This window comes from Megascapheus bottae, chromosome 7 (assembly GCF_031878675.1).
Source record: "Megascapheus bottae isolate mThoBot1 chromosome 7, mThoBot2.hap1, whole genome shotgun sequence".
Classification (NCBI taxonomy): Eukaryota; Metazoa; Chordata; class Mammalia; order Rodentia; family Geomyidae; genus Megascapheus; species Megascapheus bottae.
In genome coordinates this window covers 9,392,525-9,462,111 of record NC_143515.1, presented here as the reverse complement: position 1 = coordinate 9,462,111, position 69,587 = coordinate 9,392,525, and the positions used below count along the sequence as shown (strand labels likewise).

General features: G+C 50.1%; 2 protein-coding genes across 2 annotated transcripts; one reads left to right on the top strand and one right to left on the bottom strand.

The window, feature by feature from the left end:
• Positions 1-41,186: 41,186 nt before the first annotated feature.
• On the top strand, positions 41,187-52,677 carry Gpat2 (glycerol-3-phosphate acyltransferase 2, mitochondrial). Its single transcript, XM_090336404.1, has 22 exons — positions 41,187-41,251; positions 43,444-43,562; positions 43,695-43,808; positions 44,429-44,502; positions 44,865-44,969; positions 45,183-45,311; positions 47,184-47,283; positions 47,655-47,785; positions 48,082-48,181; positions 48,275-48,487; positions 48,868-48,990; positions 49,155-49,237; positions 49,508-49,626; positions 50,140-50,210; positions 50,294-50,552; positions 50,642-50,790; positions 50,907-50,984; positions 51,353-51,484; positions 51,567-51,687; positions 51,767-51,832; positions 52,058-52,113; positions 52,460-52,677. The coding sequence occupies exons 2-22, from the start codon at positions 43,500-43,502 to the stop codon at positions 52,574-52,576; spliced, it is 2,403 nt and encodes an 800-aa protein (XP_090192530.1). The 5' UTR covers positions 41,187-41,251; positions 43,444-43,499; the 3' UTR covers positions 52,577-52,677.
• A 122-nt stretch (positions 52,678-52,799) lies between these two features.
• On the bottom strand, positions 52,800-61,281 carry LOC150060271 (oxaloacetate tautomerase FAHD2A, mitochondrial). Its single transcript, XM_090336403.1, has 8 exons — positions 61,153-61,281; positions 58,656-58,906; positions 56,788-57,004; positions 55,082-55,141; positions 54,658-54,820; positions 53,308-53,416; positions 53,136-53,223; positions 52,800-53,009 (listed from the first exon to the last, which is right to left on the bottom strand). Exons 2-8 carry the CDS (start codon positions 58,898-58,900, stop codon positions 52,947-52,949), a joined length of 945 nt encoding a protein of 314 aa, XP_090192529.1. The 5' UTR covers positions 58,901-58,906; positions 61,153-61,281; the 3' UTR covers positions 52,800-52,946.
• Between the last annotated feature and the right edge of the window lie 8,306 nt (positions 61,282-69,587).

Genomic DNA, 69,587 nt, shown 5'->3' with positions numbered 1-69,587 from the left:
ATTACGTGGGGGAGAACCTGTGCAGAGTCACAGAACTGCCTCCAGATCTTGGCTGACTTACTGTGTAGCCACAGGGAAGTCACTCAACTTCTCTGAATCAAGCATTGTCCTCCATAAAACAATCTATAACTTGCTCAGAGGGTTATGGAAGGGGATCCGTGGAGGTGTGGGCCACAGAGACAGAATCTAGCTGTCAGCTGCAGGCAGAATGAGGAGGGCAGGCAGGACCTTGGGGTACGGCTGTGGCCTAGAAGGGTAAACCTGGTATAGAGTTTTGGGCTGGGGAACGTGTTGAGTTTGGATCAGGACAGGCAATGATAGGGCCTGGGGCTGCCTTTAAGACCCTTTCCTTGGAGGTACTACTTACGGCTGCCGTAGTTACTCCAAACAGGACACCTGTTGTCATGACAACACAACCCCTTCCTTAGCTAAAAGTCCTGCTTGAAGAGAGACAGGCTATCGCAGCTCCATCCATGGGCGTTCATTCTCCAGTGGGTCCCTCCTCTCCTCTCTTCTTCCCGGTGGGTCTTTTAAAGAGATCCCTCTTGTCTTCCTCGTTTGTTACAAACATCCTGTTTCTCCATCTTGCTTTGTGTCTTGGCTTTCTCCCTCCCTCCCTTCATTTTCCCTGTCTCTCTTTCCTTCTCCAAACCTGGAGCCTCCTCTTGCGTTGTTTCCTCATCTCTCTCATCCTTGCCCCGCTAGGCATAGCAGGATAGCAGGAAGGTGGGGTGTAGGGATGACAGGGTTTCCTGCAGGGGTCTCTAGAGGCCTATAAGGGAGGGGGGGAGTGGGGAGGGGCGGCCCAGAGCCTCTAGTGACTGTAGTGACTTCCTAAGAAGGAAGAAGGGCTTGAAGCAGCATGGCCCAGAGAAGCTGCCCATACCCCCTCACCCTGCCCAGTCTTTAGGCTGCTGTGGGGCTCACTTCCTGCTCAGCACCAACCCAGGGGCGTTCACCCGAGGAACCCTGCCCTGGCTCCAGGGGGTAAATGGCATCATTCCATTTGCAGTTCAGGAAATTAAGTATCAGAAAGGTCAAACAACTTGCTCAGGGCCACATAGTTGGCCAATAGCAAAGGCAGACTTGAAATTCCATTCCATAGCCAACATTCATAACCATGGTGCTATAATAATGATGATGCTCATTATCATAATATCACCTATTGAGGGATCACTCTTCGTCAAGCACGGAATTTAGGCACATTTGGAACTCATTTAACACATACACACAGTAACTCTACAAGCCTGAGACCAAAGCATCTACCTCTTTTACAAACGACAGAATCGGCACAGAGCGGTTCAGTAACTTTCTCCAAGTAATGCATTAGTCTGTGTTGTGTGAGGATTCGAATCCAGACCTTTCTGCCTCTTAACCCCGAGTGCCATTCCCACCCTCTTCCTCTCCTATGGAAGGGATAAACAGCAGAAGGGACATTGCATCTGAGGGACACGGATAAGGCTTTGACAAGAATCCTAGTCCTTCCTTCTCCCTGACTGTCTAGGAAACCTGTGAGGTCCCCATCTGGGATGGGTTGGGGAGTCAGAGGAGGGAGCCGTTTGGCACCAGGAGAAAGAAGTTGTTTTCCTTGCTGAGACCCAGGGTCCCACAGGCTCCAGTAGGAGGGAGGACTGAGGTGCACCGGGGAAGCCTGCCTCACCGTAGGCCACTTTCCTGCCTCTCAGGCCAGGAGCATCCGTAGCCTCCTTGCTTTGTCACGGAGTCCCTAGAGAGCAGCCTGGGCCTTGGAACATGCTGTCCCGGAGTGAGGCTGTCGGGATGATGAAGAGGCGGGTTATTTTTAACAGCCAACACTCATGGATAGAAGCTTCTTCCAGGCCAGGGATGGAGACATCAGGGAGGGGGGAGGACAGGCTCCAGGTCCTCCCGGCCTCCACGCACCCTCCCTTCCCCTCAGCTCTACTCCGAGGTTTGTTGATGAGCCCCGAGATGGCATGGTCTTTGTGTAGAGAGGCGGCTGCCTCAGGGTCTCAACCCCTTGAGGTGGCCTGGAAGTGTGGGGGCCTCAGAAATGAGCCCCATTTCCTCCTCTAGAAGCCAAGCCTGTCTGCTGTGTCCAGCTCCCGCTTCTCTGGCCCCTTCTCCTTCTAGGTCTTGCTGTTGTCTCTGAGGGAAGGAGCTGCCTGCCCCCCACACCCCAGCCCTGCCCCTCAGTGTCCTCAGCTTGAGTGAGAACCCCTGTGTCTCCAGTGACAAAGTATGGCCCCTGGCTCCCAGCTGCGCCCCCCCCCCCACCCTCTGCCATGTCTCTGAGCTTGTCACTGCTGGTCCCAACGCTGTTCTGCTCCACGGCAAGCCAGAACTCACTCCATCTGTTCTCAAAACCACCATCTTGGCCCTTCAGGCCCCTACACGGAATGTTCTAGCAGGATGTTGTCATGGGGAGAATCATGCTGAGAGCAGATGGAGGTTCCAGCTAGCTTTGCTACCTTGTGCTTCAGGATGGTTCCTTCCTGGGCCAGGGAAGAGTAGGGGCAAACATTCCCTTTGCACCAAGGCTCATACCAATTCCACTGTTGGGGTTCAGGCTTCTCAGCCAGTGCTAATGAGCCTCTTACTTTTTTTTTTTGGTGGTATTAGATTTTGAATTCAGGGCCTCTACTTGCTAGGCAGGTACTCTACCACTTGAGTCATGCCTCCAGCCCTGAAATATTGCTCATCTTCCTCTTCCTCCTCCTCCTCCCCCCCTTATTTTTAAGATTTTTTTTTTGCCAGTCTGGGGCTTGAACTCAGAGCCTGAGCACTGTCCTTGGACTTTCTCAAGGCTAGAGCTCTACCACTTGAACCACAGCACCACTTCTGGCTTTTTTCTATGTATGTGGTACCGAGGAATTGATCCCGGGTCTTCATGCATGCTAGGCAAGCACTCTATCACTAGGCCAAACTCTGGGCCCCCAAAGAGCCTATTGTTCATTTGTAGTGGTTTTTTTTTTTTTTCCAGTCCTGGGCTTGAGCTCAGCGTCTGAGCACTGTCCTTGGACTTTATTTTGCTCAAGGCTAGCATTCTACCACTTGAGCCTCAGCACCACTTCAGCTTTTTTCTATGTATGTGGTACTGAGGAATCGAACCCGGGTCTTTGTGCATGCTAGGCAAGCGCTCTACCACTAGGCCAAACTCCTAGCCCCTTGTAGTAGTGTATGTGTTACCAAGAGGTTTCCACCATGGTACCTCACATGTGCACATACTATATTTTAATCAGAGCAATCCTTTCTATTTCTTTTTTTCTCCTCACCTTCATATTGGTTAATAACTTTCAGGGCCATCTTTTTGCACAGACACAATGAATTTCAGTATTATTCACTCTCTATCTTTTTCCTTTCTCTTCCTTTTCCCCTTTTCTCCTCAAACCACCAGTCCTACCTATACTTATAAGCAAGTTCTATTTATTTGTATGTGCGTGTGTGTGTGTGTGTGTGTGTGTGTGTGTGCATGTGTGTGTGTGTGCACATGTATATGTATGCTGGTACTAGTATATGAACTCAGGGTCTCATGTTTTTGCTTGGTTTACTTGCCCACAACTGGTGCTCTACCATTTGAAACATATCTCCAGCTCAACATTTTTTTTGTCATTCATGGGGCTTGAACTCTGGGCCTGGGCGCTGTCCCTGAGCTTTTCAGCTCAAGGCTACTGCCCTACCCCTTGAGCCACAGAGCCACTTCTGGTTTTCATAGTGATTAATGGGAGATAAGAGTCTCACAGTCTTTAGTGCCAAGGCTGGCTCTGAACCATGATCCTCAGATCTCAGACTACAGGCGTGAGTCACCACACCTGGCTTCAGCTCAACATTTTACTGGTAATTGGACATGAAGTCTCACAGACTTTTCTGACAAGACCAAACTTCTTGAGTAGCTAGGATTACAGGCATGAGTCACTAGTGCCTGTCTATATATGTATGTCTCTAGAGTCTAGATTCTACAAATGAACAAAAATGTGTAGTATTGGCTTATCTCATTCAACATGATAATCTCCAGTCCGTCCACTTTCCTGCAAATGACATGATTTCACCTTTCCTATGGATGTTTACTATTACATGTTACATATGAACCATGCCTCCTTATTCATTTATTGGTTGTTGGACACCTCGGCTGATTCTACCCTTTGGCGAATGTGAGCAGAATTGCAATAAACACAGCTACGCAGGTGTCTCTTTCTATTTCTTTAGATCCTCTCCTATATATGCACAAGGATGGTGTGCTGGGGTCATAAGGTAGATCTATTTTTAATGTTTTTGCAGAACCTCCTTACTGACTTCTATAGTGGTTGCACTAGTTTACATTCCCACCAATATTGTATGAGGGAACCTTTCCCCGGCATTTGTTGTTTTCTTGACTTCATGCCATTGTGTCTGTATGAGGGAATCTTAGTGTAGATTTGATTTACATTTCCTTTATGACTAAAGATGTTGAGAGTTTCTCAATGGAAGTTCTCAAAGGAAAGGAACCATACCTGTGTCTTGTAGCTCACACAGAATGGACATTTGTCAAGGACAGGGAGAGGCCCTGACCCTGGCCTAGGTCTGGTGAAAGCAAATCGGACAGGTGACCTCCCATAGCTTGGTAGCCATCTAAGCTAAGACCAGAGTCCAAGATGATTTCCTAGCATCTGAGATGATGGTTACTCATCAGGGCAGAAATGCAGACGTGAAATGAGGACTTGGTATAAAAACTAGGACAACAGTCTCATTTCCAGAGACATCTTAGTGCCCAGGGCTATGTGGGAAGGTAGAAATGTTTGCAAGGCAGCCAGCACCCGGGCATGCTCAGTAGGAGCTCCCAACCTTCAGTGCCCAGGTGTGCTGTTTGGGTCATGCGTGGAACTCTTACCACCCTGCAAGTCAGGCTGCAGGAAACAAAAGCTCAGGGAGGCAAAGCAACTTGCTCAGGGACACAGAGCTTTTAAAGGAGAGGACGAGACCACACACTTGGTTCTCTGACTGCTGAGGCTCCCTGCTTTTGTCCGTGCTGGCCACTGGTAGGGTTAATGCCATGGGGCCAGAGGACTGCTGTGACTTCTGCCACAGGTGACACCTGATGGAGAAATGGAGAGAGACCTGAACGTTATATGACTATATGATAAGCCATATGATAGAAGAGACAGGGTAGTCACAAATTGGGGTGGAAGCCATTAGTAAAGGAATCTGAATGTCTTGACAAAGGCTTGAAGACCAGGCCTCCAGAATCTAACTGGCTGAAGTGAATAAAGACCCTAAACTAGCCAGGCTCATGCCTGTGACACTAGCTACTCAAGAGGCTGAGATCTGAAGATCACAGTTTCAAGTCAGCCTGAGAAGGAAAGTCTGAGACTCTTACCCAATTAAGCAGAAGTGGCATTATGGCTCAAAGTGGTGGAGCATTAGTCTTGAATGAAAAAACCCAGGGACAGTGCCTAGGGTCCGAGTTTTAAGCCCCACAACTGAAAATAAAAACAAAGGAACCTGCCCCCCCCCCCCCGTGTCACCTGCCCTCGCCTCCCTGCCTCCCCCCCCAAATGAAATAACCTACTATGGGCTGGGAGTGTGGCCTAGTGGAAGAGTGCTTACCTTGCATGCATGAAGTCCTGGCTCCAATCCTTGATATCACATACACAGAAAAGGCTGGAAGTGGTGTTGTGGCTCAAGTGGTAGGGTGATAGCTTTGAGAAAGCTCAAGAACAGTACCCCAGGCCCTGAGTTCAAGCCCCAGGACTAGCAATAAATAATAAATTAAGCTGGGTGCTGGTGGCTCACGCCTATAATCCTAGCTACTCAGGAGGCTGAGATCTGAGGATTGCAATTCAAAGCCAGCCTGGACATGAAAGTCCATGAGACTCTTATCTCCAATTAACCATCAGAAAACCAGAAGTGGCGCTGTGGCTCAAGGGGTAGAGCCTAGAGCTAAAGAGCTCAGGGACAGCACACAGGCCCCGGAGTTCAAAACCCATGACCATAAAACAAACAACAAAAACAACAAAAAGTACCCCCCACACCAACAAAAAAGACCCTAAACTAAGCTGCCACCTCTCCACTTCCTGTTCAAAGCTCTCCCTGCCCATCTTCCCGAGGCTAGGATACCATGCACGGGAGCTGCTTAGCTGCCAGCTTTCAACTCCCTCCCAGAATCTCGCTGGTGGCTTTGGCCTGGGAGAGGTGGACAAAGACAGGGTGCATGTGTTGGGGCCATGGTAACTCCCCAAGTCTATCTGAATGCTCCCTCCCTGGCTGAGGCATAGTCTCCTGAAAATTACTCCTGCATTATTGTTCCTCTTGGCCTTTGGAAGGGACCCCAGAATGTCCACCTGGCCAGGCCCAAGGGACAGTCTCTGTCCATAGACACTGCTCTGCACCCAAAAGAGGGAGCCTGAAGTTTGCGACAGTTTACAGGAACTAAGCTCACCTCCAGAGAAAGAGGAGGTGAGGAATGAGGGAAGGGAAGCCAGAAGTCTGAGAACAGAGAAAAGGAGTTGGGGTGGGGAGGGGAAAGAAGCAGTCGTTCTTCTGTGACACACCTGGGAATTTGTGACATGACTCAGCCCCATGTGGCTGTGTGGCCTCAGGTAAGATTCCTCCCCTTTCTGGGTAACAGTTCACCCTGTGAGGATGGAGAAGAATCTGGTGTTCACAAGGTTCATGGAGATGAGGTAAGGTGAGAGAAGTGTGCATGAAGCCTGAGCCAGGCCTGTTGGGAACCAGTCCTGGGCGTGGGGGCCCTTGGATTACCGGGGAGCACTGAGGGGTGAGGATGACAGTAGGAAATGGCCAACTCTGTTTGGGTCAGGATCTCTGGAGACCCTCTCCTCTCCCCTTGTATTGTCTGGAAGCATTGGGGGAGGCTGGGGTGAAAGATGTCACCAGGAACCACCAGCAGAGAAGGCCATAAGGAGACATTTAGAAGCCAATAGTCCTTAAACCCCCGCTGGCCAGGTTCCACCAAGCTCCTTGTGGCGGCGAGGGGTGCCCCCCCACCGCCAAGGTGTTTTCCTGTCACATTGTGCACCGCCCTCAGGCCAGGTGAGGTTGGGGAGTCAGGCACCAGCTCCTATACCCGGACTCACCAAGTTCCCAGGTATGGATTACATCTCAGAAGATGCCAGGCTTCTGGCCTCTCAAGTGGCTTCAGTGATGTCCTCAAAGCCCTGATCTGAGGGGGCTGCTGGGGACAATTTCCTGCAAGTCACACTTCATCTGGGCTAATGGCTCCTGCTGGGCCTCTGTGATGTCTCTGGTGCCCCTGCAATGAACAAAATGTGGTTATTGTCCCTTGGCCCCTGCAGCCTCCAGACGCCAGCAATAGAATTACAGCTTTCTGTCTGCCCTCCCCCAACCAGAGTGGCCTGCTTCAGCAGGGAGGTCTTGCCTGGCACCTTGGCATGGAGTGGCCTGGCTTTCAGGATGGGCTGACCCGGAGAAGAACAGCTCTGAAGCGGGGCTTAGGAGTCTGGGCTCTGAGTCTTAGGGACCATCACACGGCCTGGCACCCTTACTCCCCTTTCCTCAGCAGCCTTATCTTTCTGCAGGCCAGCCTGGCCCCTGGCACTTCCCTGATTAGGGCCTGTCAGTGTCTCCCTGCTTATCATAGGATGGAGCCCAGATACCACAGACATCACAGTTGCTTGCCTGGTACTCAGGCTGCTAGGTTCTCCTGGTATGGGCAGGTAGCTAAAAATTCAGGCCTGGAGATGAGCCAGCCAGTGCCTCTAATATTTCTGGAGTTCTTTCATGAGTGTTTTATAATTTTCAGCCCCTTGATTCAGGGCTGAGTTCAGCTGGTAAAAAGAGAACAGAGAGCCCCACACTCTTGTCATCTTCCCTGTTCTAGTCTTCCTGTTCCCACACCTTGACAGATGTGGGCTAAAAATGGCAGCCCCGGTGGATGGCTGGAGCTTGAGTCCTGGCCTGTGCTATAAGCAAGAAACCAGTTTGTGCTCAGCCAAAGAGGGTTGGGGTCTCTTACAGAGTAACTTGTCTATTCTGACTTAGGGGTGGTGTTGGGAGATAATCATAAAAGTAACCATAGCAATTTCCTTATCTGTGAAAGGAGATGACAATTCCTACCTTTTCTTTTTGTTGATCGTGGGGCTTGAACTCTGGGCCTGGGTGCTGTCCCTGAACTCTTCAGCTCCAGGCTCTACTCCTTGAACCACAGGGCCACTTTTAGTTTTTTGGTGGTTATTTGGAGATAAGAGTCTCACAGACTTTAGTGCCCAGGCTGGCTTTGAACCGTGATTCTCAGATCTCAGCCTCCTGAGTAGCTAGGATTACAGGCATGAGCCACTGAGCCTGGCAAGTCCTACGTTTTCAAATGAAGGGGAAGATGGAGCAGTAGGAGCATATCAGGCCTGGGGCACATGGCAGGCTCCAGACACTTACAGCTGTGTTACCTGGACTCTAATCTTTGCTTGTTCTCTGCCAGCTTCTCCCCTTTGTTTCCACTGTGGACCTCCCTCGAGGCTTATTGCTCTGAAAAGCCTTTGCAGAATCTCCAGTCTATGACATTCCATTCCTGGGCTCTCTAGCCCAAGAACACACTGTCTAGAACCTCCTTTGCGACACCATTCCCAACAGTCTGTCTGTCTGTCTCCCATTCTAGGTGCCACCAGCAGCCAGCCTGGGACTAAGCCTCATCCAATCCATAATGGCTCCCCAGGAGTACAGTGAGACTTGTCATATTTACCTCCTGCTGGGGCTTCTGGCCTGAGGCTGGGGAGGTCCTGAAAGTAGGGCTGCTTTGGAAAGGGAGAAAATACTCCCAGCTGCTTGATTCTTGATCACCCCCCCCCACACACACACACACACTCTCCAGGACCCCATTTTGCTGATAATCCGCTGCCTACCTTGGTTCTCTCTGTTTCTGAGGCCCCGAGACAGCAGTTGCCAAGGCAAATGGCACCATTCCGGAATCAGATGAGGCCTAGGGTGAGAGCCACTTGCCTTGACTGTGATGCGAAGGCCTTCCTTTCCCCTAGCCTCTTTGCTCTAGTCACGATCAGCTGCTAGCAGATGTGGCTAAGGCCGGTGGAATCTGATGACCAGAAGTCCTGAGACAGCAAGGATGGCTCACAGCTGAAGCCTGAATACAGTCCAAGCCAGCCTGGAAGCTTCTACTAACAGCTTCTAGCACTCTTTCTTTCTGCCTTCCCTCACTCTGTTGCTTGCCTTCTCTCTCTATTCTTCCCTGTGGGATTGGGAGGATAAGGCGTCCCCTCTCCTGTCCCTGTAAAGGAGGGGGTAGAGAAGGGACCTGAAGGCCTGTAGGGAGCCACTTCCAGAAAGCACAAGCGCTCAGGGCTGAGGGGACGCTGGCCTCCCTAGATGAGGAAGGTAGATAACTCCTAAGGCCCAGGATTCCTGTCCCGTGGGAGGCGGGCCTGCCAAGGCAGTGGAGGAGAGCTGTATGCAAGAGGGGGCACCGGACTGGCATGGTGAAGAAGACGACCAGCCAGACCCCATGGACCACTGTGCCAGCTCCTAGCTAAGCCTGGGAAGAGGAGCTCTGGCTGGAGCACGAGTTGTTATTGTTATTGTTTCTCTCCTAAATTGACTCCTTCATCCCTTACCTTGGATCCTAGGGAGCACCAGAATGCAGGAACAAGGAGCCCCAAAGCTGTCTGAGGGTGCTACAGTACCCTTCCCGCGGAGGACGAGAGAGTGTACCCAGCAGGCCCGCCGCTGGAGTTCACTGTGACTCATAGCACTTGCCCCAGGAGAACTCTGCCCATCTGGAACCCCCTCTTCAGAACACCTGAGAGGTGGTGAGCAACTTCCGTGTCCCTTGCCTCATCTTGACTTGCCCCAGAGGCAGATGTGACCAGTAGTCACGGAACTCCAGATCACACAGCAGGATGGTGTGTGACCTGGAAGTTCACACAAACACCAGTGTGATGTGGATCAGCTCCTGAGTGGCAGAGGGGCCGTGTGCACCGTTTTCTTTTTGTTGTTGTTCGTTTGGTTTGTTTATTTAGTTTTTGCTGATACCAGGGCCCCATGGTTAATCAGTTTACAGATTCAGCTGGTGCCCTGCCCAATTGAGCCATACCTCCAGACTAGCTTTTTGCTTTTGTTTGTTTGCTTGTTTCTTTTGAGATGGACTCTCTTGGATTTTTCTGCCTAGGCTGGGCTTCAAATGGTGATCCTCTGGATCTCAGCCCCTCCTGAGTAGCTGGGCTTACAGACGTGAGGCACCGGCCTCTGGCTCAGTCTTGACACTCTACTGTCTCACCAGCTCCAAGCCCTTCCTGCTCAGTTCTAGGCGCTGCCTTCTCGCCACTGGGACAGCAGCAGCACACCCATACTGCAGTGTTTCCAGGTCCTGTGCGAATAGCCCAGCCGAGGCTCATAATTTATATAGTTCTCCTCTTGTTGGAAACTCAGATGGCTCCTATCTGTTTAGTGCAATCGAAATGCTGCAACAAATGTTTTTGAAGTGTAGAGTTTTTATCTCCAGGATGACTCTACTCTGGATTCCCAGGATGAGGGTAGGGATAAATGATGGGGACTTTGGCCTCGGGGCTGGACCCTGAGAGTCACTGCACATCAGCGCTGCAGAGGCATCTGGTAAGGTAGCCCAACAGGCTGACCAATTTTGCAGCAGGGGCAAAATTGGACCCTGATGCTGAGTCTTCTCCTCGACGTTTCATGGCCTGGACAACCAGCCTACCACAAGCACTATTTCCTTATAAATCTTCTTTAAGATATAACTCATAAGCCATCTAATTTATCCATTTAAAGTATATATACATCATGGTTGAGTGTGGTGGCTCATATCCCTTATCACAACCATTCAAGAAGCAGGGATAGGAGGATTTCAGTCTGAGGCCAATCAGAGCAAAAGATAATGGGCACAAAACCCGATCTGAAAGACAAACTAGCTGGGCACTGGTGGCTCATGTCTGCAATTCTAGTTACTCAGGAGGCTGAGGTCTGAGGATCACTGTTTAAAGCCAACCCAGGCAGGAAAGTCCTTGAGACTCTCATCTCCAATTAACCAACAACAAAAGTCTCTAAGTAGAGTTATGGCTCAAATGGTAGAGCAGTAGTAGCCTTGAGCACAAAAAAAAGCTCAGGGGTAGTGCCCGGGCCCCGAGTTCCAGAGCCAGCATGTGTGTGTATGTGTGTGTGTGTGTGTGTGTGTGTGTGTGTATGCGTGCACGTGCGTGTGTGCGCATATGCAGCACGCACGCGCGCACACACACACACGCGCGCGCACATGTTCCTCCCACCACAGAAAAACACAAACTAAAAGCAAAAGGAGCATGGCTCATATGGTAGAGCATTTGCCTTGCAAGTAGAAGGCCCTGAGATAATCCTTAATAACACACACACACACACACACACACACACACACCTGCAGAGATGTACATACCTCCATGACTTTTAGCATAACATACACTTTCCTGGTGGGCTTCTTCTATTTGGTATTTTTTGACTTGGGTACCAGGGGCATGTCCCGCTCTGTGATCTAGATCCACTCACCATGATGCTCAAATCCTGTGGCTTGTGGATGCCTGAGACTCTCCTGGAAGTCTTGGTGCCACTGAGATAAGGCTCATAGACCCTCATCCTCCTCAATTTGGTTTCTGAATGAATGTGTGGGCCACATCATTCTCTGGGGAATCCTTGGGAGTCTTTCTACAAAGCATCGTGGAAGCAGCAAAGGCTGCTGGGTGGATGAAGTGTTGAGACAGAAACTCACCAGGCACCATGGAACAAGGAGCTGAAAAATAACTCCTAAGTTGCCACCTCCACAGTGACCTGGTCTTTGCCGTGTATCTATTTGTCTCTGTCTCTGTCTCTGCATCTCTTTCTTTTTTGTGTGTATGTCAGTTCTGGGGCTTGAGCTTAGGGCCTAGGCTCTGTCCCTGAGCTTTTTGCTCTACCATTTGAGCTACAGCCCCATTTTTAACTTTTGGGTAAGATAAAGGTCTTAGGAAGATTCCTGTCCGGGCTGGCTTTGAACTTCCACCTTTAGATCTCAGTTTCCTGAGTAGCTAGAATTCCAGACATGAGGGCCCGGCACCTGCCCTGTCTCTCTTTTTGTAAGGAAACTGAGTCATGGGTGAGGACAGACCCCGTGGCTTCATCTAACTTGATCAGTTTTATCAGCAAAGACCCAGGTGCTCATACATTTTGAGGGAATGCCATGGAACCTGGCGTGAGCAGGAAATTCTTCAAGAAATTTTGGCTCCATGGCATATGACAGGGCTAGGTTAACACAGTGGGTTTTTTTAATGCCGTATTCAAACTTTTCCCCAAATGTTGGTGCAATTTTCTCTTTCTACTGTTATAGTTTGAATGACCCCCATCAAAACTCATGTTGAAACTCAATCCACTTCGTAAGGTATTAAGAAGGCAGAAACTTAACTGAACACACTATCTGAGGTGCCCCCCCCCCACCTTTTTTTGCCAGTCCTGGGGCTTGAACTCAGGGTCTGTTCCTGAGCTTCTGTTGCTCAAGTGTAGCACGCTATCACTTAAGCCACAGTGCCTCTTCTGGCCTTTTCTGTTTATGTGGCACTGGGGAATCACATCCAGGGCTTCATACATGCTCGTCAAGCACTCTACCACTAAACCACATTCCCAGCCAAAGGTGGGGCCTTTGGGAGAAAAAAAACCAAAACATTAAATGGAGCCATCTGGATGGGTCCCTCCATTAAGAGGAGTGGGCCTGATGAGAATAGAAGAAGAATGTCTCTGACACAGTTGGGGCTACAGGGTAGGTGTACTTTTGGGTGGGAATGGGCAGGGGATGCGTACAGTTTGGGAATGTGCAACTGTGTTTGGGCCTGGCCTGTGGATGTCCCAAGATGAGGGCTGTCAACCCAAAATGGGGCAAATATGCCTACAATTTCTTTTATACCTAGGATTACAGGCATGAGCCACCAGTGCCTGGCTTCCAAGCCTGTTGTTAAGGCAGGCTCTGCTCATTTTTGGCTGTTTTGAGGATGCTTGCATATAGAAGGTCAACCGTGGGGGTTGAGAGGAGGAGGTGAGGGGGTAAAGGGAAAGCTGTAATACATCACATGATGTATTGGTGCCTCTTGGGTCTGTCTGATAAGGTGAAGGCACCGAGAAAGGCAAAGGCAGAAGCAGATCACAGTCATTTGGCTCAGGCCTGCAGGGAATGGGAGGGGCCAGGAGCCCAGGCATGGCAGTCTGCTCCAAGGAGATCAAGATTCAAGCATGCATGTCCCCTGACTAATTTGCCTGGAGCAGGACAGGGCCTGGAAGGACTTGGAAGATGTAGCCTTTGGCGTGCCTCTCTGCTGAGCTTTGGCACAAGGCTAGGTCAGCTTGGGGTCACCTCTGGCTGAGTGCCAAAGGCTGCTGTCCCCAGTGGAGGGGTGGGGGGCCTTGGCCCCTGGAAATTGGTCAAGGCTTATGGATGCTCAGAAATGTGTGGACGTGAGCAGCTCTGTGGTCTCTGGCCTTTGGCTAGCCAGCACTGACGCCAGGCAGCCTGACATCCTCTCATCCCACTGGAGGCCAATGGCTGACCAGACTCTGTCTAGGTCTGGGAGGAGGGAGGGGGGGGGGAAGAGCACTGCAAATGCCTCCTAATTAAAGTGACTTGGAACAGTGTCTGCCAAGTGGATTGGGTGTTGACCCAAGGGTGTGCTGGCCTAGTGAGGGCCTGGGAAGAAGCCAGTGGACTCTCACTCATCAACAGGCAGCCCAAGAGCAGCGTGAGGTAAACTAGACTGTGAGAGACACGGGTTCTGTTGGGAAAGATGGAGAGAACGGTGGAAGGGATGGTACTGACGCAGACGCACTGTACTCATAAGGAGCTCTGCTGTCTTTCTTGGAGGAGCAGGAGCTTCCATTGTAAACTACATAGTTCTTTTGACTAAGAGATGGAGGAGACAGCTGGCTAGGGCTAAAGGCCAAATGAACAGATAAGCGGGATGGGACGAGCAGAGAGCTCTCAGTGGATAGGAAGGTGTCTATGCCTTGGGCAGGACCCTTTCTCTGGATGATCCCCTTTCAGAATAGCCGCCATTCGAGTCTGAATCTGACATGGGTTGCCACTCTGGCCAGGACATAAGCTGGGAAGCTGCAAAGCTGGTGTTGGGGTGATTATTATCTGATAACTCCTGGAAGCAAAGCAGCAAGGGATGGGCCCTCCAGACTCTCTTCCAGCAACACCCACGGTGTGCATGTCATCTCTGGATACCACCTTACAGTAAGAGCCACCACACACAGCCCTTGCTTGAAGTAACTGGCATAGCACCCTTCACCTGCATGGAGGTGTTCAGTCCTAGAAAACTAGGTTAATGTGTTATTATACATGAAATTTTGTAATACACGTTGTCAACTCTTCCTACATGTCAGGCAAGGGAGTTGATGGCCTTGGGCTGTCAGACTGAGGTAGTCATTTCCATGGCTGATATGGCTCTGAGTTATCAAGTCCTACTGTATGCCATAAGTCATTTCATATCTACAGCCAACCCATTACTGTCAGCCATCGGGTTTCCTAACTTACTTATTCCTATCTCACTTCTAGATAGGATGTTCCAGATAAAAATTACTCTCTCACCTTGATTCCAGAGCAAACACAACAAGGATGGAAGCTTCAGTCAACTTACTATGGATATGAAGCAGAAGGGAGAAGCTGTTGATATTTGGAGACCTTTTATTACTGCTGTAAAACTCAACCTATCCTGACACTGTCTCTTTGACAGTGGGGCTTCTCTTAAAAGAATATGAGCTGTGTGGAATAATAGGCTGTCATACTCACTTTGACTGGGGCCGAATGATCAGAGAATTCAAAATCAGCCTGGAGTACATAGCAAGACTCTGTTTCAATATTCTACTCTCCCCTATCTGGAAAGAAAAAAAAAAAAGATGGTACACAAAATAAAAAAACAAAACACTGAAGGAAATTCTTCAAGCCAAAGGAAGAGTCTTCCTTTATCAATCTGGACACTAAAGGTGGGCACATTTCACTGTGGGTTCATTACACCGAGCACATGGGGATTCGGCTGTGTTCGTAAGCTAGAGAGACCAAAGGACACACAGCATGGCAGCTGTGTATTCCTTCTGTGGTACGGAGCCAGGCAGAGGTTGATAGGAGCTGACGGTAGTGGGTTGAGTAGTTCCAACACTCTCCTGTTTGTCCAATCAGACAGTAGGAGCCTGGCTGGCTCTTGTTGGCTGCCTCTTCTTGCAGTGGGGAAAACCAGAATGTTAGCATAGAAGGGACTTGGTTGTTTTTGTTTTTGCCTATCCTGGGGCTTGAACTCAGGGCACTGTCCCTGAATCAGCCTCCTGAGTAGCAGGATTATAGGCAGGAGCTACCAACACTCAGCTCCCTCTCACTGCAGAGGTCAGATCCACTAAGAATCTCCACCCGGGAAAGAAAGAAAAAGGCAGCTCTGGCTGGGAGTGTGGCCTAGTGGTAGAGTGCTTGCCTAGCATACACAAAGTCCTGGGTTCCATTCCTCAGGATCACATACACAGAAAAAGCCGGAAGTAGTGCTGTGGCTCAAGTGGTAGAGCTCTAGCCTGGAGGAAAAAGCCCAAGGACAGTGCTCAGGCCCTGAGTTTAAGCCCCGGGAGTGAAGAAAAGAAAAAAAAAAAAAAAGGAAAGGAAAGAGAAAGAAAAAGGCAGCCCTGCTCCCAGGCTTTCCCAGAATAGAAGCTCACAGGAAAGCACCCAGGGCCTTCAGTTGTCTGTCCTAGGCCCTTTGTCAGGTCCACAAGCACCGTTTTCTCCACAGGGTGAGAAGGCATCTGAAGATGCTGCGGCTCTTCCACAGGTCACCCCAATCTCTGGATCTCAGGGTGACAACTGTCCTGAAAAGGAGACTGGACTTCCAGGAGGATAAAAGTACAGAATCTCTCACAGAGCACTCTGGAAGGCTGGATCAGTAATTGCATGGTCCCTAGGCACAAATGGGGCATGGCCCAGAGGTGGACGGTGACACCTCGATGTCCCCTCGTGTCCTAGTATGTGTTCCTCACACACGTCACATATTTAGTCAGGCCACCAGAGGTCAGGCAAGGGTCCGGTGACAGCAGAAGGTCACTCCAGAAGAAACTGCAACCCAGGGGAAGGGGGAAGACAGCTGTACCTCCTGTGCTGTCTTCTAGGGTCACCTCCCCACTTCCCACCCCCCATGATTCTGACAGTCAGCTACTTCTCAGAGCTGTAGGCTTCCCTGAGCCACCTCCTAATGAGAACCCATTAAGCCTCCTTTTATAACCAGGTAATTGCTGCTATTCAGGCCTTTGTTCTGTGTATTTTGGAAATCAAACAGTCTGAAATCCCCAGAGAAGAGAGGACCACCTGACTGAGCTGTCACTAGGGAAAGATCCCAGGCAGAATGAAGATACCACTGGATTGGGGTTTCCAAACGCAGTCCAGAACACAATAACCAACATACCCACTCCAGACCTTTTCATAGGGCTGCCTTTCATGGCTTCTCACCAAGCAACCTTTGATTCTCCTGGCCCCTCAAACTCCACCCAACCTCCTGTAATACCAGCAGAGCTCGCACAGCTGGACTGTTGCTCTTCTTTTTGCCTGTGTCTATGCTGGGAACCAAAGCTAGGACCTCAAGCACAGCAGAAAAGCAGGCTATCATTGAGCCCCAACCTAGCACTGGTACTAGGGCTTGAAATCAGGGCTTTGTGCTCTCGCTTAACCTTTTTACTCAAAGCTGATGCTTCACCACTTAAACCACACCTCCACTTCCAGCTTTTTGCTTGTTAACTGGACATAAGAATACCTTGGATTTGTCTGCCCGAGCTGGCTTTGAGCCTCGATTCTCAGATCTCAGCCTCCTGAGTAGCTAGGATGAGAGACACCCAGCTCTCTCATTCCTCTTGACAGTGAGAGAGCAGAGACTGCCCAGTGGCTGAGCCAGGGTCACCTTGGTGCAATCGATATAAGAGTAGAGTTGTCATTAATGAGCCCATCTCCACACCAGGCCTGAACGTTCTAAAGCTACATACACACACACACACACACACCATGTTCCTTACAGCTCATTGCAAAAGAGGTCAAGTCTCTCTTTGCAGTAAGATTCAGTGGTATTGGGTTCACTACCTGTGTGATCACCATGGCTTTAAACCCAAGTTTCGCAGCCTGAAGACTGTGCACTAGATTGCGGTTCACACCTGCAATCGCAGGTCCTCAGGAGGTGGAGGAGGAGGATTATGATTAAAGGCCCAGGCTAACTCAGGCAAAAACAGAGACCATGTCTGAAAAGCAAACTAAAAGTCAAAGGACCGATGGTCTAACTCAGAGCAGGAAGACCTCTGGGCTACTCTAGCAGCTAGCTTTTGTTTTATAGAAAAACAAAAAATAAAACACAGGAAGAGAGAGGCCAAATAATGTACCCAAGATGAGCCCGTGAGTTAGGGCAAAGGCAGGGCCCTGCCTTCTCTCTTGTACCATGATCCTTCCAGACTGGCAACCCTCCTCTCACATTCACCTGCTTCCTCCCCCAAGTGTTTCTTGGGCTGAATAAGAGTGCACCTTTTTAGGCAGAATTTATATATCGGCCACTAATACCTCAGTATGAACTATTTTTATCAGCCACCTTCTCCAGTGCTAACAAGGCCAAGGGCACTGATGGGATGAGGGATTTTTCAGAAATGGGAAAGCAGAAGAACAACTGAATCCTCTAGTTTTGTTCGGGTAGAACAAACTTAAGTGTGAGGGAGGCCCAAGACAACTCTTGTAATACGAAAGACCTGGTTTCAAGTCTAGGTTCTAGAATTTTTTCTAGAATTCCCAGCTCTGACAGAATCAAAAGTCCCTTCCAGCTGGGTGCTGGTGGCTCATGTCTATAATCCTAGCTACTCAGGAGGCTAAGATCTGAGGATGGTGGTTCAAAGCCACCCCCAGCAGAGAGGTCCTCAAGACTCTGCCTTCATTAAGTAGCAAATTGCCAGGCTGTAGATGTGCTCAAGTGATGACAGAGCATCAGTAATGAACCATTTTAAAGCCCCGTGAGTTCAAGACCCAGTATCAGTATTAAAAAACAAGAAACCAAAGTGTGAGGGATTGTCACCTTCTGATCACTCGAGTAGAAGCTGTTCCCTCCCCCTCCGCATGGAGCTGAAAGGGACAGGAGTGTCAGCATCCCTTGATCTACACACAGGTTACATGCAGGTGAAGCAAGCATGGGAAGGAAAGGGGGCGTGGCAAGGGGGCGTGGCCATGCTAGAGATGGGCGGGGCTTACAGTTAGGGCTGTTGTCCCTCTCCTTAGTTCACCCCATAGAGAAGGTGACTTTGGAGCTCCCCCTGGCACAGGAGGGAAGTCCTATGAGCATCCTATCTCCTGAGTGACAGAGTGATTAGAGATTCAAGGTTTTGGGCTCTGGCAGGATCAGCCCCTCTGTCTGGTTGGCCAATTCTCCTCTCCTGGCCTTGTGGACACATTTTCCCTCCCGATTTCATACCATCCTGCCACTCAGAAACCCCCCAACAGTTCCTCCTCTCCCTCCCTCCCCCCTCTTTCTCTCACTTCCCCCCACCCCCTCTCTCTCACACATACAGGGGATAAAGGAAACAGGAGCAAACACCCACTGTAATCACAGCAGAGCCAGGAATGTACTTTTTGTTTGTTTGTTTTTGCAGTGCTGGGGCATGGAAGCCAGAACTTTGCAAGGGCGATGCGAGCACTGTCACTGAGCTCCAGGAATACATTTCAACTGGAGGCACCTGGAGGAAAGAACCAGAAAATACTAATGAGAACAGAGGTCTATCTGCCTCTGCCAAACTCTGCTCCAGCAGCCGTGTACCTTCTCTTTGGGAAGACTGTACCCCCTAGAAGTATTAAAATTGCATTGTCTTTTCTTGTTTTTTAAATTTCTGGTGCAGAGGGTGTGCGTTCTAGTTTTTGAAATAGCAACAGCAGCAGGAGAGGGCGAATGGGAGCTGCCAAGCGGGATGGAGCGACTTCCTCCAGGACACCTTTTTGGGGACCCCATTACAGGGGAACACAGAAGCACTGGAGTGGATGGAAGAGTGAAGTGAGAGGCCATGTTGGGGTGTAAGGTGGGGCCTTGAGGGTTTGGCACCGTGCAGACACTGCACCCTCACATTTGGGGTAAGGCTGCCAGCAAGGGAAAATGTTGGAGGCATTGGTAAGAATGTCAGGGGGCAAGATAGTTGTGGAAGATGACCCCGCCCATGTAGAAGAACAAGTGTATATAAACTGTTATAAGGTGGTTGAATTGAGAAGCTACATTTTAAGAGGTCTAATCTTGGAGTCTTTATTGGAGTGCTAGCAGTTTGCAGGCAGCCGATGGGTATAAAGGCCAGCAAATACACTTAACACAGGATCAGGCCAATACCAACAAACCAATTCAGCTCCAATGGAGAGCTGAACTGGGAAGCCATGGTGATCAGAGAAGAGCCAGGAGATGGAGACAGGACATGATCATGGAGACATGGCGTAATGGCACCTGAGCTGGTCTAGGTTTAAACAGGTTCAAGTCAGGTGGCAGGATCACAGGAAGTTTCCAGGCCCAGGCACTGGACTGACAGGTTTAGTAACCTATCAGCTGAGTGCCCACCCCTGCCTCACGGGATTCAGGCATGCCCATCACCTGGGAGGCGGGGTGGCACCTTCCCCCACCAAGAAGACAAGGTGCCAGACCTTACCATTAACCACGTAGCCAAGATGGCACCACCCAGACCTGACTTCCTTACTTCATTACCACATGTGTCTGCCTGTACTTGTGTTTCTAAAGATTCAGAAGAATGCCTGTGATGAAGTGGGGGAGGGAAACACTGCATCTCAGTACAATACAGAGTCAGTACTGTGTGTGTGTGTGTGTGTGTGTGTGTGTGTGTGAGAATACTAGCTGAATCTTAGGGGACAGGAATTTGCTTTGAGTAGGGGAGAATAGTAAGGAGACACATTAGAATTGTCTGGAATATTGAAGTGTTTTTTTTTTTTCTCCATCCTCTTTTAAAGACACATTCTTAAGCAACCTAAAAAAAAAAAATCCTTTAAAACCTAGTTAAAAAGAAGCACAAGTCTGGCTGCAGCTCTGAGCTGCCCTCCTGCACAGTCCTGAAGGCTCGTCTCTGGAAGTCTTTCACTGGACAGGGCTCAGAGGTATCTCTGCTGGGGTTCTGCAAGGTACGGGAGGTGAGAGCCACGCCAGAGCAGTGGGCACTCACATCCAGCCCCCAAGGGCTTCCTGGGGTTCAGAAGTACGGCACCCACTGAATCCTGAGCCATCCTCGGAAGGTTGACACCTTTGCCCGAGATCAGGCTGGGCGTCTCTTGCTGTCCCCTTCACCCCTAGAATGCCTGTTCTCCAGGCCTAGGGACTTGGGGTAGAGGCACTTGTTCTGGGGGATGGGCTGTCCCAGCCCCGAGCTCCCCTCCCCCTTCTGCCCCTCAGTGGCTGGCAGTTGGCATTACTCTGCACTCAGTGCTGTGGGCTTTGCCTCCTGTGTAGTCGCAGCAGCTGATGACAGCGTGGGGACAGGCCCAGTTTTGTGTTCCCTCCTTGCTGCTAGGACCCGAAGCTCTGCTCAGCCTGAGAAGACTGGGAGCCTTGATATCCTTTTCTTGTTTGGATCTGGGAGCCCACAGGGGCCAAAGAGAAAGGGCAGTGTGGTGCTTGCTTCCCCAGGGCAGGTCTGAGAGGTATCCCCTTTCCTGTCCAGCGGGGCAAGGGGAGCAGAGGGTGGAGGGTGGAGGAGCTGGAATGACAGAGTGGTGCTGGGGCAGAAGTAGGAGGAGGGAGAGGAAGTTCTGAAAGAAGAAGAGGGGGAGAAGGGAGAGGAGGGGGAGGGGTGCTGCTGTCAGCAATACAACAGTTATAAGCCCCTGTCACACACCAGGTGTGGCCTGAGGGAGACTGGGTAGAAGAAAAGGCCTACCCACAGAAGTGCACAGCCAGCAAGGTGACAAGTGGACAGAGAACTATGTGAGAAATTCCATAATGAAGGCACTTGAACTAGCACGATAGGACCTTGGTTTCGGCCAGGGGGAGTTCAGAAGACTTTGCTAAAGAAGAAACATTTGAGTTGGGTTTTGAAGGATGACTAAGAGTTTATCAATCAGAGGAGACTAGAGGGGTCTTGAGGTAGAAGGCAAAGCAAGGAGGAAGCAAAGCACCAGTAGCGATGCCTCAGAGGGCAGGCCGGAAAGTAGATGGATACCTCATAGTACTGAGCCCTTGTGTCCGTGTGTCTTTGGCTTGTAAGTGAACAGGTTGCTCAACTAAAGTGTGCATGCATGTACAATATTTTATGATGCTACATCACAAACAGAGCCAGGGTGTTACCAGGGCTAGTTAATTTAGAAGCTTAATGGTATGATCACCTAAGGAAGAGGTTTAGGTGTGGTGTCCTCATGGCCACAAGATGGTTGCCACAGCACTAGATAACATGCCCTTGCGTATTCAAGGATAGTAAGGAAATTTCCCCAGAAATCTCAGCAGACTTCTGCCCAGCTCTCTTTACATAATCTAGGTCACATGACAGTGCCTTAGCTGTAAGAGGGTGAGGAAAAGTAAGCACCTGGCATCTTCTCGCCCTCTAACGAAAGCCTGTGTCATGGTTTGGATGGATGGGCAGATGGAGAGATAGAAAGATGAATGAATGGTTGCCTGGATGGAGAGATGGAGATATGCGAAGATGAACGGATGGATGGGTGGGTGTGGAGGTGGACAGCTGAGGCAATAGTAGGATAGATGGTTGGGTCGATGGATGAATGGATGTATGGGAGGGGGGTTACTTCCTGGTTTGGGAGCCCCCTCAGAGGCTCAACAGGCTTGGGGAATAACCCTCCATTTTTCTCAGGGATTGTGCAAGTAAGACCCTGCTGGGAGCTGGGCCATTCACAGCTATGACATGGCGGTCAGCTCTGTGAGTCAGGGTCATGGACCATCTATAAGTTGGAAATGATGTTGGAGGATCATATGGCCCATAAGTGGTCTTCACAGCCAGCAGTAGTGGGCAGGATTGGAGTTCTAAGTTAAGGAGCAAACATTAGTGGCTTCGAGGGGCAATCTCCCTCCCCATGCACCCCTTCCCTATTGTCCCTGAGTCACCGGCATCCTCCATTCCACTTACCATTCTCCTGTCCTGTGAGTCACCTCCCTCTCCTGTTCCTCCCACACAGTGAAGATCATTGCAATGATAATGGTGAGGCACACAGGAGCTGGGGGCTTGCTGGGGTGTGTAGGACCAGCTCCCAGATCTTCTTCCAGGGCCTAGGGTAAAGGGTAGGGAGACTGACCAAGGGGAAGCAGGAGGCAGCTATAGGCTTAGAGAAGACCGAGTCCAAAGCACCGAGCGAGACTCTGGACTCCAGAGGAGCATGAGGTATCAGAAGATGCAGCCTGCATGCATCTGGGAAGGCCTCTTGTCCCCTCCCTCTAGGCTCAGCCATTCTTTCACTGGAAATATCAGTGACCCCAGCACTGAGAGGCCACTTTGGGATAAAGAACTTGGGGGACTGCTGGAGGGTTACCTTTAGTTTGCCTCATCAGGCTGCTCAGTTGGGGACAGGCTCAGCAGCATTGAGAGGGGTCCCAGAGATCAGGCAGCACTGGTCTTCATATTGTCTATCGTGTAGCTCTGAACCTTGCAGGAGCAGGGAGACCCCATGGCCATAGCCTTATTGTTCCAGGCAGGCAAGAGACTCCATGCAACTCATGGCTCTGTGGCCGCAGGTAACTGACATCCCCTTCTTGGGCATCCATCCCTTGCCTACAGCGTGACAGCTGGATGCTCCTGAGCTTCCTCCTGGCTTCTAAATAACACCCACATTTGCTTTTCTTGCAGTCTGCTTAACTGTGTACTCTACTTGAGACTCGATATTATCCTGTGTGAATGAAACAAATAACAACAGGCCTAAAGACAGCCTCTTTCCACTCCTCACCCTCACCCCAACCTGGTGTTGGGGTTGGAACCCAGGGCCCCACACATGTTAAACATTGCTCTATCATCGAGCACCCCAGTCATAGGGTTTGAACTCAGAGCCTGGGTGCTATTCCTGAGTTTTTCTGCTAGCACCACTTTGAGCCACAGTCCTACTTCTGGCTTTCTGGTGGTTAACTGGAGCTAAAGTCACATGGATTTTCCTGCTTGGGCTGGCTTTGAACTGCAGTCCTCAGATCTCAGCCTCCTGCTAGCTAGGATTATAGGCATGAGCCACCAGAACCCAGCCTTAAGGCTTGGTCTTCAGTGCTGAGGCTGGAGCAGAGCCTCCAGCATCCTCAGAAGGCAGAGAAGCCTGATTCCTCCTTGGGTGCTGCTGCGAGGGAGGGCGCAGGGGATGCTCCTGACAGCTACGCAGATAATGGGCACTTCTCCATCTCCACTGATAACATGTTTAGCTTGCTGACTCCTGTTTTGCTTGATGCCTCCCACAGCCTGGAGCTGAGAGTCTTTTAGCTGCCAGGGGCAGAGAAGTTCTGGCAGCATGATCCTCTGAGTTCCTTGCACTACCCCTCAGCCTGTGATTCCCTGTGTGGAAACCCCCCCCACGGCAGGGAGCCTCCCAAAGCTCCGGGACAGTGGAAAGTGCATGTTGAGCATCTGTTACCATGATAAACGGTGGAAGGCTTAGGTGGCTTTCCTTGCAGGCTGGACAGAAGTTACCATAGGAGCCCTCTACCTGCAGATCTAGATGTGTCAGGCAGAATAGACCATCCTCTCTTCCCCAACCCCAGCAATCACTCCTAAGACCCGACGTGCCTGGTTAGTGGAGAATGCAGTTCACATTCTTGGGGGCTGCTTCTTTCCTGGGCCATCCCCAAATCCCAGGGCTTGGGCTTCCAGAAGGCACGTTTCCCACCTGTGGACAGAAGACCCTCTATTTAGTAGCACTACTGACCTTGTCAAGGTGTCTCACTATCTCCTTGGGCCCTGGGCATAACTCCAGAGCTCAATTTCTACCTTACGAGCCTGTGGCTTTTTTTCTGGACGGCTCCTTGTTGACCACCAGCCGAGGGGAAATGGATCCCACAGTGGCAACAACGAGCAGAATTATGCCACAGAGACAGGCCTGAGCACAGAGCACTTGTCTGACGTCTGGCCAACTGTGCTTTGAGGGACGCCCTTGCTATCGTCTTCTCTGCAATGTCCCCTCCAAGAGGGTGGCACTTGGTCCTGTCCTTGGTGGTTTTCCTTGGCCCTACAGCAGCTTCAAGCCCCGCTGATGGGGTTCCTCAGGGTAATCCTCTCACTAGTCTTCTCATTATCATGTGAAGAATCATGCAGCCAGGCACTGGTAGCTCAAGCCTGTAACCCTAGCAACTCAGGAGGCTGAGATCTGAAGGTCGTGGGTGGAAGTCAGTCCGGGGAGGAAAGTCTAGGAGACTTTTGTCGCCAATTAATCATCAAAAAGCTGGAAGTAGAGTTGTGGCTCAAGTGGTATAGGGCTAGCCTTGAGCAAAAAGCTCGGGGACATCGTCCAGGCGCTGAGTTCAAGCTCTGGGACCAGCACCAAAAATAGTCTTCCCAACCCCTCCCTGCAAGAAACAACAAATGGTCCAGGTTTACCACTGACCAAATATTCTTATTGACGTGTCCTTCTCTTGCAAAGTATTTTGGCCAGTTCTGCTTTTTTTCTTTTTCTTTTTTCTTTTACTATTATAAATAATGTGGCTACAAACAGTCCACATATATAACTATTTTCTCCTTTGCAATTATGTCTCTGGGAGGAATTCCAAACAGTGGGGTCACTGGGTCAAACAGCATGGCATATTTATGGTCCAGGATGAGATAGGGCTTTCCAATTCTCAGTCCCCAGGCCAGGCCTGTGATCCCCAAGGTCCAAGTCCCTTCTTTTTGGCGCCTGAGACCAGGGTCCCAGCCACCCAGAAATGCTCTCTGGCTCCCACTGGGCTTGGGGCTGCCAGGCAGAGCACAAGGGCATGGAATGAAAGAAACTGGAAATGGAAAGAGGAGCGGGGCTAAGGGCCCTATTATGTACTCAGATCACTTCCTGTCCCCCTACGAGGCTTCTCTGGGCCTGGAGTCCTGCCCCTTTCCATGAAGCTTTTGCTGTAGTCTCAGAGTAGGTTTTCAAGTGTGCTTAAAGGGAAGGTGTTAGGTGGGGTGGGAGTTTGGCCTAGTGGTAGAGTGCTTGCCTAGCGTGCACAAAGACCCAGGTTCCATTCCTCAGTACCACATACATAGAAAAAAGCTGGACATGGTGCTATGGCTCAGGTAGTAGAGCTCTAGTCTTGAGAAAGCCCAAGGACAGCGCTCAGGCCCTGTGTTTGAGCCCCAGGCCTGGCAAAACAAAAAAAAAAAGGAGGTGTTAGGCCCATCCAGGACAAATGGCCCCTTCCCCATTGTTCACCACTGGTGAGCTCATGGCCCCTTCCCTAGAAGTACCCCCCACCACCCCAGCATTCCTAACTCAGGTAACTGGCATACATGAGGCCGAGGGAGGCCTGCCCCAGGCTCTGAGGTCTTCACTGGGATAACACCTCCTTCCCCTCCTCTCCTTATGTATCCGTCTCCATCATTAGTTCTGTTCTGTCTCTTGTTTTACCCCTGACCCACTTGCAGCCTTTTCCTTGCCCTTTTCCCCTTCCCTTCCCCCTTTCCCTCACCCTGCAGTCCTTGCACCCCTGCATGCTTCCATATTGTGCAGGCCGGAAGTACGTTCTCTCCGGGAAGTGAACTCTTTCCTACCTGAACCATCTAGAGGTCTTATTTCGGTTGAACCTTATAGGAGGAGACCCCAGGCCTCAGCCAACCCCCACTTCTTTCCTCCAGGCCTGTGGGGAAAGGCTCTAACTGGGGAGAGTCAACTCTGGAAAGAAGTGGCTGAGCAAAGGGCTTTATCACTGCAAACAGGGGTCCTGGCTGTCTGCCTCTCACTTCCTTAGGTTCCTGGGCCCTCCTGACTTCCAGGAAGGAAAAAGTTCTGGCCTCTGCAGGGTGGCCTTGAATGTGGCTAATTAGAGGCCTGATTTCTGACCCAGGTGGCTGGGGCATCCAGAGAAGGCCTGGATCCTGCCACCTTCCAGGGCAGATGTCTGCCCCTGGCCTGGTGCTAGATTCTCCGCCTTCCTCATCTTCCCCGCCTGTTCCTGAGACTCACTCTGCTGTCATGCTTGCTGATGAAAGAAACAATAGATGTGAGCCTGGGGGAACACATGGCGGGGGCAAGACAGTGTGGGTTGTGTGATTTTTTTTTCCCTCCTGGACAGGCAGACATGACAGGGAGAGGAAATTATTCTGTCTATGATCTCAGAGAGGAGTACTTCTCCAGAGCTGGCAGGATGACTGCTTCATGCCTGGGGAGACAAGAGACCAGGAGCCTGCAGGCAGGACTTTTCTCAGGGAGGCGACAGGAAGCCCACTGCAATGTGAAGGTCATCTGTATATTTGCCAATGTCATCTATAAAAGATCCCTGACAGCCACCACCCCACTAGTCCTCTTAACAATCCAGAGGGCCAGAGAAGCAAGTGGACATTACAATTAACAAGTCAACAGATGAGAAAACTGAGGCTGTAAGGGGGTCCACTGACCTGATCCAGAATCAGAGCTTGAATCAAGTCCTGTGTACCCTAAATATCCCAGCTCTTCCTCCTAATATCTAAATGCCTCCGAGGAGTTTGTGTCTCTGAAGACAGAGCCACTCAAGGGCCACCAACACAACAGTGGCTGCAATTTATGTTTGTGATCTGGGAGAAAGTAGAAATCCACCTCTACTCCTATCCAGGCTTTTCCTTCAGGCAGAGGAGGGCAAGGGTTGGATTAGAGAGAAGATGGCTCTATTGGAACTCTATGTCCCAGTGCCTGGAATTAACGTTAAGATTCTCAGGAACCTGTTGGACTCTGAGCTTTCTACCAGGATTATTCATTTTTCCACTATAGGGAGGGAGCCAAGCCAGGTACCAGTGGTTCATGTCTATAACCTTAGCTACCCAGGAAACTGAGATCTGAGAATCATAGTTCAAAGCCAGCTTTAGCAGGAGAATCTGTCAGACTGTTATCTTCAATTAACAGCAACAAAAAGCAGCAAGTGGAGAGGAACTGTGACTTGAGTGGTAGAGTGCTAGCCTTCAGCAAAAAAAGAAAAAGAAAAGAAAAGGGACAAGTCCCACATCCTGAATTCAAACCCCAGTACGGGCAAGAAAAAAAATAGAAAGAAGAAAAGAGAAAAGAAGTCAATTAACACTAGAAATGGTCATCACTGGGGCTGTTCATAAATGCTTAAGTTTATCTCAGCCCCATGGTAAGAGCCAACTTCTCCACCCACTTGAGCTCAGGCATGCACGTATCATTAGTATAAAACATACTTGGAACTGAGATCGAATGTTGCTTAACCAGAAGGTCAAAGAGCACGTGTGTGGTTCACTATGGCTCTCTTTGCTTTTTATTGGAAACCTGGACTCCTGGTGGGATGACACCTGCGCTGTTCAGAGCCTTCCTGTGGACACACAGTGGCTGTGTTGTATATGCAAGAAACATAGCATTGTTTTAAGCTATTGATAATTAGGGGATGTTTGATAGTAAAACACAACAACCCATCCTGACTGACATGGCCACCAAACTGACCTTCCAATAGGTATGCTGGGCTCTTGGTTTTCCACCAGAGAAATATAAAGGCAGAGAAATCATGTTTCAGAGAGAAAAAAGGTAGGTAGATTCACAGGAGATATTCTCAGTATTTCATTTCCTATAGAAGTTCTGGATGTTTACAAGTCTCAGGTCATTCTATGAAATACTTTCCCATTTTTTTTTGTCAGTCGTGGGACTTGAACTCTGGGACTGGGTGTTGTCCCTGAGCTCTTCAGCTCAAGGCTATCGCCCTACCCCTTGAGCCACAGCACCAATTTCACTTTTATAGTGGTTAATTGGAAATAAGAGTCATAGACTTTAGTGCCCTGGCTGGCTTTGAACTGCCATCCTCAGATCTCAGCCTCCTGTGCAGTTAGGATTACAGATGTGAGCCACCATACCCAGAGGGACTTTTCCTTTTTATTATATAAGAATTTTAATGCAGAGTTAGATTCAAGATAATCTCTTATTTTACAGATAAGCAACTGAAGCTCAGAGTGGTCAAGTGACTTGTGCAAGGTCTCTGGGCCTTCCAAGAGAAATGGTCACTTCTTCCTTTTCCAGGTAAAATAATTCTAACAGCTGGGCTCAGGTGAATCACGCCTGTAATCCTAGCTACTCAGGAGGCTGAGCTCTGAGGATAGACTCTTCTGCCAGCCTATGCAGAAGAGTCCCTGTGAGACTCTATTTCCAATTAACTACTCACAAACAACAAGTGGCACTTTAGCTCAAGTGGTAGAGTGCTAGCCTTGAGCACAAAGAGGTTTAGGGATAGCCCCGAGTTCAAGCCCACAACCAACATCAGCAACAACAAAATAATAATGCAAACAGTAGAGATAAAGGTAAGTCTTTCTTTTCTTTCTTTCTTTCTTTTTTTTCTTTTCTTTTTTTTGCCAGTCCTGGGCCTAGAACTCAGGACCTGAATACTGTCCTTGGACTTTCTCAAGGCTAGCGCTCTACCACTTGAGCCTCAGCACCACTTCTGGCTTTTTTTCTATGTATGTGGTACCAAGGAATCAAACCTGGGTCTTTGTGCATGCGAGGCAAGCACTCTACCACTAGGCCAAACTCCCGTGCCAAGTCTTCCTTTTTCTTCTTGCAACTGTACCCTGAAAAAATAGCATCTCTTAACCATGCTATGGTAGGTGCTATGGTTAGATGTATTCATATGATACAATGGAGCCCCACTCAAGGGAGGGTGTTAGGAGGTGGGACCAAGCACTATGGGTGTTGCTTAGTGCGAGAGCCCTTGTTGAACATGAATGAGGCCCTGGGTTTGATCCCCGGTACCTCAAAAATATTTATAAAGAGATGTGCACATAAATAAATCACTCACAGTTTTATTATAAAAATGGGATCATGTTGTACTCATTTTCATGAAATTCAGATCGTTGACATCACCCAGTTTTATCTGTACCTGCCAACCAGGTGATAGGCTGGGTTGAGAATTCGTGGAGGAGGGGCAGGAACCATTCAGAGCCCTTGTGTCTCTAGACCCTGAGGGCTGAGGCCAAGTAAGACCTCAGGGAGAACTTTCCAGGCCCCAGGTTCCTAACAGCCTGTTCAGGCGCAGTTCATCTTCAGGGATTCGAGACCAGGTAAATAGGTGAATGGAGTCTTGACACAGCAGAAATCTGTTCCCCTGTGGCTTCCTCCCCCCGGCCTGACACCTCTGCATTCATTCCTGGGGGTAAATTGTGCCTAAATGCCTTTCTGCCTCCTGTAGCTGGTAGGCAGGAATGGGGCTCAACTGTAAGCAAGGGTAGAGACATAACACTGGAATTCTCAGGATCCCCCGCAAGCAGCCCTGCAGATTGCCAGGGGGAATTCAGTGAATAAAGCCAGAGAAAGGGGCTCGGGGAGGCTGAGCCAGCCTGGCAAAGCAGGCAGGAGGCAGGCAGACAATGAAAGGAGGGGGCTGAGTTTTCAATTAACAGACTCCAGTGCTAGAAGCAGATAATTTACAGATTAACAGGATTGTTAGCTGGGCTGTTGCCAGCTTGGATGGGGTGGTGAGGGGGTATGGGAGAATAGGCTGTAGATTTCACCGGGAGTGAGATGGAATCTTGGAGCCTGGAAGCTCAGGGAACATGCCGGCAGCTGGAGGTCTTAGGACTCAGCCAGGAACACAGCATGCAGGCTGACAGGGCTGGGGCAGTGTGGCCTTGATTGTGTCCTTGATGGACAGAGGTCATTATGTGTGTAGATGGGATGGGCTAACAAGGACAGCTCATGGAGGCAGGATGCTGATAGGCCCAGAATATGAACATTACCAATGAAATTCCCAACAGATTTGTGAGAGGTTGGCACTGCAGGGAGAAAGCAAACACTTAAGAGTTAACATCTTGCTCTGCCTCCTATCTGGATGAAGCTCTCCCTGTCCCCTTGACAACTTTCTAGTCAAGTGGGGGTCCACAAAAGCTTCAGACGGCCAGTGTATAACTTCCATCAATGTCGTTCCTTGCTGGGAAGATATGGAGACCATTGAATCTGCTGGCAGCCCTAAGTAACTGTGTGTAGTAGAGTCCCCTGTGGGCCGGGGAGGGGATGAGAATGGGGATGTGTTTGGTGTGAGAAGTGAATTGGGGGGGAGGAGTTGTGAGATTTCAGAACTGTGTGTTGCAATAGCATAATCCAGCCTATTCTACAAGAGGCTTCATCTCTTCAGGCCCTGTTCCTCATCCATAGAGAGGTCAAATGATCTCTGCCTTAAGCAATGACTGTGAAGTTAAATGAGATGATAGACAAGTTGGCTGGAAGATATTCTCTGCTCCAGGGCTCCACACCCCTCAAAAAAGAATGTTGCTCTAGGCCACAGTTAAAGGCCAGTAATAAAGCATCTGATTGGGTACCACAAGCTGGCAGAACTCTTTCATCGCTGAGTACTGGTTTCGGGGTTGAGGCCACGTGAGGATTAGCAAGATCCGTAGGGTGCTAAGGGCCAGGGCTTGACTAATCCCTTTCTTTGGCTTCTCCAGGTCTCTTTCCATCCACAACATGGGGAGTGAAGGTGGGGGCTGCTACCTTTGCCCTCGCCTGGGGGAGAGCGGGCTGGACCTGCAGTCATTTCTCCTGGCTAGGCTGGGTTCCAAAGGCCTTCTCTTGCCTCTTAGAGGCCCCAGGCCAGAAATGACTCCTGGCTAGGTCAGCCATATGAACTTCCTTCTGCCTCCATGTCTTGTAGCAGCCTGTCTTTGTTTTCTGCTACTATAACAGATTACCACAGATGGACTAATCTGTACAGAATTAAGGTTTATTCAGATCTTGGCTCTGAAGTCTGCTGGTGACTGCAGAGTTCCAAAGTGGTACAAGGGAGAGAAAGTGGTCCTGGCTCGGGTCTCTGCTCTTATAAAGTGAGGGTCTCACTGGATTAGGATTTCAGTGTATGGCCTCATTTAGCGTTAACCATCTCCTAGAGTTTAATTCATCACTCCCTGAGGCCAAGTCATGTATTGTTATAGCACTGTTAGTAATAAGCTTTTACTGTAAATACTTTCTTGAATTATTTTTGTTGTTATTTTTTTTTTTTTTTGGCCCCTTTCTCTTTCTGGCCCCGCTCGCTCCGGCCCGGCCAGCTCTCGCTTGCTCCTGGCCCTGCTCGCTCCGGCCCTGCTCGCTCCGGCCCGCTCACTCCGGCCCGCTCGCTCCGGCCACCACTCGGTTGGGCTCTGTTCACTTCAGCTCAGCTCGCTTCTTTCGCTCTCTGTCGCCGTCGCAGTCTCGTCTCTGCCACTTCCGGCTTGGTTGTGTATGTGGGATACCAAGGAATCGAACCCGGGTCTTTGTGCATGCTAGTCAAGCACTTTAACCGCTAGGCCAAACTCCCGGGCCCCCTTTTTGTTGTTATTTTTCCCTTTAAATGTGCTGAGATGTTGGGTCTGGAGTGACCTGACCCACTAATTCACCATGGTTAGATCCTTTACTGGGGACCCCGTTGTCAGCAAAGCAGCCAGCCTCTTCTCCCACCAGCCCTAGCTGATTTGAACATTCCATGGGTTGCCAGCTGTTCTGATTCTTGCATTCAAGGAGAGAAGATTTCAGGCAGGATATAAAATGTAGGGGAAGTGTAGTTTATTAAGATGGAAGAAGCACATGTGGGTAAATGTGGGTGGCCTCAGAAAGGGAGCTTAAGAGCTACCATTATTACTTCCACCCTGGCACAGGCTTTCATTGAAGTTTTTGGGACTTGGGGCATCCAGTTCCTCCTTCCTTCCCTGGGGAGGATGACTGACACCAAAGTTGTGAAAGAATTATGACAAGTCTTCAGAATCACTCTGTGAATGTGGTCATCTATGGTGACCTAAGAACCACCCAAGCAAACACCCCGAGATTATAGTTGTCCAAATGGCTGGAACGGCATTTGCATTTGGGATCAAGTGCAGGAAGACCCAGTGGTAAGTCCAAGCTACGTTCCTCTTGGCTCTTGGTCTTAATATTGTACCAGGCCTTTGATGGAAAGACAGGCCACAGTCCCATCTACCCCCAAATTCCTGATGAGGGGATTAAAGGAGACCCTGAGCAGCTGAGGCTCATATCCAGTTCTGGAATCCTGTCCATCTCCCTCAGTGGCTTTAGCTTTGGATTTACAATTAACTTCTCTTCTACTCTTTTTTTTTTTTTTTTTTTTTTGCCAGTCCTGGGCTTGAGCTCATGGCCTGAGCACTGTCGCTGGACTTTCTCAAGGCTAGAGTCCTACCTAGAGCCCTACCACTTGAGCCTCAGCACCACTTCCAGCTTTTTTCTAGGTATGTGGTACCAAGGAATCAAACCCGGGCCTTCATGTATTCTAGGCAAGTACTCTACCACTAGGGCAAACTCCCGGCCCCTCTTCTACTCTTGTTATTCCTGGCTTTATTTCTATATTGTTCAGTAACCAAGGACTTACTCATTCAGGTCCCTGGCACAGCACCTCTTCCCTATTGGTAAAACTTTAGTGGCATATAGTTAAGCAGGCACACATTGAACTAGGATTCTCTAGTTAGTCTGCCTTTTGCATACCTGCATTGCTCATGTCTAACTGCTATTCATCACACAGACACCTTGAGGAAGCTGCATGCCAACCATAACTCACTTCCATAGGACAATTCTGACTCCTGAATGCACTGTCCCAGCAAAGAGCTTGCACGGGAAATTTCTTTCTCTCTTTCTCTCTCCCTCTTTTTTCCTTTCTTTCTTTCTTTCTTTCTTTCTTTCTTTCTTTCTTTCTTTCCTTCCTTCCTTCCTTCCTTCCTTCCTTCCTTCCTTCCTTCCTTCCTTCTTTCTTTTTTTGCCAATCTTGGGATTGAGCTCAGGGTCTGAGCACTGTCCTTGGATTTTTCTCAAGGCCAGAGCTCTACCACTTGAGCCTCAGCACCACTTCCAACCTTTTTCTATGTATGTGATACTGAGGATTCGAACCCAGGTTTTTGTGTATGCTAGGCAAGCACTCTACCACTAGGCTAAACTCCCTGCCCTCTCTCTCTTTCTTTCTTCCCTCCCTTCCCTTCCCTCCATTCCATCCCTTCCCTTCTCTCCCTTCCCTCTCTCCCTCTTTCCTTTCCTTTCCTTTCCCTTCCCTCCTTCTTTCCCTTCTCTTTCTTTCTTTCTTTCTTTCTTTCTTTCTTTCTTTCTTTCTTTCTTTCTTTCTTTCTTTCTTTCGTGAAACTCAGGACCTTGCTTAGCAAGTGCTTAATCATTTCAGCCATACCCTCAGTCCTTTGTGCTTTAGTTTATTTATTTTTTAACCTAGGTTCTTTCTTGTGCTCAGGGCCAGCCTTGAACTGAGATTTTCCTACTTATGCTGAGCAGTTGGATTACAAGTGAGAACTATCACACCTTGCTTGTTTTTTTTTTTTTTTGTCAGTCCTGGGCTTGAGCTCAGGGCCTGAGCACTGTCCTTGGACTTTCTCAAGGCTAGAGCTCTACCACTTGAGCCTCAACACCACTTCTGGCTTTTTTCTATGTATGTGGTACCAAGGAATCGAACACAGGTTTTCGTGCATGCTAGGCAAGCACTCTACCAGTAGGCCAAACTCCTGGCCCTTATCCCGTCTTCTTTCAGGGAAGTTGGTTTACTTTAAGCGTCACCTGGAAACAGCTTCTAGCGCTAATCTCAGATGCTGCCACAAAGGCAATATCCAACAAAGACCTCTGTTTAGTGGCCTTTTCTTGCCTACTTTTGATTTCCATCCTTAGTAGAAAAAAGAAAAGCAGCCACAGTAGGAGTAGCATGGAAACGACGCTGACAGCTAATCAGAGAGCTGCAGCAGTGAGAACAATGGCGGATCGATAGCAAAACCCACCCTAATGGAGCTGGGGGTGGCAGGAGTGTCATCGAAGCTGGCATGGAAGCTGATTGGAGCTGGTAGCAAGCAGGACACCAATGCTGAGATAGGATTGCTATTCTTGTAGTCGCCTGGGTAAAAGTGATGAGAACCAGAAAGGAAAGAGACTGAGGGCCCTAGTCACTGGAAGGGACGGTCAAGAACCCTGGATCCAGACATGGGAGCATGTTGCAACACTTGGTACTGTGCAGCACACAGAGTCTGTTCCACGAGCTGCAACACTAGAGGGCACCACCTGTCCCTGCTGGGGCTTGCTCTAGTTTATAACTGCCAGATGCTGGGCTACCAAGAGGGCTGAGATCTGAGGACCATGGGCCAATGCCAGCCTGGGCAGGAAAGTCTGTGAGGCTCTTATCTCCAATGAATCCCTACCTCCAAAAGAAAAAAGCAAGAAGTGGAGCTGTGGCTCCAATGGTAGAGTGTTAGCCTTCAGCACAAAACTTTAGGGACAGCACCCAGGCCCTGAGTTCAAGCCCCAGAACAGGCACAACAAACAGACAAAACCAGTCAAAGGACCAGGATAATTGGAAGAGCATCACCCAGCCTCCCCAGGGATTCCTATCCCAGTGGGACAGACGAACCCTACTTAGAAGACTGGTAACACGAATCACATTAATTGGATTATATTCTCATCCTTAGTACCACCCAAGGGGCCTTTACATTTAAACCTGAGTTTGGGTGATGATGATGAAGATGATGATGATGATGATGATGATGACTGTGTGTGCATGTGTGTGTGTGTGCATGTGTGTATGCATGTGTGTATGCATGCGTGTGTGCCCACCTGCCAGTCCTAGGGTTTGAAATCAGGGCCAGGGCACTGTCCCTGAGCTTTTGTGCTCAGGTTAACATTCTACTACTTCTAGGTTTTTTTTGGTAGCTAATTGGAAATAGTTTCATGGACTTTCCTCTCCAGGCTGGCTTTGAACTGCAATCCTCAGATCTTAGCCTCCTTAGTAGCTAGGATTCCAGGTGAGAGCCACTGGCACTTGGCTTGCATGGTAATATATGAACCATAGCACAGCACTTTGCTTCCTCGCCCAGCCACCCCCTCACTCACTGCTTCCATCATAAACTGTCAGCTTGCTTCCTGAGCTGGTACCATCGTCTCCATGAGAAGAGGAGCAGGGACACAGCTGTAGATGTGGCTGTCTCTTCTGCCTTCCTCTGTCAGCCTGTTCCCTGCAGCTTCTGTTTGGTCTACAGGATCAAACCCATTTTCCCCCCCAGCTGATCTCATTCCTCCAGAAGTTTCTGATGCTTTGCACCCAAAGCCTGAGAAGCCATCCCTGTTCACTTTTCAAATATGACATCTTTTCATTCTTTCTGTACTTGGCTCCCTGCTCTGAGCTCACTTTTCTTTTAGGCAGAATGGTCCAGGTATGTTTCTTAAATTTCTTTCTTGGCCTGTGCATGGTGAAGAGCTCTTCCAACCCACCCCCCACCAAGTAAGAAATCACGATCCCTACACATCTGGCAGCCCCACTGCCTCTTCTCCAAGCTCTTTCTGCCCACCACCGCTGGACTCATGAATCCAGGAGCATGCCTCATTAGGAAAGAGCTCAGTTCTCAGGCATTAGCAGGGGTGGTGTTTCCCCTAGACCCTGTCACAAATATTGCCCCTGCTGTTGCCACAACCAGATGGGTGTTCATCCACCGTGGAGCTAGTCACTAGCTACATGTCGCCACTGAGTACTTTACTTAGGGTCACAAAGATTGAGGTGTGCAGTGAGTGTACAATACCAACTTCTAGAGACTCAGAATGACAACCATGTGGAATCACTTCTTAATTTGAATCCTGCCAGGTACCAGTGGCACATGCCTATAATACTAGCTACTTAGGAGGACTAAGAATCATGGGTTCAAAGCATGTGCTTGGGAATCTTATCGCTAATTAACCACCAGCAATCTGAAAATAGAGCTGTGGCCCAAGTGAGAGAACGCTAGCCTTGAGCACAAAAGCTCAGAGACAGGGTGGGGGAGGGAAATGGGGACCAAGACATGAGAAAGGGTATCAATGTTTGTAATGCACCTTCTGTCTGGTGAATATAATGTAACCCTTCTATTAATGACAGTAAAAAAATATATGAAAAAAAAAGCTCAGAGATAGTCCCCAGGCCCCAAGTTCAAGTCCCAGGACTGCTATACACATGTACAAAATATTTCAGCCCTGGCTGCATGCTGAAATGATAGTGTTCTAGTAAGTTGGGTTAAATGTGACTAAATTTTTACTGAAATTAGGAGTCTAAAATATTGTATATACCAGAAATTCAAGGTGAGAAATGCAAAGCACTATGCAATGTCCTTTTACCCCTGAGTTGCTCTAGGTCCTGCATTCCTGATGCAGGGTATTACTCTCTTGTTGGTGTTATAAAAAGTCACCAAATCAGTGGCTCAAGACATCCCACATTTATTATCTTATGGCCTTAGAAGTCAGAAGCCTGACTTGAATGTCACCAGAAAAAAAAATGTTACCTCCCAGATTCTCTGAGTTTACAGAATCCCTTCCAATTCTACCATATACTAGCTCCTCTCTCCATTCCTCTGCCATCTGCTTCCATATTAAAAGGACTCTCAGGCTTGCCTAAGGCCTCACCTGGTAAGCATAATCTAGCAGTGTGTGTGTGTGTGTGTGTGTGTGTGTGTGTGTGTGTGTGTGTGTGTGTGTGTGTGTGTGTGTGTGTGTGTGTGTGTGTGTGTGTGTGTGTGTGTGTGTGTGTGTGTGTGTGTGTGTGTGTGTGTGTGTGTGTGTGTGTGTGTGTGTGTGTGTGTGTGTGTGTGTGTGTGTGTGTGCGCGCCCCCATTCTGGGGCTTGAACTCAGGGCCTGGGGGCTGTCTCTGAGCTTTAAAATAAGAATCCATGAAGAGAAAATCTGCCAGGTGCTATATCTGGATGGGATTTCTGGAACTGTGGCAGACATCTTGTGATTGTGAGGGAAACTGGCTTGAGAAGGGAGCTGGTCCCATGAGGAGGTCAACATGGAAAGAAACCTGGATCCCTATTAATTTAAGAGTAGCACTGAATGTCACCGAACAGAGCCATTCTATCTTTGGATCCCTTGACATAGGAGACACAGCCACTTCACTGTTCAAACCTCTTTGAATTCAGCTTTGTTTTTGGTGGAAGCATTCTAGCCAATCTCCCCATTTCTGCTCTGTTCCAATAATGTTTCCTGATGAGATGAGTACCAAGCCATGGCCCCACTTTGGTGAAAAGCAACAAGACATGTTCTTTGCCCACTGGGTTGGAGCTCAGCCGTGAGTGACTGTTTATTACATAACCCCGCTGCCTGCCACAGACATGGAGAGACTGCAAGTAGTGTGCAGAAACCAGGGAGTGGGGGAGAAGTGGTTTGGGAGAGGCTTTGTGTGGGCTGCAGAAAGGAAGGCCTTTGCCACCCTTCAGAGCCAGCCAGCAACCCCCTGAGGCTGTGCCCAGCCCAGCCCTGGCCTGGGCATTCTTGACAATGGTGGCAGCTGCCCACCAGCAGCCTGTGGGCCAGAAGGGGGGCAGAAGGTGGTTGTTCAGCGCTGGAGGAGCTTAGGCCTGGGGCTGCCAGAAAGGCTCGTTAGGAGGGAGTGGGCTGCAGCCCTCCACACACACACACACACATAGCCAACCAACTAAATCATCCCGCCCACCACGCAGAGCCCTTAGATCGCGCTGCTTCTTGGGAAAGGATGGTTGTCAGGAGAAAGACATAGAACGAGATTTCTAATGGTGTTTCCTTTCTAGAAGGAAATGTTCAAGAGACTGAATATCTCTTCCCCCTCTCTCTACCCCCCAGGCCACCTGTTATTGGCACCAAGAGGCAAACTGCAGACAGCCCAGAGACCCCATTGCCCCTTCTGCCTGGGCCTGACATGCCAAGCAGGCAGACAGGGACCGTTTCACCGCCTGCCTCTGTGTCTGGGAGCCTTGGCAGAGTCTGTCTATGCAGGAGTCTCTTACAGGCGCACGTGGTCATGTGGCCAGACATAGCCACCAGGCACGTTGGCCTTTCTAGATCACAGAGGGTCAGCCTGAGGCTTTCTGGACCCCTGGAGGAAAGAGACAGCTATAGTTCCGGTCTGGGTGTGGAGCATTCACCTGACATGGGCCACGCAAGGCTGGCAGCCAGGAAATGAATTCCCAGGGGCAAGCAGATGGGGAAGGTCACCAAGCAGCTTTCCACTGACAGCACTGGAGCACTGGAGCCTGCTGTGGCCTGAATCCTACCCTAAACTTTCCAGTCACTTGTGTGAACAATCAGCTAGGGGGTTTCACCTCAGGGTAGAGAGCTTGCCTAGCACTAGAAAGGCACAGCTGCTGGGGAGTGCCTCTCTGTTACCCTAGACCCTACTCTTGGCTCTTCTCTATGGCTCTTTATTTTTCCTCCCCCTGCAGTGGACAAATGGCCACCTTAGTGGGACCCAAAGCCCATAGTTTTACTCCCAAGTTGAGCTCTGCATTTCTGTGTGCTATCACCTTTGGTCCCCAAACACCCAGAACACCTCTCCTGTGAATACTCCTGTGCCCTGTCTCCGCACAGACAGCAGTTCTTGTCTTTATTGCCTCCTTACAAGGAGCCCCTCCCCCCCCCGCCCGCCTCTCTCTCCCTCTCATATGCTGGTACTAGGTCTTAAATGCAGGCTTTTTGCTCTTGCTTAGCTTTTTTTGTTCAAGGCTGGCATACTACTTACCACCTAAGCCACAGCTCCACTTCCTGCTTTTTGCTGGTGGTAAGAATCTCTAGGATTGGTCAGTCTGGGCTGGCTTTGAACCAAGATCTTCAGATCTCAGCCTTTTAAATAGCTAGGATTATAAACATGAGCTACCAGCACCTGGAACGCATTGGCTTCACATGCTTTTAATTTCTATAAAATAGTAGTATTTGTGTGTGCAGGTTGTCTATTATTACTTTTTTAACTCAAGGTCTCAAATATGTTTGCCATGCTAGGCAGACATTCTACCATTTACACTACACCCTCAGCTTGTTTTTGCTTTATTTCCCCAAAAAGCTGTCATGTCAAGAAAACTTGCTCCTTCAAAGACCTTCTCTTCCTCTTCCTCCTCCTCTTCTCCCTCCTCCTCCTCTTCTTTCCTCCTCCTTTTCCTCCTCTTCCTCCTCTTCTTCTTCCTTTTATCTAGGGTTTGAATTTAGGGCCCTAGGTGCTGTCACAGAGCTATATGGCCCAGCCCCACTTCGGTTTTCTGGTGGTTAATTGGAGATAAGAGTCTCATAGACTTTTCTGCACAGGCTGGCTTTGAACCTCAATCCTCAGATCTCAGCCTCCTGAGTAGGATCACAGGTGTGAGCCACCAGCACCCTTCTAAGTTCTGCTGTTTCATTCAGGGACATCATCATTATCACTCGAGGCTGATACTCAGCTGCTTGAGCCACAGCTCTACTTCCAGCTTTTTGGTGGTTAATTAGAGGTAAGAATCTCATGGATTTTCCTACCTGGCTTTGAATCTCAATCCTCAGATCTCAGTCTCCTGAGTACCTGGGATAACAAGCAGAAGTCACTGCCACCCAGCTTTAATGCTTTTTTTTTTTTTGTCAGATTTCAGCAAACTACCCTCATCACCATAACAAAACACATTACTTCTGAAGAAGAACACATCGGAGGACAGAATGAGGACAGAACTCGGCTAGATGGCAGCCATCTGCCGTCACAGTCCATGAAATTTTCAGCGAGAAGCATTTGCCCTGGGCTTGGTTTTGCAGTGTTACAATCTCAGGATCTAATGGCCTGTACAAATGATACAAAAGAAAGGTAAGATGGGCCTAGCTGTTCAGGAGGCAGCGATCAGCAGAATTGTGATTTGAGGTCAGCCTGAGCAACAAGGCTTAAATGTCTGTCACTCCAACTACCCAAGAAACATAAATAGGAGGATCATGGTCCAGGCACACCTAGTCATACATATAAAATCTGACTTGAAAAATAAGTAAAAAGCTGGTCACTGGTGGCTCATGCCTGTAATCCTAGCTACTCTGGAGGCTGAGATCTGAGGATTATGGTTCAAAGCCAGCCCAGGTTGGCTTTCACCAGAAAGCCAGCAGTGGTGCTGAAGAATAGAACAAAACACATTCACTTCATTTATTCTACATTGCATGGCTTTCAAAGGCTGCTGGTCTCCTGCTGGGTTTGGTGTACAATCAAAACCCATGTGAAAGCTGTGTACCCATGTTTCACACCCATAATTCTAGCTAACTCAGAAGACTGAGAGCTGAGGATCAATAGTTTAAAGCCAGCCTGGACTGAAAAGTTCTCAAGATTCCATCTGAAGCTAGCCAGCAAAAATGCCAATTGGGTGCATGGCTGAAGTGGTATAGCACCAGCTGTGAGCAAAAAAAGTGAGGGGCTGGCTGGGGCAAAGGAGAAAGCTCCGAGTTCAAGTCTTGGCACTGGAAAATAAAGCCAGAAAAAAAAAACAGTAAGTAAACCCATAAAGTTGCCAAGCACAGGTTGTTTGGGGCTGACACTCAAGTTGGGTACTCATCAGATGCATTTCATGATGAGCAGTGATCATAGGGCAGCAGAAATCTAGGGCCCTGCTGACAGCCACAGAATAGTCCAGATTCGTGATTACCAAAGGAAGAACCCCAAGGAGGTGTGATTTGTTCTACATGACTCCAAACCCAAGAATGGGGATTGTGCTTTTTCCTCCCTCCCATCCCTTGAACTCGGAGGCTTGAATTTGACACCTTGTACTCACTTAGTTTTTCTTTCTGCTCACCGAGGGGATCTACCACGAAGGCATTTGCTGTTTAACTGGAGGATTCGTGTGCCTCAGTTGGCTTCTAGCCATCATTCGTAGATCTCAGCTGAACTTCAGCTTGGTGGCAGGCACAGTCTGAGAACCGCTGGGGGGCTTGAACTCTGGGCCTGGGCGCTGTCCCTGCGCTCTGCAGTTCAAGGCTAGCACTCCACCACTTGAGCCACGGCTGCACTTTGGTTTCCTGGTGGTTAACTGCACACAAGAGTCTCACAGACTTTCGCGCCCGGGCTGGCTTGGAACCCAGGGCTTCAGATCTCAGCCTTCTGAGCAGGTACAGCTGCAGACGCCAGCCACCAGCGGCGGGGTGAGACCCTTTCCCCGGAGAATCCGGACATCCCCGAGTCCCGACCCAGCCTTCAGTGCCCCTGGTCTAGCAGGCCTTTCCACAGGGCGCCACGTGCCCCCTAGGGGACCCACATGGGAGGGCGAACCGCGCCAGGCTCCTCGCTAGGGTTCAAAGCTCCTGCGGCCCCGCCCGGCCCGCAGAGGGTCACGTGGCCACGCAGCGTGTGGAGGGGCGTGCGCCGCGGGGCGGGGCTTAGGGCCCAGCGTGCGTCCCAATTGGCTCTCGGGGCTGCTAGGCCATGCGCATGCGGAGAAAGGGCGGTGGCGTCTCTCCTGCCTCCTGCTTTGGCGGGACTTGGCCGCAGGTGTGAGGTGAGATTCGAAGGAGCTGCTCCGCGGCTGGGCCGAGTCCCGCCAGGCCCTGGGCCGTCCGAACACGTTCGGGCTGTGGGCACGCGGCAGGACCGGCCTCTGGGGAGCTGGTGGGGGAACAGGCAGGGTGGCCTGCGAGCCGGGACCTCTCCCGCAGGCGAGCCCCGAGGAAGCCATCATGGTGGTGGTGGCCGTGGGGCAGCGCCGGAGGGGACCGCGCTGGACCGCCGGTCACCCCAGACACGGCGGGGGAGGGGGGCCTCGCCACGGGCAGGTGGCCATCAGAGCTGCTCCGGAACGCCTGCCTCGGGCCGGGCGGGCCTCTGCGGTTCCCAGGGCTTCCCCAGCCTGGGCTGAGGGGTGAAGATGCCCTGCTGGTCCCGCTGAACCTCAGCGCATGCGTTTTCCGGTGGCTCTTGGTGAAACGCCGACCTTGCTTACCTGGGAATAGGTGTGCAGTTTGTCCACTGATGGAGGACTACACACGCGCAGACGTGGTGCTATTGCTTGGGCTCACAGTGCCGGTGAAAGGGACGCTGGCCGCTCGCCTTCTCCTAGGTGAAGCCCTTTGACCTATTTTCAGGGATGCCACATCTGAGGTTCATTTTACAGCAGCTGGAACACCTGATTTTAATATAACAAGTTTTGTGTTTAGTGATCTTAATGCATCGCATTCTTAGCACGTGTGGTCAATGAAAATATGTAAGTGGCTTGCTTGTTCCCTAGGCTGCCAATTTACACCCTGTCCATGACTCTGGGGGGGAAGTAACATCTAGGCAGGAGCTACAAGTAAAGAGATCCCCATTTGGGGAATTTGGATGCTAGAAGATAAGTCCCAGCACTGACCTGGATTGTGGGAGCTGAGGAACAGACTTGGTAGATGGAAGTTACCCATTGGCTTGTCTTTTCCTCTGTCCCTATTGGGTTAGCATGGATTGATTGTGCTACCTGGAGAGAGGAAGAGCAAACGGAGGAATTCCTGGAGTGAAAGACCCACTCTCCTTCATGCAGTGTAAATGACTGGGCTAAAGATGAGTCTGCTGCAGCTCTGGCTATAGACCCTTAGAGATGATGTGAGAGCATGAGTCGCTGAGCCATGAAGGAGGGCTTCTCAAGACTTCTTGCTTAGCAATCATGGATGAGGGAACCCAGGTAGCAGAGGAGGAAATGGAGAACCATAATGTGGAGTCATGATCAGGATTTGGTGGTGGCAGGAAGGGAGATGGCACTGAGAGGTGGACATGTGCTTAGTGGAGTGTTGATGAAGAAGTAAATGATGAGGCCATGCTGTTGTTAGGCCCATGGTGAGAGATCAAGGTAGTAGGGATTTTAGGGACCTAGTTTATGGGTCAGGAGAGGATTAGTGCTTGTCTATGAAAGCAGATGGCTTGCTAGTTGATGGCAAGAAGGGGGCTGAGAAGATACTAAGTCATCTTTGGAGGTTGCTGCATGAGAGGAGGTTGTGGGAAAATCTGTGTTGGCCTCCTGTGAATGAGCATTTCTTGGTGAACAGGTCTGTGTGGCAACTGTAATTTCTGCTCCCACCAGCTGCCCTTCATCTAGTAGTTGGCTCATATTCTGTAATGACTGAACAGGCAATGGGCTGTCTTCTGGTGGAGAGGGGAGGATCACCTGAGAGGACTTGGTGGCCCCCCCTTAGTGGTGATCCAGTTCTGCCGTCTCATTCCTCTTGCCAGTCCAGCACTTACTCTTTCCTGAGTCTCCATTATAGGTCTAACCTAACATGTGCCATGTTCCATTGGGCTCTCTAATCCTGATTTATTTTCATTTAACATAATTTTATGAGACTTTATGTCAATTCCTTGGGGGTGAGAGACTCCTTGGGTATGGGATAGACATTCCATCTGAGCAGGGTATAGCTTCCAACTTAAGTCTTTCTCACTTTTTTTTTTTTTGGCCAATCCTAGGGCTTGAACTCAGGGCCTGGGCACTGTCCTTGAGCACTTTTGCTCAAGGCTAGTGCTCTACCACTTGAGCTACAACATCACTTCTGGCTTTTTTTCTGTGTATGTGGTGCAGAGGAATTGAACTTTATGCATAGTAGGCAAGCACTCTACCACTAGGCCATGCTCCTTGACCCTCTTCCTCACTTTTATTGGCCTGGGTGGTCTTTCATGAGGATGGCTTAGATTTCATATGCATTCAACTTTCTCTACCTTTCCTTAAATTAGGTTCCTGTGAAGAGTGAGAGGCAAAAGTGCTTGGCTTTCAGATCTTCTATACTCTTATGGACACTGTGTTGGAATCCCAGCCCCAGTCCCAGCAGAGGAGCAGCCACAATGGCCAAGAGGTAATCTGGCCCCTCCCATTTTCAGAGTACCTTCTGCTCTCCCATCTCTCTGTGCCTCTCACTTCCTGGTACCTGCCCTTCCTCTGCTAAGGACTGTGAGTTCTCCCATTTTATCCTGTGACTCTTTTCCAGACCAGCCTGTGGTCCTCAGGCTTTGGGATGAAATTGGAAGCGGTTACCCCATTCTTGGGGAAGTATCGTCCTTTCGTGGGTCGCTGTTGTCAGACCTGTACCCCCAAAAGCTGGGTAAGTGATGATAGGAACAGGCCCCATCCTCTAATGCTTGGGCTACTTAGATTCTGGGAGCCATATCTCTGGGAAGCTACTCTCTGTATTCTTTCTAAGGATGGCCCTTCCCTTGCTTTCATTGTTTTGAAAAATGGAATAATGGCCATTGGATGTGTTTGGGGGCTGTGACTGGTTCCAGGCTTGGGGGAATTGGAGGGAGGCACGACCAGAGTGCTGGTCCCTGAGGAGTGCTGCTGAGGGTGGGGACACATCCCCCACTTCCCAGAACTTAGCACACGTGTGAACTCTTGCATGTCCGTGACATGTGCTGGTGCTGAAGCATCACCTAGAATTCTCATTGAGATCAGGCTTACATGTTCCATGCTGCCAACAGGATAACGTTCATTGAGGTGCTGACCAATAGGGGACTGCTGTACACGATGCAATGCATCATGCATTTGGGGCACAGAATCCTTTTTCCTGATCCAGCATCAGAATCTGGGGCCAAATGTCTTTTGGGAGGTGTGGTGCTCTTTCCTGAAGGACCCTCAGACTGGAGGCTGGAGGGGGTATAGGATGGACTCTCCCAGTCAATGGTAAAACCTCCAGGACATGCTATCTCAATTCTCCATGGACAGGAGTCCCTCTTCCACAGAAGCATAACCGATTTGGGCTTTTGCAACGTGATCCTGGTGAAGGAGGAAAATACCAGGTAGTGAGAGTGGGTGGGGGGCAGGGTGGTGGGCTGCTAGGACTCTACTTTGTGGTGTCATTTTCTGCCAGTGGTGAAAGAAGGGCCCCTGTTCTCTGTTCCATTCCCAATAGGGAGACTTGGCATTCTGTGGCAGTGCCTTCTGTGCACATGTACAGATCACATACAGGGTATCAGGCTCTGAGCCTGTTCACTGCCCCCACCCCTACACACAGTGGGGAGTGGGATAGAATGGGAACATAGATGGGTAAGCAGTTACCATCTCTGTTTTGTGTTAATCCAAACTTTTAGTCCTGTGGCCACGGGACTGAGGGAGGCTGTGTCTGAACTCTCTTATCCCCTGTTCTGGGGGCTGTGCCCAGGTTTCGAGGCTGGCTCGTTCGCAGACTTTGCTATTTTCTCTGGTCGCTGGAGCAACACATAACGCCCTGCCAGGATACCCCACAGAAGATCATGGAAAGCCCTGGGTGAGGAGGCAGATGAGGGTCTGGACGGTACTTCCTGGATCCTTGAAATGGTAGCAAGGCTTCAGGCCTGCATGGTTGAGAGGCCTGGCTGTGGAAGGCTCTGGAATGCTAGCATTGCCTAGGCTTTTCTCAAAGGAGGGTGAAGGCTGCCAGCTGTGTCCTGGGGCTGTAGACCCTTCATGTGCCCCAGTCTAACACCTTGCCACCCCACAGGGTGCAGAATGTCCTGTCAGGAAGGGTCCCAGGAGGAGCTGGGGAAGGCCAAGCACCTGACCTTGTGAAGAAAGAGGTGCAGCGCATCCTGGGCCACATCCAGGCTCCACCTCGCCCCTTCCTGCTTAGGTAACTTGGTGCTTAGGGGCACATCCCCTAAGCTGGGACTTCTGCTGTTTTTCTGGCGAGTGGATTTTGCTGGACCTAGGGAAGGGCTAGCCTCCCTACCTGGGAAACTAGAGTGGGCTCAGCTACCCGTCCCCATCCCACATCTGCATACATGTTAGATGAAGGCACTGTTCCTGAGGAACTAGTAGGGTGAATAACAATGCACAGAGCTGCTAGAAGGAAAGAACAAATGCTGAGACTGAAAAGGCTTGGCAGGGAAGGATCAGATTTGCATACGAGGGCCAGAAGTTGAAAAAGTAGCTAGCTTTGGGGATCAAGGAGTTTGGTGGAGGGAATGGTTTTGGCCTTGAGCTATGGCCTTGAGCAGGAAAAGGCCTGGTTTGCTCAAGAAGCTGGCATGGCTGTAAGCTGGCAGATGAGAGCAAGAGATGCTGGACCTGAATTTGAGAGGTGGAAGGGACTATCTCATGTGGGGCTATGGGTTGGATCTGTAAGGGCAGTGGAAACCAGGTGAGAGATTTAAAGGAAGGAGAGAGAACACTGAGTTTGGAGATCAAGAGTAGAGACCAGAAAATCACCTGGGAGCCTGTAGTATTAGTTGAGACGGGAAGATGGGCAGTGTGGAGCCAGGGCTCTGGGACCCACTGATGGGTTGGGTGGTAGGGGAAAAAGGAGACGTCACAATAAGGATGCTTCTGATCTAGTACCTGGTGATAAGGACACAGGGAGAGCAACGTGGGGAGTAGGGAGTTCGGTCCAAGAATCATGTTTTGGGCTTAAGTTTGGTCCCTGGCTAAGAATATGCTTGCCTACACCCAGTTATGGAGCTCAGGCGTGAGCCTGGGGGCATGCATATATTTGCAGAGCTTTAACATGTAGTCGATGTTTAACAATGGGCTACATAAGTCACCTAGAGAGAGGGCTCAGGCTTTTGCACATAGATGCATTCTGCTGTCTTTAAGTCCGGAGTGATGGTTATTGACACTTGCCTAGCCTTCTACTGTCATAGTTAGATTTTGTTGAGGCTTCTAGTCCCTTCACCTGCCCACCTGCACTCCAATCACCAGCCTTCCTGTCCTTCCCTGTCTTGTGGTCTGGCTTAGAGCTGTAGTCATCATGATGCTAATACCCTTAGGAAGGAGTTTCAAGATCCAGCCCCAATCACTTTTCCTCTGTGCACCTAAGCAGTCAAATGGTTCCAGAGAAACATTTCAAGTGTGCCGAATGGAAGAGGTTTTCCAGTGCTTTCATCCAGATTGCTTCTGTGTGTATATGTCTGTGTGTGTCCTGGGCTTGAATTTATGGTCTGGGTATGGTCCTTGAGCTTTTCTGCTCTAGTCTGGCATTCTATCACTTGAGCTGTAGCTTCACTTCTGGCTTAGGATGCCTTCTATTTCTCCAAGGGGTTTAAGATAAGACATCAGATAGGAATTTGCTGTTATCCACATTTCACTGCTACTTTCATCTACATTTCTGTCATCAGTTAAAGCTAGTCCCATTGGGGCTCTGGGTAAAGCCCTGATCCCCACCAGGGACTTTACCTAGATCCCTTGCCTTTGTCTCCACCTTTCTTGTACTTTGCAGAAACTAGGCTGGGTTCTGCCTGGAATGAATCTGGGTCTTTCAGTCTCCTTTGGGGTCAGCTATATCATATGATCTTGGGAGTCCCAGGCCCCTTCCAGCTGGCACTCCATTTCGTGGCATTCTCTATTAAGCAGATTATAGTCCCTCTGAGCCTCATGTCCCTCTTCTGTGAAGTGGGGCAGGAATAGTGTCTGCTTCAAAGGAATGCTGGTCAGCCTTCCAGGTGCCGTGGGACCAAGCCTGCTGGGGTGTAGCCTTGCTGTGCCTCAGGCCAGTGTCACTTCCCAGGCTGTTCAGCTGGGTCCTGCTGAGGTTCCTGAACCATCTCTTCCTGAATGTGCAGCTCCACAAGGGCCAAATGAAGATGGTCCACAAGGCTTCCCAGGCGGTAAGCTGGCCCAAGGCTGGGAAGATGGGAACACATGGGAGGCCAGTCCCTAAACTCAGGCCAGCCCCATCCCCCAATCAGCTGGTGGGAAAAATGCTCAGTTTTTGGGCAGCTTTTCCTCTGTCTCACGGTCCTGCTCCCACGGGGCTTCCTCTAACGTCTTTCCATTATGGTCTCAATAGTACGTCAGTGCATTACCTTAAAAGTGGTTAAGGGTATTCTGCTTCTGGGAGAGATACACTAAGGAGGATCTCTACAGCTAGACCCTCCGCCCTCAGATCTGCACTGGCTCTGCAGATGCTGGAGTTTGGCTCCCTGTGTCTGCAGGGCAGAGGCAGTTGGGTAGATCTTTCTGGCTTTTGTTGTATCAGGGACCCCTCGTCCTTCTGTCTACTCACAAGTCCCTCCTGGATGGAATCCTCCTGCCTTTTGTGCTGCTTTCCCAGGGCCTGGGTGTGCTCCGTGTAGCTTGGGACCCCTGCACCTGCTCCCCTGCTCTCAGGTAAGAGCCTTGGGTTCCTAGACACACATTCCAGGAGTCCCAGGCTAAGGCAGCCGTGTAGTGGCATATGGGTGTATGGCAGCAGCGTTCTTCCAAGCCCTCTCCTAGGCCCCGTGTTTCTAACTATGTGGCAGCCTGGCTGGTAGGCTCAGATGGAGAGTCAGCCATGGGTCCCAGGGCTGCTTCAGATGTCCAAGTGGGACATAGACTGGCTTGGATGAAGCAAAGATCTCAATTTTAGGCTCAGTCATGCTTCTGGAGCCCTTTTCTCATCAGGCTTTGACCTGTATCCACAGAGCTCTGCTGAGGCACCTTGGGGGGCTGTTTCTGCCCCCAGAGGCTGAACTTCCCCTGGACAGCTCTGAGGGGGTTCTTGCGAGGGCTGTGGTCCATGCGGTAAGTGTTCCCTGTGGTTATATGTAGGACAGGCCAGAGGTCCAGAGGCCTGTGTCTGCTCTAGACCTGATGCCCCTACTTCTCCCATTCCAGGTCATGGAGCAGCTGCTAGTTAGTGAGCAGCCCCTACTAATCTTCCTGGAAGAGCCCCCAGGGGCCCCAAGAGCCAGGCTCTCAGCCCAGGGTCAGGCCTGGCTAGGACTGGTGGTGCATGCGATCCAGGCAGGCATTGTCCCAGATGTCACACTGGTGCCGGTGGCCATCACCTATGACCTGGTTCCAGATGCACCATATGACATGCATCACGTGAGACCCTCTTGCCTTTGGGAGTCAGGAGTAGATACCAGCTCCAGACTGGAGGTGGAGGCACACTATAGGCTCTTGTGATTGCGCCCCCTGTTGGACTAGGTGGGGAGGAGTGGGGATTGGGGATGTGTGTGTAAAGGAATTTTCCCTGGTCCTTAGCACCTCCCGTGGCCTTTGCCATCATCTCATTTCATCCCCGCTAAAGAGGAATTTCTCCTGACTTATGGATGAGAAAGCAGGGCTAGAGAGGGCAAAATCAGGGCATCAAGTTAGGCCTTAAAGTTGAACAGGCTGGGGGAGCAGTGGTGCTGCAGTGTGGGGTGGTAGCTCCAAGGCTTGCCAAGAGTAGCATCGCTAGCACATTCAGCCTCTCCCCACAGGCTGCAGCCCCCTTAGGGCTGTGGACAGGAGCCCTGGCTGCCCTTCGGAAACTGCGCAGCTGCTGGGGCTGCAACCATAAGGTCTGTGTCCGGGTGCATCTTGCCCAGCCATTCTCTTTGCAGGTATGGAGCCATCTGGGCAAGGTTGGGATAGCCTGGGGATTTGAAGTGGGGATTATGGCAGCCTGGTCCATAAGCCACTGCAGGGAGAGTCTTGCCTTCTTGAGGTGGGCTGTATTTTGGGGGTGGGCAAAGAAGGCTGCCACAAAAGTCTTTGTTCTGAGCAGGAATACACCATCAATGCCAGAAGCTGCTGGGGTGGCAGGCAGACCCTGGAGCACTTGCTACAGCCCATCGTGTTGGGCCAATGGTAGGGGCAGGGGTGTGAGGGTCTTGGGCGGGTGGGCAGCCCTTCAGCTGTGTAGTGTTCCCCTAGCCTCCACACAGGAACACCTATTTTGTCTGCAGTCTGCATGTGAGATGGGGACACATTCCCAGGAAAGAGGGCAGCAGCTGCCCCCTGGCCTGGGGCTGGCGTGTGGGAAAACGGAAGACAACTCCCCTTTGTTGTAGGTCTTAGACTTTTCTGTGACTACTTTTAGCTTTTGTCCTTTCATGTTTTGATCTGTGTCTGCTCCAGTACTGTTGTCCCAGACACTGAGAAAGAGCAGGAATGGACCCCAACAACTGGGCTTCTTCTGGCCCTCAAGGAAGAGGACCAGCTCTTGGTCAGGAGACTGAGTCGCCATGTCCTGAATGGTAAAGGGGAAATTAGATTTGCTTCTTGGGGACAGATCCAGAGCAGTCCCTTTCCTGAGTTGGCCAGTGGTCAGGGATTCTTGGGTGTCTACATCTGCTTCTTGTTGGCACACTGGCCACCAAGAGCGGACCCCTGTCCCTCTGAGTGGAGCAGTGTAGGGAGCCTAGGACGAGCTGTGCACGGGGCACAGGCCCAGTGCCAGCCACTCACCCGGGTCCCACTCTGCCCTACCTTGGGCTCATCTGCCCTCTCAGTCCTTAGTGGAAAATGAGAACTGGTGCTGACTGGAACAGTACATGTAAGAGGCTTGGCTCCCGCAGAAGTGTCTATTAAACCCTTTTTAAGTGCCCTGGGTGGCAGGCCATTCATAGGTTGGGACAGAAGGGCTTTGGCTCTCAGCACATGTGATAAATGCTGATTCTCCTGGGGTAGCTTTGGAGCTAGGAACATTTGCCAGATAAAAGGGGAGTCACACTTCTGGGTCCCAACTCCTAACAGCATTCTCCCCACAGCCAGCGTGGGAAGCTCTGCCGTGATGAGTACAGCCATCATGGCGACACTGCTTCTCTTCAAGCACTCAAAGGTAGGGCTACTCACTGTAGTGAGTGTGAGTGTGTGTGTGTGTGTGTGTCACAGCCCTCACGCACAGACTTGTTTTGCCTCCAGGGTGTGCTCTTGTCACAGCTCCTGGGGGAATTCTCCTGGCTGACTGAAGAGACACTGCTTCGTGGCTTCGATGTGGGTTTCTCTGGGCAGCTGCGGTGCCTGGCACAGCACACCCTGGGCCTACTGAGAGAGCATGTGGTTCTGCTGCACGTCCACCAGGGGGACTTGGTGGTTGTGCCACGGCCAGGCCCTGGCCTTACACACTTGGCGTGCCTGAGTGCTGAGCTGCTTCCTGCCTTCCTGAGCGAGGCTGTGGGTGGTGAGAGCCAAGGCTTTAGGGATATTGGGAGGCGGGGGCAGAAGACAGGTGAGTGCTCCCTTCCTCATGCTGTACCCATCCTCTGCTAGCCTGTGCAGTGCGGGGGCTGCTGGCAGGCAGAGTGCCACCTGAGGGTCCCTGGGAGCTGCAGGGAATAGAGCTGCTGAGCCAGAACGAACTCTACCGCCAGATCCTGCTGCTGCTGCACCTGCTGCCGCAGGACCTGCTGCTTCTGCAGGTCAGGCCTCTGCTTGGCCCCTCCAGCCTGCGGTGGTGGGTCTGGCCTTGCCCTACTCTGCCCCAGCTACTAACCCTGGCTCTCCTGAGGCCACATGTGCTGTTCGTTCCCTGTAGCCCTGCCAGTCTTCCTACTGCTATTGTCAGGAGGTGCTGGACCGGCTCATCCAGTGTGGGCTGCTGGTTGCTGAGGAGGTAGGCAGGATGGCTGGAGAAAAAGCTCTTGCCTGCGTTCTGGCCTTCTCTAGTCTCCCACCCTGAGCCAGTTGCCCAGGTCCCTCTACTGGGTGTGTGCTGTGGGGGGGCTGCCACTGGCCCACAGAAGCCTGGCTTTACCTCTGTCCATCCCACCCTACCCTTGTATTTCGTATCCACAGTGCTGTGGCTTTTTAGGGCCACAACCCTCTCAACCCTCAGTGCTGTACCTGCCAATGCTCCTGGCATCCTTGTGAACTTCCTAGATCCGATTTTTACTGACCCCACCTGCATGGAACAGGTCTGGGGGCTGGAGGGGCCGATCCCTGCCCAGCCCATCAGGGACCAATGGCTCTCATGGCCCCCAGACCCCAGGTTCTCGGCCAGCCTGTGACACGGGGCGACAGCGTTTGAGTGCAAAGCTGCTGTGGAAACCGAGTGGGGACTTTACTGACAGTGACAGCGATGACTTCAAGGAGGCTGAGGGCCGGTACTTCAGGGTGTGTTGGGAGAAGCCACGCGGGAGGAAGCAGGGAGGAAGGCAGTTAGGAGCTTCTCTCACACTGGCCTGCCTCTCTCCAGCTCAGCCAGCAGTCTCGCTGCCCTGACTTTTTCCTCTTCCTCTGCCGCCTGCTTAACCCACTGCTCAAGGTCTTTGCTCAGGCTGCTACCTTCCTCCACCTGGGGAAGCTACCGGATACCGGTGAGGCTCCCCTCCCCTTGCAGTGCTCAGGGAAGCACTCTGCCTTGTGGGGCTGGGTCTAGGTCTTCCTGTTTTGCAGAGTCTGGCTACATGGAGCAGCTGTTGCAGTTCTTACAAAACTCTGCCCAGGAAGAAGGGATCTTTGGTGAGTTCCATGCCATTAACCCAGGCTCCTGGAGGTGAGAGGGTTTGCTGGTCACGGCTGCCCTCTGCTGGCAGTGGCTGCCCTCTTAGAGAGGAGAGCTCAAAGTACAGCTGGTCCCATCTGAATGAACCCTGTTCCCAGGGGTTCTTTAAACAAGGAAGAGAAAAGCTGTGCCAGCTGTTCTCTGGTCTCTTTCCCTAGAGCCTTTGCTTCTCTTCCTTCCAGAGTGTGCAGACCCAAACCTGGCCATCAGTGCTATCTGGACCTTCAGAGACCTAGGGGTGAGATGGCCAGAACCACCACCTTCCTTGCTCCCTTTTCCCTGCCCCAGCCCTATCAGCTAGTAGAGCTGCTTCCCCACAACCCCACAGTGATGGGCCCTTATCATGCCTCATAAAACCTTGGGAATTGTCCAGGAATACATGTGGTAAACTAGAGGGTTTTTCTACCCCTCTAAGTTTCTAGACCACTTGCTTTCCTTATCCTGGTAGGATGCTAGGGGTGATTCTAGAGATACGAGACAGCATTGTACTTGGAGCCCTGAGGGCTGTAAGTTTCTAGGGGTCAAGTTTGATCATGTGGCAACAGTCCCCAGGGTGAGGGGCTCACAGTCCATTTCATGGTCAGGTGCTGCAGGAGATGCCCAGCCCCGAAGGCCCCCAACTCTACCTGTCTCCTACATTTGCCAGCCGGGACAATCAGGACAAGCTGGAACAGTTCATCCGACAGTTCATCTGCAGCTAGGTCTAGAATCAGCTGGACTTGCAGGATCTGTGCTTTGATTATGTCTTGCTTTCTCCACCCTTCAGTGTGATAAATAGACTGGATGAGTTCTGTTTCTCTAAGCTCTGCATGTGTGTATGCTATGTATCTGCTTCCTCCTTCCTCACCCCTATGAAAATGTTCCATGTCCCATCTCACTCCTGAAGCAAACCCTAAAAGAAGATAGGAGCGGAAGCCAAGCTGCTGCTTTGGCTTTGTACATTTATTGTGGGTGCTCTATCTTCCTTCCTACTACCGAAAACAGTGGATTTGAACGGCAAAGCTGGCATCAGGCTGAATGAGTGAGGATGTTCCACCTTGCCCCAGGAGCAGGGCTTCTGAAGAAAAAGCATCACACCACCTTGTTGATGATGACACCCAGGTCTTCAATCTCACACTGAACTTCATCACCCTTCTGTAACAGAGCAGGCCAGAAGGGTCTCAGCCCTTAGCTCTACTGTACACACCTGCATGCATGCAGGCGGCAACCAAGCCCTCGAGGCCTTCTTGGTCCTTATCACTACTCGATTAGCTAACCTACCTGGAGAAAGACAGGTGGCTTCCGAAACACACCAACACCTGGGGGGGTCCCAGTCAGGATGATGTCACCTGGGTAAAGAGTGACAAACCTAGAGCAAAATAAAGAGCTGGGTGAGGCCACGGGTGGATATCTTGGCTCTGCCTCTAGGTGTGTTTGGGGGTGGGACACTAACTGGGAGATCCAGGCTATCAGCTCCTCAGTCTTGAATACCATCTGGTTGGTGTTGCTGCTCTGGACCACCTCCCCGTTCACTCGGCAGCAGATCTTCAAATTGTGTGGATCTGGAATGCAAATATCGTGGGTTATCCCTTTTCTGCCATAACCCCCACATCTAGAGAGATGAAACTGCAGTTCGGGTGCAGGGGTGGGGGGACACACTTCATGACATGCCAGATGAAGAGGCTCTATGGACTTCCTGTGACAGATATTGGCTCCCAGAATCCCCACCACTCCTGGAGTACCAGACAGTAGCCACTTGGGTGAGTGATGGACATTTCAGACTCTGAAGGGGGAAGAAAAAAATAAGGCAGGCTTTTGCCTTGAAAATGTAGACCTATCACTTATAGGCATGGTGACTTATGAAGCCAGCCAGGGCAACAAGTTCATAAGACCACCATCTCAACAGAAAAAGCTGGGCCTCTGTACCCACCTGTCACCCCAGCAACGATGGGAAGCAAAAATAGGACTGTGGTCCGGGCAACAAGTGAGACCAACCAAAGCAACTGGAGGTATAGCTCCAGTACTGGAATGCCTGGTTAGCAAGCATGCGGTACTGAGTTTAAACTCCAGTACCACACACACACACACCTCTCCATAGCAGAAGCAGTAAAGACCCATGGACCTGATGCTGGCACACAGTGGCCTACCCCAAATAGTGTCTTGGCTAACCTGCCCCTTTATCTTCCCTGGGGCTATCTTGGTTCTATGGAACACAGATGAACTATTGTGAGGGCTGAATGCCCACAATCCTCTGAGGCTGCCCCCACAGCCATGCCACACCCTACAGCTGTGGTTGAGCCCAGGCTGTGCCCTCTTGGCTGCTGTTCCCTCCAGGCTCTCACTATGTTGCTGTAGCTGGTGCTGTTCTGTGTATACAGGGCTGTGTAAGATCCTGTTAGTGCTCTCTACCTCCCGTATTGTGGAGAAATGAACGGGCTCCATTATAGCATTTTCCACAATGGACCAGCCAGCATTCCTTCCAACTTAAGGACTTTTCTATATAGTACAAGTAAGAAAAAAGCCTAACCCACTCAGCAACAGCACAGCGCTGTTGTTTCTAATAATTCACATTATGAATGCAGTTTCACAACCACTGCAGCTGTGTTCTCTTTAGGGTTTGGAGAACAGGTTAGAATAGGAGAACTCTTGCCTGAGGCTGGTTCCACTTGTCCTCTGAGGGGGTAGCAGTGACAGAGGGCAGGGGTCTACATGGAGCTATACAGCATTCCATTCCCTGGAGCAGCACTTTTTCCTACCATGAAGGTTGTGTAAGAGGAAGAAGTGGCAAAAACCAAGGACCTACCTGCCACGCTGTCCCTGGTAACTAAGGCCGGGCCCAGGGGGCAGAATGTATCGAAGGTTTTTCCTAGCAGCCACTGCTTCCCGTTGCGTCGCATTTGCCAGTCCCGAGCACTTACATCGTGAGCCACAGTGAAGCCAGCCACGTGAGCCATGGCATCTGTGGCCTATGGGGGCAGGAGATTTGGCCAGAGAGGTTACATCACAGGTGGCATCGACCCCTAGAACAAAGGATCTTGAAGCCATTATCCCACATTAGTAGCCACAGCTAGCCAAAGGTGGCCGTTAAGAGGCAGGGCAGCAGTGGGGGATAGGTGCTGACTGTCCCACTGTCACTGTGGGAGAGTGTCATTAACCCCAGCAGGGGCAGCAGCTGGTACTGACCACACTCTGGTCCACTCTAACCTGGGTGCTCCGTTTCACCTCACCTTGATGTGCTTGCCTTTCTTTCCAATGACCACAGCCAACTCCACTTCCCAGTCCACCTCCTGTAGAGGGAGAGAGAAACAGTGAGCTCCAGTGGTCCGGGAGATGTCCTGAGCAGCAACAGCAAGCATGCACACCGCTCTCAGGGTCTAGCTTCCAACAGTAGGCCTTGGTTGTCTGAAACAGAACTAAGTAAATCACAGAAGATTCATTGCTTTGATTTGTAGACCCATAAGCTCTGGGCAGTGGCTGGTGGAAATCCTGGATGCAGGCACAGCCCCCCACTGTGACTAGAACAACTCCTGCCTGGGGAACTGCATTTAAAAGTTCCTCTTGATGCCCTCAATGTCAAGTAACAACTGCTAGCAAAATGTAACCCTAATGTGTGCCAGGCACAATTAGTGGGGCTTGAACTCTGGGCCTGGGTGCTGCCCCTGAGCTCTTCAGCTCAAGGCTACCACTGTATCCCTGGAGCCACAGTGCCACTTCTGGCTTTCTAGTGGTTAACTGAATTGATAAGAGTCTCACGGACTTTGGTGCAGGGGCTTTGAACTGTGACCCTCAGACCTCAGCCTCCTGAGTAGCTAGGATTACAGGTATAAGCCACCATGTAGGCTCAAAAAACTATTTTTTTTTTTGCCAGTTCTGGGCCTTGAACTCAGGGCCTGAGCACTGTCCCTGGGCTTTCTCAAGGCTAGAGCTCTACCACTTGAGCCTCAGCACCACTTCTTTCCTATGTACGTGGTACTGAAGTCTTGAACCCGGGTCTTCGTGCACGTAGGCAAGCACTCTGCCACTAGGCCAAACTCCTGGCCCTCTAAAACATTTCTAAATTAAGATTAGTGTGTAGTGGGCACTCTCCCTGAGTTTCTTTTGCAAGGCTAGTGCTCTACCATTTGAGCCACAGCTCTAGCTTTTCCTGTCTGAACTGGCTTTGAACTGCAATCCTCAGATGTCATAGAATACCACTCAATTACAAGGAAAACATCTTTTTCTAGCTGAGAGAGTAACTAGGCTGATAGGCATAAGCCACCAGTACCTGGCTTAAACTAAACAGTTTTAATAAGAATACAGAGTGTTTGTAGATGTGTAGGATGCTTTTATAATTCTTCTGAAGATTAATCTGGTAGAATTTCTTAAAAGTTTTGAACACTGCCTATGGTTTGACAGAGACATTCTAAGAATCCATTAAAAGGCAATCGGGAGAATGCAGGCAATTCATTATATATACCATAGAATTGGGGAAAAAAAATAAGGGGAAGGGATGGGTTGAGTGGGGGTGAAGATGCTAAAGGGATGACACAAATCAAAATGCACTGTATACATACAAGATGCTTGTTAAGTGGAAAAAATAGATATAACTTACAACTTAGTAAAAGTCAGGGAAGGGGTGGGTTGGGAGGGGTAGATGAGAAAGTTGAAAGGGGAGACATCCATTGAGACTCTGTATTCATAAACTGCTTGCTGAATAGCAACTGTTTTGTACAACTACTTAAAGATAGTATGTATCTCTGGTCACCCAGTCTTTTCGATGTAAGGACAGTCTCAGCAGCACTCTAAAAGCCCAAAGCTGGAACAAGTCCAGTTGTTGGGGACTAGTGAGATTATGATCATTGGTTCAGCCTAAAATGTGTGAGGAAGAGAATGTCACGGCCGGAAGAAATGCTCCTGATGGAGGGTGAAATGAGGGGTTGGTGGGAGTACACACCTTGCTCTCTGGTGGGAGGACAATCTCATCATAGGGCCCCACGATGGAGCTCGCAAATTTGCTGAAAATGATGGGCTCTTTGGGCACAGATACATTCTGTTCTTTGCAGTGGTCCACATAATTCATGCCTACACACACCACCTTATCTGGTCTCGTGACTGGGGCCAGGAAGGTCACCTTTGACCTTGGGAGGACTGGCAACTGGGCAGTCAGGGCTCTGCAGAAATCAAGAGGTTGGTTAGGAACAGGTGAGCAATCTGGAGGCTGGCTAGGGAGACGCTACAGCAGCTATGAGGTTGTTGTCCCCCCACCCCAACTATCAGTCAGTGCAAAAAACAAGCCTAGCTACTGTTCTTTGATATTACTAAAGACCTCTCTTCTTTTTGTGTGTGGGTCATGGGGCTTGAACTCTGCCAGAATTCTATACCTGAGCTCTTCAGCTCAAGGCTACCACCCTACCCTTGAGCCAAGCCCCACTTCCCGTTTTCTAGAGGTTAAATGGAGATAAGAGTCTAACAGTCTCAGGTCTTTTTGTGCCCAGGCTGGCTCTGAACCTTGATCCTCAGATCTCAGCCTCCTGAGTAGCTAGGCTTACAGGCATGAGCCACTGGCCTGAATGTCTCTTAAAGGCTACCTGAAACATGCTTCTCTTCCCACCCTTCTGTATGCAAAAAGCCAAAAAATGCATTTTGATGATACTTCCATAACAATAAAGGATTTCTTCTTTTATTCTTCTCTTTATGGCTGGATATTACTATATCATAGATATAGTCAATTACCTAGTGAGGGGCGTGGAAGCTGTTTCCAGACTCTCAAAAGTATAACATGGGGGAACATACCATCACCAACACTGTGCTGTGAACATTTCTATTTTTGCCAATCTGATAGGTAAAATCAACTTTCAAAAATTGTTATAGGGGGAGGGGGGAAGGGAAATGGGGACCAAGACATGTGAAAGGGTATCAATGTATGGGAATTAATGTACCATTTATCTGGCAAATATCAGTAACCCTTCTATTAATTACAATAAAAATATATATAAAAATTGTTATAATAAAGGTGTGTAGATGAGTTGCTGTTTTGTAAGTCATGTAATGAGTACATTTCTTTTTGGACAGTATCACCCCTTCCTTCCTCAGTTAAAATCAACTTCTTAAAGTGATTTTGATTTACTAGTCATCAACTCTTTATAGTAGGCTTTAGGGATCCTCTACTTAATCTAGCCCAAACCCTGGAACCAATCCTCTTAGAGAAAATTCTCTTACAGCCTGCCTTCTCCTCCATGAATCAGGAGTCTAGATCATTCCTCCATCTTCCCAAGATTCTCTCTGAAGAACCATGGTCCCAGACCCCTCAGGCAGACAGGAGCTTAATCTCCACAGAGTGTGACCAAGTCTTGGTTCCACCATGAAAAGTGTGGCCTTGAGACAGTTAAGTAGCTTCTTTCTCTTTTTGTTAATTTAAGATATTGCTACATTCTTTTTGGGGGGGGGGGCTGTAGGATTTAAACTCTGGGTCTGGGCACTGTCCCTCAGTTCTTCAGCTCAAGGCTGTTGCCCTACTCCTTGGGCCACAGTGCCCCTTCCAGTTTTCTGGTGGTTAAATGGAGATAAGAGTCTCAAGGATTTTAGTGCCTGGGCTGGCTTTGAACTGAGATCTCAGATTTCAGCCTCCTGAGTAGCTAGGAATACAGGCCACCACACCTGGCTTGATGTTGCTACATTCTAAGAAAAAAAGGAAAGATAGGGTTCTGAAGCTCCTGCAAAAAGAGCTACCTGCTGGTTCTAATTCCCAGGGCAGGGTAGATGTGGGAGGACAGAAAAGGAGACCAGGACAGCAGCTGCAGGGGTTGCTGCCTGTTGACTTACCTTCTTGCTGCGGACAGAGCAGCCTCTCCCTGCTCCAAGAATTGCATCATTGTCTTGGGGAGTGTGGGGTCAAAGGCATTGAGGTTTATAACTCCCTCACCATTTCCTGACTCCAGGCCCAAGTGAGGTCCTATCAGGTGAGGTGCCTGAAACTGCACCAGTCTCATTTCTCTGGACAGTTGAAAGGGCCCCTTCTGAGCCTGCAGCAGAGCAGTGAGCAACTTCCTTCTACCCAAGATCAGCATTAAGGCCTAGGGAGGAAAAAAAAAGCAGGACCGAGGGGACAGAACATCAGAACCACCACGCTGAAGTCCTTTGGGCTGCAGTCTGAGTCCATTTGCTTCACCAACTATTTCTGGATCACAAAGCAAGCAGTCTGTGTGGGCTATTTTATCCTGCTACACTTCACGTTAGTGACTACTTTATATCAGGCACTAAGCTAGTCCCAGAAATCCAGCTTCCCTTTACCCAGCATTTTCTGAAAGTTTTCAAATGCCTGGCATTGCTATAGGCATTGGGGACACAGGGTAGGCCAAATTCAGCTTTGCCATCTTGCATGCAAGAGATAAGCAGGAACAACTGACCTGTGACTCAGCCTGGCACTACTGCTGTGAATATGATCATGGCTCTATCTCTGTCTAGCTGAGGAAGTGTAGTGGGATGAGCCAGATGAAAATGAGCAGGATGAAAAATTGGCCACATGTTGGGCACGTGGTCACTGTGGAAACTGGCTTCACAGGTCCATTGTGCAGTTTTTAAAATGCTAACTTGATCCTACCAGCTGCTCCCTAACTTAAATGTTTTCTATTGTTCACATGCTCAAGCCAGAGCCTCTACCAGGCTTCCCTAATAGGAGCACCTGCTGTCTGCTTCTACAGACAGCGATTACTTAGTTTCTACTACTGGATTACAAGCTGCTGACAATAAGTGGTGCCTTGGCCTTACAGCACTGCTCAGTTGTCTCCCTGGGTTTAGGGAGAAATATTCCTCTCATCCTGAGTCTCTGGTGCTTGTCCTATGGCTACAGCAAAAAAAAAAAAAAAAAAAAAAAAAAAAAAGCTCTTAAGGAGCAAATGAGAGAAACCAGAGTTTGACTTTTTTCATTTTCTTCACTTCTTGGGAGAGCCTGTTGATTGTCAAGTTTGGGACAAATGACTGGGCCTTCCTTTCCCAGATTACTGCAGATTACTGGGCAAGTAACAGAACTTAAGCTTTGATCTGAGCTCTAGACTTCTCTTAAAAAGACACACCCCCATTCTGATGTTTTTGTTTGTTTTATGGTGCATGCTAGGCAGTCACTTGAGCACTAAGCTACACCTCTAGCTTTGTCTGGCTTCTTTTGTTCTTGAGGTCTAGTCTCCTTTCCTTACCATACAGTTCTTCCCCATGCAGACTGCCTTGCTTTTACAAATAGCCCTTTATGCTAAAACAACAACAAAACCCCAAAAACTAATAAACAAAAATGTGGCAATAGCTCTCTAAGCCCCAGATTCCAGTTCTAAACCCAGCTGAGTCAACCTGCCCTATCCAGTTAGATCATTAGACTATGTCACCAGTGAACATGTCAAGTTTGGCCAGAAAATCAAGGATTTTTGTTTACCCCCTCCTCCCCCCAAAACCCAATAAAAGCAAACAACCCCCAAACAAAAATCCCTAATACACAAGTGACAAGTGCCAACCATGCCATGAAAAAAAAAATGCTGTTCCAGACATTTGAGGATTAAGAATCACAGTTCAAAGCCAGCCTAGGCAGGTTTATCTTCAATAAACTACCAAAAAGCTGAAGGTGGAGCTGTGACACAACTAGTAGAGCACTAGCCTTGAGGAAAAAAAAAAAAAAAGACAAAACAACCACATAATCCTCAGTGCCCAGTTCAAGCTCTAGGACAGGAAAAGCAAAGCAAAACAAAAAAACAAAAACCAAACCAAACAAAAAAAAACCCGCTCCAGCCAACATGCATGTGTTCAGTGCCTACACTCAGGTAACAGCAACCGCTCCTACTGAAAGAAAGCCAGACATCATGTTAAGTGTTCTGCATGCAACATCTGGCTTCATTCTCTTCACAGGGAGGAAAACCAGAGGCCCTGACCCGAGTTGTTCATGCTTGTGGGGGCCTCAGAGATAGAGCTGAGCACCCGCTCTCCTAGATCACCCGATCCCGTGACAGACCCGTGCAGGCTGTGCCACCTTTGCAACCGCCTCGCCAGGCGGGGTGCCCTGGGACCCAGAGGCACTGAAGATTCACGAGGCGAAGTCACCTGCCAGGGCGGTAGGGGTGCTTCTGTAATAACCACCCTCTCTCACCGTCAGTCCAGGCTCAGCCAACCCTGCGAAAGGTCACGACCGGCGGTCCACTCTGCGAGAACCTAGGTCCGTGCCTCAGTTTCCAGATGCCTCAGCAGTTGGCCCCTCTAGGGGGGCGCCCTGCAGTCACCTGGGTCCGGCGTTGTCCCCCGTGGAAGACCCGCCCCCCAGGCTGGCCCTAGCCCGACCTACCTGGCAGCGACGGCCGAGCCTGCCTGGCTCTAGGACCCTCCGGGCTGCAGCTCAAACGCAGCAGGCGTCCGAGCCAGCACCGGGTTCTGTCGCCGCTTCTCCGTGGGACGCGCGGCGAGCCGGCGCGTCGCGATGACGTCACCAGCCCACAGCCAATAGAGGGGCCGCTGGTTCTCCGCCCCCCCATCCGATCGCGCACGCGCGGGGCTTACGCAGGCTGACGTAGGAGGTCTCCGTCTCCGGCGCCGTCCCTCGGGTTACCGGGCCACTCGTGTCAGGAGCGGGTTCGCTCCCCGAAGCCCTGTGCGCTGGACGCTTCGCTATCCTCCGCCCGGTCCAGGCCCCGCTGCCGCGCCGGCCGCCTCAGAGTTGGATGGGCAGTGGTGGGGTCACAGGGCCCCGCGCGCTGGAGGGTGAAGACGCTGACAAGAGGGACGGTTGTATGAGTTGTAGCACGAGCGTTTTGCCCCAGGTGACACTACCACTAGGACCTGTGGCGGCCCTGGCTTCCCCTTGCCTGCGTGCGGGATGGGGGTGGCGGATGCCCCCCTGCACTGCCGGCATGCTAGGGGAGGTGTGATGTCATCACCGCGCACCGGTGGCTCGCACCTGCTTAGGGGCTGATACCTGAGGGTAGTAGTGGTTCAAAGCCAGCCTGGGGAGGGAAAGTCTCCACGATTAACCGCTAGAAAATAGGAAGGGGCACGGTGGCGCCAGTGGACAGTTTCGGGATTGTTAGCATGCCCTCCATCTCAGGTCCTCAGCCTCTTCCATAAAACCAGTTGACCTGGCCAGGCCTAGCTGCAGTTGGTCTTCAGCCCTGGCCATCCCTCCCACTTTCACTTCGCAGGGCTGTGCGTCACGCCTAGCCCACGGGTGCACCAGGGAAATGCTGCCTAACTGTAGCTGTTAAAAATCAGAAAACCCTGCCCAGGCTGTGGGTCACCTTTAGTGTTTAGCTGTGCACATGTGGAGGACTTCCAGGTCTTCCCTACCCTAGCCCCCGGACTACAAATTTGGCCCTGAACAAAGAGGCACCATTTCTCCCCCTTCTGTGGAGGAGATGGCCTTGTCAGCCTTAGCCAGCAATAAAACTTTTCCTGTATGTGATTGTGGCCTCTTGGTCTCCTAAGGTGCGTGCTTTCAATGATGATAGGTGAAACTGAGAGAAAAGGAAGTACAAGGTCAATCCCTATACTAGCTAGAGAATATCTACTCAGTTGGATGGGATGCATAAGATGAGCCTTTGGGACATTCAAAGGGCACTGGTAGGTGGTTGAGTCATGGGTCGGAAGCTTGAGACTCCAGTCTGGCTTGAGGAAGTCATCATAGAAATAGAAATGGAGGGCCCGGGAGTTTGGCCTAGCGGTTAAAGTGCTTGCCTAGCATGCACAAGGACCCGGGTTCGATTTCTCGGTATCCCACATACACAACCAAGCCGGAAGTGGCAGAGACGAGACACAACCAAACCAGAAAAGTGGCAGAGACAAGACTGCGACGGCGACAGAGAGCGAAAGAAGCGAGCTGAGCTGAAGTGAACAGAGCCCAACCGAGTGGTGGCCGGAGCGAGCGGGGCCGGAGCGAGCAGGACCGGAGCGAGCAGGACCGGACGTGCAGGAGCGTGCAGGAGCGACCCGGGCCGGAGCGAGCGGGGCCAGGAGCAGGGCCGGGCCAGAGCGAGCGGGGGCCAGGAGCAAGCTGGAGCGAGCCGGGCGGAAGCAAGCGGGGCCAGAGCGAGCGGGCCCAGAGCGAGCGGGGCCGGAGCGAGCGGGGCCTGAGCTAGAAAGAGGGCCTAGCCGGGCCGGAGCGAGCGGGGCCGGAGCTAGAAAGGGGGCCTAGCCGGGCCGGAGCGAGCGGGGCCGGAGCTAGAAAGGGGGCCTAGCCGGGCCGGAGCGAGCAGGACCGGAGCGAGCGGGGCCGGAGCGAGCAGGACCGGAGCGTGCGGGAGCGAGCCGAGCCAGAGCCAGCGAGGCCGGAGCGAGCGGGGCCGGAGCGAGCGGGGCCAGAGCGAGCCGGGCCAGAGCAAGCCAGGGCCGGAGCGAGCGGGGCCGGAGCGAGCGGGGCCAGAAAGAGAAAGGGGCCAAAAAAAAAAAAAAAGAAATAGAAATGAAGGGCCAGGAGTTTGGCCTAGTGGTAGAGTGCTTGCCTAGCATGCATGAAGAACTGGGTTCAATTCCTCAGTACCACATACATAGAAAAAGCGGGAAGAAGAGCTGAGGCTCAGGTGGATCTAGTCTTGAGAAAGTCCAAGGACAGTGATCAGGCCCTGAGCTCAAGCCCAGGACTGGCAAAAAAAAAAAAAAAAAAAAAAAAAGAAATGGAGCCTAAGAGGTAAATAAACCTTTTTACCAAGTTATAGGTCTTAAAGGTTTTCTGAAAATACAAACTTCAACCTGGAAGGAAATAATTTGCCAAGCATATATTGGATAAAATACTTAAATCCAAAATACTAAAGAACACTTGGAAACCAGTGGATGAAAGGAATCCATCCAGTTGAACAGATTGTTGGACAAAAAAAAATGAACAGCTATTTTACCAAAGAAGACACAGAAAACATTGGTTGTCATGGAAATGAAAATTAAAACCACAGTGTGACATCATTGAACAGCTACTAGAATGGCCAAAAGTGACTGATTATGCTAAGTATTGGTAAGAATGCAGAGAGACTGGAACCCTAATATATTGCTAATATACTTATAAAACAGTACAATTCCTTTTAAAACCATTAAATTGGAAGTGGCACTGTGGCTCAAGGAGTAGAACAATAGCTAAAGAACAGCACCAGGCCCAGAGTTCAAGCCCCACTACTGACAAAGAATTTGGGCTGGGAGTCTAGCCTACTGGTAGAGTGCTTGCCTAGCCCTAGGTTTGATTCCTCAGTGCCATATACACAAAGCTGGAGTGGTGCTGTGGCTCAAGTGGTAGAATGGTAGCTTTGAGGAATGCCCAAGGACAGTGCTTAGGCCCTGAGTATAAGCCTTAGGACTGGAAAACAAACAAGCAAACAAAAAAAAAAAACACAAAAAAACACCCGTTCGACAGCTTTCTTTTGTGATGCTGGGAAGACTCCGATTTCACCTCTTCATGCCTGGATGCATGTTTTCTGACAGTGTGGAAGATATGACCCAGTGATGTCTGTCTTTGAGCTACCACCATAACTAAATCTTCAATGAGGTATTCCAACCTTTAGTGGGGTCAGATATCTCCAGATTATGGGGCAGTGAAGCCTAGGGCTGTACTCTCTTTGCTGGTTAATGAGACTACAGATGGCAGGAAAGGCACATTCATATCTATGATACATGTCTTAGAAGAGGTAGTATCAGCCCCTTCTGTGATGGAGGAGGTCAAAATCTACTAACAAGCCCTAGGTAGCTGGCTAGTCCTCATGATGGTACCAGGTTAGAGAATTTGGTAGTAGTGTCATCGTTGGGAAGGGGAAGTTCACGTTGTTGGGACCATGAAAAGCCCCCATTCTTGAAACCAGAGTTTCTTGGCCATGGGTTTTGATCAGGCACTAGCAGGGATGAGGAGAGGGGGTAACTAGAATCCACTTGATACCAAGTGTCTCCTCGACAATAGGTGAATTCTGGTGGGCATTCACATAGGCACACATCACTTTCTCTTTTTGTGCAAGTATTTGGGCTTGAACTCAGGGCCTAGGCATTGCCTCGTAGCAATTTTTGCTCAAAGATAGTGCTTTAACACATGAACCCTAGCTCCACTTTGGACTTTTGGATGTTTAAGTGGAGATAAGAGTCTCCTGGACTTTCCTACATGGGCTGGCTTTAAACCATGATCCTGGTATCTCAGTCTTGCATAGTTAGGATTCCAGGCATGGGCCAGAGGTGTCCATCCACCTGTGTCTCTACAATCTGTCCATTCTGAGAGGCCCACACATGCATCTTTCTCCAGATTTTCTTGTAACCAGTCACCATATCTTGTTTCTTTTAACCCTTCACCATCCAGCCAAACCAATAGTAACTGTCCACGAATCAGTGTAATTCCAACTTCTGTCCATGTCTCACTCCAGAAAGGCAAATACATGCTCAGACTTCTATCTCCTGGGAATTTTACCTACTGACCTCCAGGGTCGTCATCCTGCAGTCATCACACTACTGCTGGTAACTTGGGTGGTGTCAGTGAATCGTATAGACCTACCTAGAAATCGCATTAGAGTTTTCCCCTTCTCAGTTAAGAACATGACATGAAGGGATAGGCATGGACTGAGAGAGAAGAAGCAGTGTAACTTGGTTTGGCTTCAAAGGAATCCAAGATATCTGCTCCTGCAGTAGTAGTTATTCCACCTACCCCTGATGGAGATTTACATCCTATCTATTAATTCTATTTGGTGGTAGATTACTGCTACTTACATTTAACTTCATAAAGAGACAGATGGGATAACAACTTAAATTGTGCAGGGCCAGAGAGACAGTTAAGATCCCATGATTAGATGTTCTGTGTCTATCAAAGCCCAACCACAGGCCACTATTTCTCCCCAAAACAACAGCTTTCTACAGGAGAAAAAAAATAGGCTGGCTTCCAAATCCTAGAAGTCTGGACTATAGTGATTTTCTATTGGTGCTGTCCAGAGGTTACATATTGCATGCCCCCTGGCCATAAATATTATGAGTTATAATTGTTTCAGTGCAACCTTATGAGAGGCCTTGAGTAAGAATTTTCTAGGTGAGCATAGTCAACCTCCAACACTGTAATGATGCAGAAATAGTTAACCCTGGTTAGAGTTAGATAACAGTTAGGGTTAAACAGACTTCTGATTGGTTTTCTTGAATGCACTTTGGTCGATTTTTTAGTCAGAGTGAGATTTTCTTTTCTTTTTTTGCCAGTCCTGGGGCTTGAACTTAGGACCTGGGCACTGTCCTTTTTCAAGGCTAGCACCCTACCACTTGAGCCTCAGTATTACTTCCAGCCTTTTCTGTGTATGTAGGTATAAAGAAGTAAACCCAGGGCTTCATGCATGCTAGGCAACACTTTACCACCAGGACACACTCCCACCCTCCACACCCAGAGTGAGATTTTCTAAACACCATTTGGATATAGTAGTTGTTGAACTATCATTTGCCCCCTCTGAATCGCATATTGAAATGTTATTGCTGTGTGGTAATCTTGAGAAGTGGCGTGTTTAATAAGTGAGTAGGTGGTTAGGAAAGATGGATATAGTCTCCACGGGACTGGATTAGTTACACAGAGTAAGAAGTTAGAAAGTGAGCTCTGCCCCTTTTTCTTGTCTCTCTTCCCCACATGTCTGTCATAAAACAGGGCTGCCCAATCTTTGGACTTAATAGCCTCTGAAGCCATCAGCCTAAATGAACTTCTTTCCTCATAAAGTATCCAGTCTCATGAGGCCGGGAGTTTGGCCTAGTGGTAGAATGCTTGCCTAGCATGCATGAAAACCTGTTCGATTCCTCGGTACCACATATAGAGAAAAGCTGGAAGTGGTGCTGTGGCTCAAGCGGTAGAGCTCTAGTCTTGAGAAAGCCCAAGGACAGTGCTCAGGCCCTGAGCTCAAGCCCAGGATTGGCAAAAAAAAAAAAAAATTACCCAGTCTCAACTATCCTGCTTACAACAACAGAAAATAAATGGAGATAGTCACAGTTTTCTTTCTGCTCTCAGACAAAGGCAAAATATCTGAGAGTCTTTTCCCCAGATGGGGTTCTGTCCTGCTGATTGCTCCCATTTACTGGTATTTTCTTTTTCTGGTCATGGGACTTGAACTCTGGGCCTGGGTGCTGTCCCTGAGTTCTTCAGCTCACTGCTACCACCCTATCCCTTGAACCACAGCACCACTTCCAGTTTTCTAGTGGTTAACTGGAGATAAGAGTCTCATGGTCTTTAGTGCCTGGGCTGGCTTTGAACCTTGATCCTCAGATCTCAGCCTCCTGAGTAGCTAGGATTACGTGCATGAGCCACCGTGTCTGGCCCATTTTACTAGTATTTGTGACCTCACTTGAACAACCCCAGGTCCTGAGTGTAAGGTCTGCCGAAAGGAAACTCCATGCAGTTCAGGAGAAGAGGGTTTATTGTGTGAGGAAAGAGCAGACTCCTGCCACCCAAGATGGAGTCGGGCGAGCAAGAGAGCTGAGGGCAGGAAGTGAGTGATTATATGGGGGGGGGGTATAGCCACAGCGGAAGTGGATGTGATCTCAGAGATGGGGACATACGTCAGTGGGGACCTCCCACTGCCCCCAGGCATGCCTGTTGCCAGGGTTACAGGTGCTGGGCGGGGATTTCCAGGGTGCAGGGGGAGAGAGCCAAGGGAAGAAGTCAGTTCTTCCACGTGGACCTAACACTGAGCAGTGTTGTTCTTCCCTTGCAAACCTTTATATGGCTTATCTTGTTCATCCTGTACAGCACTGCCCACCTCCTCTGTGGAACCACAGCCTTCATCATTGTGGTCACTACATTGGGTGTGAATTTACTTTATGTATGGATTATTTACTTTACTAAGGTTTCCAAGAATCTATCATTTCTTGGAACGAAGAGCTTATACATATTCTGTTTTAGTTCCATTTCCTTTTTGTGGAATAAATGAATGACGGAATGAATACATGAAGTAATAAGCCAAGGTAAAGCCTGGAATGATGGGAGCTGCTGCACTAACACAGCAGGATCTTGTTGCTTTTTTCACATATACAGGAGCAAGAGGGTGAGCAAGGAGACATGTCCCAGACCGACACCCTGCCTTGTGGGGCCCCGTTTGCTCCGGAGAAACTTCTCCTGGAGCTGGGAAAGTTTGTCAACAAAGCGAGGAATTCAAGGATTTCACAATCTGTTGGCTGTCAGGAACAAATGATGACCTGTTATGTAGGGCTTTATTTTTAGTTTCTCCATGTTTTACTGTATTTGGTGATTTTTCAAAACTAGGAAAAAGTGCTGTCAGGCTTTCAGTGCTGGGCTTCTGGATTGGGAAGCAGGCAAAAAAATGTGGAGAGGGACACAGAGGGAGGAGGGCTGGGCTAGGCTGGGCTGGGCTGGGGGTAGAAGTGCCTGGGTGTGTTGGGGTGGCTGCTCATCTGAAACACCTCATGGTACAGCTACCAACTGGAGATGTTTTAAACAGACTTTGACCAGGACAGCCTGAGAGCTGGTTCTCTTGGGTCCTGGCAGGTTCAGGGCTCTGTGACCTAGCTTTGCCTTGAGAACCCTGCCTAGCCTTGCACTCAGTGCAGGCCTTCCTTCTAACGCTCAGCTCAATATTTACCTGCCTTTCCCCCTCCCTGTATGCCAGTCACATAGTAGCTGAGGACAGCTCTGGGGATCTCAGAGTGGAAAGCATGCTTCCTGCCTGCAATGATGCCCATAGCCTGGCAGAGCGACAGCACCGGGCATGTTGCTCCAGCCCCCTTCCCTAGGGTCTGCTGGAGTCTGGAAAACACATTGACCTTGACATTAGCAGTTGAGGCTTTTCCAGCTAAAAAGTGCTGAACATCCAGTTCTAACTGGCTTTAAGTGGAGGAGGACTTGGGATAGTTCTTCCAAGTGAGAAGTCTGAAGATTATGATGGGATTCTTTCAGGTATGGTTTTGATCTCAAGGGTCCCTGTTCCATCCTCTCTTGCTTTCTCACTCTTCACTGCCCAGCCAAGGACTTCCTGTACTCTGACTCCTCTCCCTGGCTCCTTGGAATACGCAAATGGTAGCAACAACTCTAGGATTGTTTTCCCAGATTTCTCAGCTAAGAGCTTCTTGAATCTTACTGGCCCAGGAAGACAAGATACCCACCTCTTAACCAATCACAATCACCCAAGGAAGATAATATACCAATCAGTTTAGTCCTGGCCTTGCTCCTCTCCCTTGGAGGTTAGGGTAGACTCATAGACTTGATATGTCGAGAGCACATGGAAATCCCCTGACAAGTTGGGGCTGGAGGGTGGAGTTACTGTCAAGAGAAGGATGAGGTTTACTGTGGAGGCAAAGGATTGGTGCCCAGTGAATTGACCTTCCTCGCTGTGCTCAGGGAACATAGGTGAAAGAGAAGCTGCTGAAGAGTTTCTTCAGAGGGCATCTGCATCACAGGAAAGCTCTGTAATATTCCAAGTTGGCCAAGAGGGCTGAATAGATGGGGCTCTGGGCACAGATCAGAGTGTGGAAGCAGAGGCACGTGTGAAGGGGGCCAGTGAGTAAGAAGGAAGTGGGGGTCTTACTGGGAGAATAGACAGCACATGAAGCTGCTTAGCAGTTACTAAGGTGGCTGCTCCAAAGACCTAACACCCACTGGCAGATCCGTGGGTTCCCTGAAGGGATAAGTTTGTGGATCAGTGCTATCCACCTCCCAAGAGTGGGCTGTACTTGAGTGCTGCCTGGAAACAGTCCAGCTCCTTTCCAGGTCCCATTGAGGATTTTCTGTCATACTCATTCTTAGCACACTGCCTCTTCCTCAAGACCTCTCGGCATTGGCTAAGGTCTAGGTAGGCTTGG

Bases quoted from the DNA above. Each gene is read 5' to 3' on its own strand.
- Gpat2 (XM_090336404.1), top strand. From the start codon at position 43,500: ATGGACACTGTGTTGGAATCCCAGCCCCAGTCCCAGCAGAGGAGCAGC. The intron at 45,312-47,183 runs GTAACTTGGTGC...GTCACTTCCCAG, and splicing joins CCTCGCCCCTTCCTGCTTAG to GCTGTTCAGCTGGGTCCTGC. The intron at 50,211-50,293 runs GTAGGGCTACTC...TTTTGCCTCCAG, and splicing joins TTCTCTTCAAGCACTCAAAG to GGTGTGCTCTTGTCACAGCT.
- LOC150060271 (XM_090336403.1), bottom strand. From the start codon at position 58,900: ATGCTGATCTTGGGTAGAAGGAAGTTGCTCACTGCTCTGCTGCAGGCT. The intron at 53,417-54,657 runs GTAGGTCCTTGG...TTTGCATTCCAG, and splicing joins TACCAGGGACAGCGTGGCAG to ATCCACACAATTTGAAGATC. The intron at 53,224-53,307 runs GTTAGTGTCCCA...ATTTTGCTCTAG, and splicing joins CTGATAGCCTGGATCTCCCA to GTTTGTCACTCTTTACCCAG.